The sequence below is a fragment of the Sphaeramia orbicularis genome, unplaced genomic scaffold, assembly GCF_902148855.1.
Source record: "Sphaeramia orbicularis unplaced genomic scaffold, fSphaOr1.1, whole genome shotgun sequence".
In the NCBI taxonomy this organism is placed as follows: Eukaryota; Metazoa; Chordata; class Actinopteri; order Kurtiformes; family Apogonidae; genus Sphaeramia; species Sphaeramia orbicularis.
The window spans coordinates 6,423-78,511 of record NW_021941543.1 but is presented as its reverse complement, the minus strand read 5'-3'; the positions used below and the strand labels follow the sequence as shown (position 1 = coordinate 78,511).

General features: G+C 36.1%; 1 protein-coding gene across 1 annotated transcript; it reads left to right on the top strand.

Annotated features, from left to right (window-relative positions):
• Positions 1-22,811: 22,811 nt before the first annotated feature.
• On the top strand, positions 22,812-70,741 carry LOC115416065 (semaphorin-6D-like). Its single transcript, XM_030129777.1, has 12 exons — positions 22,812-22,917; positions 44,422-44,637; positions 46,017-46,131; positions 49,070-49,127; positions 53,072-53,128; positions 53,891-53,992; positions 62,339-62,429; positions 64,981-65,103; positions 66,326-66,414; positions 66,516-66,605; positions 68,002-68,129; positions 70,606-70,741. Exons 2-12 carry the CDS (start codon positions 44,493-44,495, stop codon positions 70,739-70,741), a joined length of 1,134 nt encoding a protein of 377 aa, XP_029985637.1. The 5' UTR covers positions 22,812-22,917; positions 44,422-44,492.
• Positions 70,742-72,089: the final 1,348 nt, after the last annotated feature.

Below are 72,089 nucleotides of genomic sequence, written 5' to 3'. Positions count from 1 at the left end.
GGGAAAACGAAAGACCCAGCCACTGTGGCTGCGTTAGGAGAAATGAGTGTAGCCACAAACAGCTACAGCCAGTCTGGGACCAGTCTGGGACCAGTTTGGGTCCAGTCTGGGACCAGTCTGAGTCCAGTCTGGGTCCAGTCTGGGACCATTCTGGGTTCAGTCTGGGTCCAGTCTGGGTCCAGTCTGGGACCAGTCTGGGACCATTCTGGGTCCAGTCTGAGTCCAGTCTGGGTCCAGTCTGGGTCCAGTCTGGGTCCAGTCGGGTCCAGTCTGGGTCCAGTGGGTCCAGTCGGGTCCAGTTGGGTCCAGTCTGGGTCCAGTCTGGGTCCAGTCTGGGACCATTCTGGGTCCAGTCTGGGTCCAGTCTGGGTCCCTGCAGTGGGGCACGTAGCGGACGACGACGAGCATAGCTCCCCTGGGAAATTTTGGGAAAAATGAAGTCTTTTTCCTGCATTCTGGTGCATTTTGAGCTTAAAAATCTGTTCAATCTGGCTTCAGTTTCATACAAAAAAAAAAAAAATAATTCATAAAAAATTAACTTAAGTCAACATTTTCATCTAAACTATTTTTATTTCTAATCTAATGTATAACAAAACAATAAATGACAGACTTATAAATACAATTATTCTGACCACTGATGTTCATGAGATTCAATATGAGATTCAAAATAAAATAAATTTACCTGTGAGACAGGATTTATCATAAAGTCATTTGGTAATTAAATGGACAGATATGGACTCCTGAAATTATTTTATTTGGACTAGAAAGTCCTGTCATTAGTCTGACTGGAACAAAGTGCTGCTGCTGACATTTAATGTGTTGGAATGAGCGTTTTCAATGAATCCACCAGGGGGCACCGCTCTGAATTAACCATACTGGACAAATACCACGAAGAAGAGGAAAGTTTAATGAGAAGAAGAAGAAGAAAGTCAGTAATAACAAACATGGAGACAACAGAGGAAACACTACTGTGATACTAATACTGCAGCGTTTTCGCTGGTAAGGTTTAAAAGTGAAACTTCAGCAGGAAGAGAAAAGAGAAACAAGTGATCAGTTTCATTTTCACTTCTGCTGGTGGTGGTCTGCACTGCTCTGTGCCCCTCTCTGCTTCACCAGCTCCATTACTTTCAGTAGATGTTGTACATGATGAAATGAACGAGCAGTAGTAACTTCCCACAAGTGACGTGTGCAGTGTGAATTCGTAAAAAATCGGAATTGTTCGTGTGAGTTCGATCGCTCTCGGCAGCGCTCTTCAACAGTGGAGACCGCATTGTTCTTTCCTTGGTTATCGCTCGGACATTTTCGATCAGAGATGTAAGTTGGTTGATTTTACAAAAAATACCTTTGCCACTGTGGCTACACAGGCTGAAAACAACTGCGCCAACCAGGAAAATGCATCGCCAGTGGTGATGTGGCAATAGGCTAGCACAAGCCTGGGCATCATCGCAAACACTGCGATCCATACCAGTACTGTAACTTTACTGTTCTCGATAAACCTGTATAATATGTTTTAGTGTAAATCAATTGCTAGTTGTTATTAGACTGTAATTAACAGTTTTGTTAAATAAAAAGGTTTTTTGCAAATTATCTCCATGAAGTGGAGTAATAACTATTAGAGTACGTTAAAATGTGAGAAAACATCCGATTAGCGGCATTAGAAATGTTTTTATTTCATAGTTTTCACACATATCACTTTCTGGTGATGGGTTTTAAATACATGTTAATTTGCTTCAGAAATTAAACACGTGGAGTCCAAATGAGTAGACATTTTTGTAACTCCATGAAAAATAGGTTCATTAAAAAATTTCAGTTGTGTTGTTTTTTCATGCCTAAAGAGGAATAAAATCACTTAAGAAAAAAAAAATTTACTAACATTCTCATAATTCATGCATGAAAGGGTTAAAGACACATTTGAATGGATTCTGGGAAATTTAACGTTCATATCTTACCCATATTTCATAGGGTTGGGCAATATGGAAAAAAATCATATCACAGTAATTTTTTCATATCAGACAATATCGATATGGATCACGATATAAATCAATTCACTATTTTGGTGCAGCTTAAATTTTCTGTTGCTGATAAGTTAGTTGACGGTTATTTTTGATTTAAATATAGTTTATTTTCTGTCAGGGGTTGAACATGACAGATGTGCTGAAGAACATTATAGATAGATAGATACTTTATTGATCCTTTGCAGGAAATTGCTTTGTTACAACAGCAGCAGTACAAGAAGAAAAACACTCTGACCCATCGCATGAACATCCACAAACAGTCATCAATGGAACAAATAAATAATAAACAGAATAGAAGATATATATATATATCTATATATATATGTACAATACAAGTATGTAATAATACAATAACCAAAACACCTAACACACCTAAGTATGCACAGCATACAATAATAATTTATCGCACAGCGATATTAAAAAGTCTAATAGCAGCCGGCAGGAAGGACCTCCTACTGCGTTCAGTCTTGGACCGAGGGGGGATCAGTCTGTGGCTGAAGGTGCTCTCTCTGAACACCTCAAGATGGTGCAATGGGTGAGATGCGTTCTTCAGAATAGAGTCCAGTTTCCTGAGCATTCTCACCCCAGCCACCTGCTGAACTGTTTCCAGTCCAGTCCCAATGATGGAGCTCGCTTTCTTAATGAGTTTGTTCAGTCTGTTTTCTGTCAGGGAAATGCGAGCTCCTCTCCCAACACACCACACCAAAAAAAGGGGCACCAGCCACCACAGTCTGGTAGAAAGCTGCACAGAAGAGGCTTTGGAGATCTTGAAAGACTTTATCTCCGTAGGAAATAAAGTCTACTTTGGCCCCTTAACTTGTGCAGAGTCTCCTATGACAGGACCAGTCGCAACTTGTTGTCCAGTTGGACTCCGAAGGTACCTGTAACTGGAGACAGCTTCAACCTCTGTGTCATGAATGGTGACTGGCACCAGTCTGGACCTCTTCCTTCTAAAGTCCAAAACCATTTCCTTGGTCTTGGAAATGTTCAGTTGGAGGTGGTTGAAGTCACACCAGTCCACAAAGTCCTTAACCAGGCCCCTGTATCCCCCTCCTCCTCTCCTCTGATACAACCGACAACTGCTGAGTCGTCAGAAAAATTTCTGAAGAAAGCAGCTGTCTGAGTTGTATTGGAAGTCTGGATGTGAACAGAGTGAAGAGGAAGGGGGACAGAACATCCCTTGTGGTGCTCCAGTGTTGCACAGACCTTCCTGAGACCAGTTCTGCAGATCTCACATACTGTGGTCTGCAGGTCAGGTAGTCCATGATCCATGAGACCATCCAGGACTCCACCTTCATCTCTCTCGAGCTTCACACCAAGCAGCCCCGGCTGATCGTGTTGAAGGCACTTGAAAAAGTCGAAGAACATGATCCTCACAGCTGCATCTGAGGTGTCCAGGGTGTGGCCTGGGCCCTCTTAACATGTGGGATGGAGAGCATCATCCACACCGATGTTAGAGCTGGTATGCAAACTGCAGAGGATCCATGTGCACCCTCAACACTGGACTTAGACAGGAGAGGACCAGCCTTTCAAGTTTCTTCATTAAGTGTGAAGTGAGGGCTACAGGCCTGTAGTCATTAAAGTCCACTGGATGTCTCTTTTTGGGGACAGGGACAAGACAAGATGTCTTCCACAGGGTGGGGATCCCTCTGTAGCTGCAAGACTGAGGTTGAAAAGATGAGTGAGTAGTCCCACAGAGCTGACTGGAACAGATCCTCTTATACACTGTTTCTGAGAAATAAAACAGACACATTTTGTGTGTGTGTTGTGTTTCAAGGTTCATGTGTAAAGTAGGGCTGTGTATGGGCAGGAACCTGGGGATACGAAACAAATCACAATACTAGGATCATGATACAGATCTATCATGATACTGTTAAAAAGGCAATTTTTTGTTTGTTTCTTTTTTTTAAATGATTAATTCCTGGAAGAATGGAATTACACCAGAATAAGCTCAAATACTAACACATTTTCATTTGATCAGAACAGGATCTAATGTTATATCACAAAATTTTTCTGTGTTCAAACTGAAATTCTGTTTTAACAGACATTACAGTTTCAGATCCTGTTTCAAATGTTCAGATTCTGTTAGTTCAGAACTACATCAAACAGTATTTTAGTTCAATCCCAAACAAAGGAACGAACATTATTTAATAAAAGAGTGTTAAATAATAATGAATAAAATATTTAAAAAAAAACCCAAACAAAATAAACGAAAACAAAAATGAACCTCCACAATATCTGCATTTGAATAAATTCCTAAAATATCGATACAGTGCTTTTTAATATCGATACAGTATTGTGAAATGAAATATCGTGATATATTACAGGATCGATATTTTCTTACCCCCTACTCTTCCCGCCTGTGCTGTGGGTGTCCACCTAACTTGCTGTGGCTCGAGCATGATTGGTTCGGTGAGGCGCTACTTAATTATGATTGGCTGTTCTTATGTCTGTCAAAACATGAACGAATGAATTCTATCGAAATTATATAGAACATGTCTTATATTTCTGTTGAGGAAAGTTATATTGTGATATATATTATCATTTATCGCCCAGCCCCAATTTTCACTGTTTCACAGCTTTGTTGGTGAAGACAAGTATCAGATGTCTTCATCTGACCTGCAAAATGAAAGTGGGTGCTTCTCTGAAACTGGGTTTGTTTTAGTATCTGTCACTTTTCCATCTTTTTAGACCCAATAATAAAAGGTAATGTAGACTTATTTTCCCCCAGGATGGACCTAATGATGACCTCAAATAAATGCAAAAAAAAAATGGCTCTTGCTCTGAGCCATTCCATAAATTATGAATTTTTAATCAAATATGGGGTTCAAAAATAGGACCCAAATATGGACATAAATCTTCCTATGTGTCAGTGCATAGGGTCTGAAAAACATGGTCTTTAAAAAACCGGCCTTATATACCCATCTAACATCTGTGATAGTTGTTCACAGCCTCGTTCAAGTGTTATTTGTTTTCTTTTTAGTTTTAATAAAGAAATCTTACATCTGACCAGTGAAAATGTGGATTTTGGAGCCGATAAATGTAATTAAAAGAGTGAATTCTCCTTCTTAAGTGATGGATTCAGTCCCCAGCAGCTTTAAATGGATCTGTCAATGATCTGAGATGGTCTGTAGAAAAGTGGAGTCGTTCAATGTCAGACGGAGACGTTGAACAGAATGAGTCGGACTCATGGTTGAAGAGGGTTTGGAACCAAAAAGAGGAGGAGGAGGAGAAGGAGGTGAAAGAGGAAGAGGAGAAAAAGGAGGAGGAGGAGGAGAAGGAAAGAAGAAGAGGAGGAGAAGGAGGTGAAAGAGGAGGAGGAGGTGGCGGAGGAGGAGAAATGGAAGGAGGAAAATGACATTGAACAGAATGAGTTGGACTCATGGTTGACGAGTGTTTGGAACCGAAAGGAGGAGGAGGAAATGAAAGGAGGAAGAGAAGGAAAAGAAAGAGGAGGAGAAGAGGTGAAAGAGGAGGATAAATGGTAGAAGGAGAAGATAAAGAAGGAAGTGGAGGAGAAAGAGGTGTAGGAGAAATGGAAGGAGGAAAAGATGGAGGAAAAGAAGAGAAGGAGGTGGAGGAGGAGATATGAAAGGAGGAAGAGGAGAAGATGGAGGAGGAGAAGGAAGTGGAGGAAAAAGAAGAAAAGGAAGAGGAGAAGAAGGGGTGAAGGAGGAGAAATGGAAGGAGGAGGAGGAGAAGATAGAGGAGGAGAAGGAGAGGAGAGAAGATGGAAGAGGAGAAGATAAAGATGGAGAGTGGAGGTGCTGGAAAAATGGAACAAGGATGAGCAGAAGATGGATGAGAGAAATAGAAGGAGTATAGAGAAGATGATGAAGGAGAAAGAAATGGATGGAGGAAGAGGAGGAGAAGGTGATGGACAGGAGGAGGAGAAATGAGGGGAGGATGAGGGAGAAATGGCAGGAGGAAGAGGGAGAGGAGGACGATGAAGAGAAGATGAGGAAGAGGAGAACATGAAGGAGGAGGACGGAGAAGAAGGAGGAGGGAAGATGGACAAATAAAATGAAGAAGAACAGTAGAAACGAAAAAGAAAAAGCAGAGGAAGTAAAAACAAACTCAAAAAGGCGGAGAAGAAGAGGAGCAGCAGCAGGAGGAGTCTTGTTCTTCAGTGTAACCCAGAGCCTGTGGTAAAGGTGCGTTGTTCTCCTGTGGTTAAAGGTGCTGTTGTTCTCCTGTGGTTAAAGGTGCTGTTGTTCTCCTGTGGTTTAAAGGTGCTGTGTTCTCTGTGGTTAAAGGTTGCTGTTGTTCTACTGCAGTCGGAGCGGTGCTGACAATTCTGCGTCGTCCTCGGTCCGATCCGTCTTCGTTAGCGTTGGCGCTGAGCCTCAGAACGAGGACCTCGTTAGTGTGAAGGACGTCCCACCAGGGAAATGTCACAGCTCCACCAGTGGGTTCCATCATCACACACCTCCACTGTCCACGCTGTCAGCACAGACCAGCCCCACGCCGCAGAGGTCGTCCGCCCGCCGCTTCGCTTCGTTCTCATTGCCGGTGACACCTGAGCCTTTGGTCCTGGATCGGAACTCAAATGTAGACGCATGAAACAATTCAGGAAAAGAACCGAGAACAGACAGAAGAAGAAGAGACGAAGGAGGGGTTTATCTGAGATATCGACCAATCACATGTGTCTAAGTAAGTCATGTGACAACAACCAGGAAGGACCAGGAGACACTGGACATGAAAGACCAGGAGAGACTGGACATGAAAGACCACGAGATATTAGACATGAAGGACCAAGAGTACACTGGACATGAGGACAGAGACACTGGACATGCAGGACCAGGATAGGACCAGGAGACACTGGACATGAAGGACCGTAGACACTGGACATGAAGGACCAAGAGCACTGGACATGTAGGACCAGGAGAGACTGGATGGAAGGAGACCAGACCTAGAGGACCAGAAGACACTGGACATGAAGGACAGGAGACAGTGGGACATGAAGGACCAAGAGACACTGGACATGAAAGACCAGGAGACACTGGACATGAAGGACCAAGAGACAGTGGACATGACGGACCAAGAGACACTGGACATGAAAGGACCAGTAGACACTGACATGAAGGACCAAGAGACACTGGACATGTAGGACCAGGAGAGACTGGATGGAAGAGACCAGACCTAGAGGACCAGAAGACACTGGACATGAAGGACCAGGAGACATGGACATAGACCAGAGGAGCAGAGGACACTGGAGGTTTCTTTGGTCTCAGATCGGTTCTGGTTCCCTCTGGGTCCGTCTCAGTCCTAGTCCAGTCCTGGTCCAGTCCAGCGTCCTCCTGCTGGACGGTCCCTGGTGGTCCTTCCGGTTTCCCTCCTCTGTGTTTTTCCATTTCCATCCTGGATCTGCAGGACCGGCGTCCAACAGGGTAAATTGTCCACTTGATGGTGTTGAAAATGAGACGCTGTCAGGTCGTTATTTCAGACGACGGGATACGAACGGAGGCCGACGAACATTCAACTGCATTTACAAAAAAAACACCGCTTTATTCTGAGCACGTCAGCCGCCTGGAAAGAAAACAGCAAAACACAGGATTTACAGAATAAAACCCAAAATAGCAGGAATATGTGATGGGATGGTTTAAAGATCTGCGTTTGTGGAAGGAGACGACTGGAAAGAAGTGGTTTTTCTGAATTTAGAGGAAGTCTCAGGACAGTTTTTACAGTTTTAACCCTTTAACACCCAACGTATCATATTTGATACATGAGTTTTGAAGCCCTCTACAGGATCAGTGTGATAGTTTTTGACCAATGACCAAAAAACACCCACACACAAAACAAAACAAAAACAAACAAAACAAAACAAACGAGAAAAAGCACTCAGAGAGCGCAGACCTCCGCCAAGGCAGATCAGCCCCCCCCCCGCCCCCCACCAAAATTTAATAATCATTTGTTCCTTGTGCCAGTATAAACATTTCGTGAAAATGTCATCAAAAGTCACTTAAACCCTTTAACTTACAATGTTTTTTTTTTTTACTGTTTAAGACATACGATATAATCATTTACGATAAAATATGAAAATACGTCAATAGTCGCTTTTTCATTGACCCTCAAAATGTGTGAATATAACTTGGACATAAACAATTACCTAATGGAAATACGACAATTTCGCCATTACTCTTATATTTTGATCAAAAGTTTTTGCACTAGCAAGAGGTGATTTTTTAGGCGTAGCGCAATTGATATGTCACGCAAAACTGCAACGGAAAGACCTTTTTCCACAACTAGGGTCAAATGAATTAAAAAAAACAAAAAAAAACAAAACAAAACAGATGTTGACGGATGTTGCAACAAGAGAAGAAGAGTTTTAAAAGAAACATGTCGTGGTATGTGTGGACACACCAGGAAACCTAATCATTTTTAATTTAGTACGCGGTAGAGGGGTAATATATAATAACAATGAATATATCTGTAAATCAACACCATATTTACATTTCGTCGCCATGTTTATGGAATGACTTCCTGTGGTCATGTCACGATAATAAATAAATAAATCATCGCATTTGTGATTTAATGGAAAAAACCGACATTACGCATTTCTGTTTTTTTCAACATTTAGTAAATATCGGAAAAGTTTTTGCGCACATGTCCATTGGAAAAGTGACTAATGTGTAGACTTATTATCAGTAATGGTAATTTTTTTTGTCATCGTAATGAAAATTGCAAAATAAACTGTGAAAAGAATCTGACTAATTCTGAACAGTGATTAGTGATTATCAACCTGTTATTGAATCTCTATATTCGCTGATGACACCGTGGTTTACATCAACACTAAAAGACCAGTCTGAGTATTTGTAAAAGAGAAACACACTTCCAAAGCAGGTTTAAGTTTAAAAAATCTGTGAAATGTACAAGAACATCCATTCAAAAACAAATACAACATTTCAAGCCATAATATTTTAATGAAATATCTCTTATTTGTGAATTTTGATCAACAAAAGCATAAAAAGATGTCTTTTTCTGACCTGAAAAATACTGACTTTTCCCTCGTTCTTGATGAAAAATTCTCAACTTGACTAAATGTAGCGGCTTAAAGTGAAACTCGGGCCTGTGCGGACGAACGGACGGATTAAAGCAGGATTTTCACATCAGATCAACATCGTGTGTTTGTTTTCTCTGACTCATGTTTTCATATTTTCATCCAATCCTCCGTTTGCAGGATTAACCGACCAAACATGTTAACGTTCTAATCCAGGCATGTTGTGTCTGGGTCGCCGTGGTAACAGGATGAACCCTGATCTAATCTGAGCCAACTTGGTGCTGCTTTCAGGGATAATCGGACAGCTCAGTGCTTCCGTAGTTACAGTGGACGTCTGTGTTTGGAGGTGAAAGTTTCAAATAATGACTGAAGGAAAAGAACGTTTTACAGGAAACTAAACAACTTAACATCAAGCTGTGAGATAGCAACGAGGCAGAACAAATGGTCACTTCCTGTCTCTTCAAAATAAAAGCGTCTGTAGTCTGATCAACTATTATATAACTTAACTGTCAATAAATGTAATTAATGTAAATGCAGGGTTTTTACTGTTTCTTAGCTGTTTCAGATCAAATATTCGGAATTTACTTAAACAGTCAATAACCGCCTGTTTTTATTTATTTATTTATTTATTTCCATTTTTTTGTTCATTTCAACTAATGTATTGTTAATTGTTTTGGAATTTTTTTGGTATTTTCTGCTAATTTCTGATTAATTTATAAATTTTTGGTCATTTTATTCATTTTTTTCTGTTCGTTTTGAAGGTTACTTTGTTGATATTTGGATGTTTTTGTCATTTTTGGTAACTTGATGTGGCTTTCAGGGAGAATCAGACATCAGAAATGTTCCATACATCAGCATTCTACAGAGAAAAAAAAACAACAAAAGTTCCCATTCCATTTGACTTTATATCAGTGAGTTAGTAACAAGACGGAACAAATGGTCACTTCCTGTCTCTTCAAAATAAAAGCGTCTGTAGTCTGATCAACTACTATATCACCTGACTGTCAAATATTCGGAATTTACTTCAACGGTCAATAACAACCTGTATTTTACTTCAGAAGTGTTGCTGTAATATGTACATTTTTACAGTTGAACAGCAGCGACAAACACTGAAGATTTATTTATTTATTTATTTATTTATTTATTTATCTATCATTTTTCTTCATTTCAACTTGATTGTTTTGTAATTCCTTTGGTATTTTCTGCTAATTTCTGATTAATTTATACATTTTTGGTCATTTTATTTATTTTTTCTGTTCGTTTTGAAGGTTACTTGTTGATGTTTGGGTGTTTTTGTTGTTTTAGTAACTTGGCGTGGCTTTCAGGACAATCGGACATCTGAATATTCCATACATTAGTATTTTATAGGGAAAAAACAAAAAAAACCCCACAAAAGATCCCATTCCATTTGACTTTATATCAGTGAGTTAGCAACGAGACACAACAAATGGTCACTTCAAAATAAATGCTGAAACTTAAATATCCTTAGTTAATTTAGATTTAGTGTTCTTAACATTTGTTTTAGCCGTTTTAGATTAAATATTCTGAATTTAACAACAGGTTCACAACAGTCTGTGTTTTTACTTGAGAAATGTCAACCAAACATCCATTTTTTACCACTGAAAAGTAGCAACAAACACTAATTCTGTTGGGTTTTTGTTTTGTTTTGTTTTGTTTTGCAGATGCAGAAAAAAACGAGTTTTATTTTTAATCCACCAAATGAACATGTTTTTGCAGAAATAGACTTCTATTTGGTCTTGTTGATGGTGTTGGATGTTTATTTGGTATTTCTCTTAATTATGATGAAGTAAACCATAAAAATTCAGCACCTTACTTGTTTAAAACGTGACTTTTTAAACATTTTTACTGGAAAATTCCCTGTAATTGATAATTTTCTTTTAATAAACTTGATGAATTGACTAATTAGAGCAACTTTAAGTCAAATTAACCCTTTCATGCTTGAATATAAGCACTTTAATTAAGATTTTTTCTTGAGTGTTTTTATTCTCCTTTAGGCATGAAAACAACAATGCAATTTAATTTTTTTTATGAACCTATTTTTCTTGGAGTTAAAAAACTGTCCACTCAGCTGGATATCATGCATTTAATTTTAGAAGCAAAGAAACATATAATTACACTAGGCTACAAGGAAAATGCTTCCAGAATAAAAGTAATGAAATTTTACCACATGAGAGTCACTGATAAAGAAAAATCAAGTCAAAAATGCTGGTTGGCTGAACTTTCCAAGATCCAGCCTTGGGTCAAAATGTGAAACTCAAGAATTAACGAGAGAATGGGTTTGACTCAAAAGGAATATTTGTCTCAGAGCTACAAGATCTACTTCAAAACACTGTCTGCACATTAGAATACATTCACTTTACAGTTTCTATTTAGTGGAAGATTTATAAAACTATTATATAAATGTACATAAACCAGTATATATGTGTAATAACACTTAATCTTATACCTTGAAAACATCAGCAAACCGGCACTTTTGTCATTTATTTTCCAATTAATCTTATTAAATACGTACATTAGCACATTTAATGTCTGAAGCAAACTGGTCAAGGCAGATGGCCATCTTCCAGGAGTCTGGGTCTGCTCGAGGTTTCTGCTGTTAAAGGGAAGTTTTTTCCTCGCCACTGTCACCAGTCACAAGTGTTTGCTCCTGGAGGATTCTGTTGGGTTTCTGTAGAATTGACTTAGAGTCTGGTTTGACCAACTCTATATATAAATGTCAAGAGATAACTTTTTTGTGATCTGGTGCTATATAAATAAAATTTGATTGATTGAGTGATTTAATTGGTTTTCCCCTGTAAGTCGCTTGGAAAAAGCGTCTGCCAAATGCGTAAACATAAATGCGTAAACATTTCTGAAAAATTGTAGACCAGTGGTATTGATATACTGTGTGAAAACTATGAAACAGATGATGTTTCACACATTTTAACGTACTCAAATACTAGTTATTACTCTCTTCAAGGACATACAGGGTGGGGAAGCAAATTGACAATGAACATTTAGTTGTTTTTTCTCAGCAGGCACTACGTCAATTGTTTTGAACCAAACATATACTGATGTCATAATTCATACCTAACACTATTATCCATACCTTTTCAGAAACTTTTGCCCATATGAGTAATCAGGAAAGCAAACGTCAAAGGGCCGGATCTATCAAAGGTTTGCACGTATTAAAACGTGTGCAAACTCACTGCACGTGCAAAAAAATGTACAAACTGATTTACTAACAGTGCGCAATAAGGGTTGCGTCTTTCAAAGGTGCAAAATAGCGCATCTGCATCCAGTTAGTACGTTTGCCTCAATGAATATGCAATATGGGGCGTTTACACGCAGTTGTGCGTGTTGTGGGAGGAGAAAATGTAAATATATTAATTCAGCACTCGCAAAGTGATTTATCAAACCTGAAAGCAATTTTGCTGATAGAAACTGCGTCTATATTTACCACGTCTCAAAAGGAGGTGCAAACGGTTTGGATGCGTAAGTGCGCACACATGGCTGCGGTTAGGAGACAAAGAAATGATGAAACCAGATGCAGAGAACATATTTTTCACCCTCATGTGAACATTTTTGGAGTGATAGAAGAAAAAATAACTGAGACATATGCGCCCCCCCACACACACACACACACACACACACACACTTTACAGGACGCTTTTCCACTCCTGATGATTGTGATTAAAAATACGCACCGACATATAGCTACAGCAGGGGTCTCAAACTCAATTTACCTGGGGGCTGCTGGAGGTAGAGTCTGGGTGAGGCTGGGCCGCATCAAGTACTGCACAACAACAACACTTCTGAACACAAACGCTTCTTCTGAACATGAACATTTCTTCAAACATGAACGTTTCTTCAGAACAGGCTTCCATTGACTACTTGTTGCTCCCAGACGTCTGTCAGCGCGTCCTCCTGCACACATGAGCCACATTTGGCTTCGGGGAGGAAGCAGTGGAGACCCTCAGTATGTCTTGCAGATGCTCATCATGTCCAGTTCAATAATGACGTTTGATGTTGTATTCTTTGTGCACAGACACTTTTTCTGTGTATATCAGACCCCTTGGGGTCCTCCTGTGCTCAACAAATAAATATTCCATCTCCCACTTCTCCTGGAATTGTCCGTGCTTATCGCTAACCTTTCTCTCCACGGTAGGTTTTGAAAAAGCCATGACTGGGTCAGGATACATTTGTATGTCACTTACTTGTCGCGTCCTCCTTCACTAATCGTGCATATGCGGGCGTCGGAATTCCGAACATCAACATTAATGAAAGGGAACTTAACAAGTAGCTATAAATAATTACTTTTTTAAATAAATTCCCCCACAAAAAATAGATCCTGTGAGAAAAAACTTGTGGGTTGCACTAACATTAACCTTTGGTATCAAGTGGGGGGCCACAAATTCACATACTGCGGCCGCGAGTTTGAGACCCCTGGGCTACAGTGTGACAAAATTATGTGCGCCTGACAGTCCTTCTATCCAAATACAACCCCCCACCCACCCCGCGCGCACGCACGCACACACGCAGACACGCACACACACACTTTTAAAATGACAAATAAATGAATGAATGACTGAGTCATGCAATACCTTCTATGACAAAACTCCTCCAACGTTACATTTCCGTTCCTCTGGATCATTCAGCGCACCCATTAGTGCTGGTTTATCCCACTGCAGTTTTTCCAGTGTATTGTCTCCAGTAGCGCACGCAAAACCCTCATTAAATAGGGCGGTCTGCAAGACTTGCACCTGTTGTAATTTGCGCAAGCAATCTTGGTAAATCACCCGCAAACCGTGGTCACACCCCACACGCAAATTCTAGATTGCGCAAGCAAATTACTACAAGCAAATTGGGATCTTAGTAGATCCGGCCCAAAGAGTGTGTGATTTGCTGAATGCACTCGTCACACCAAAGGAGATTTCAAAAATAGTTGGAGTGTCCATAAAGACTGTTTATAATGGAAAGAGGAGAATGACTATGAGCAAAACTATGACCAGAAAGTCTGGAAGTGGAGGAAGCAACAAAAAACGTACCAAAGCTTTTATTAAAGCTCTCAAATCCAAAATCCTGAAGGATCCAACCAAATCCATGAGAAAAATGGCAGTTGAACTTGAGGTAGACAACAAGAGCGTTAGAAATGCAGTAAAATATGATTTGAAGTTAAAATCTTACACAAGAACACCAAAACACTTGTTGACAACAGCAACAAATCCAACTTTAGCAATTTTTGGGAATCATGTTTATGTCCGCCTTCTAGCCCAGATCTAAACCCTCTGGATTCTGCTGTTTGGGGCGTTTTTAGAAACATGCACCAACAGAACATCACACAGCAATGTGGACTTTCTTAAAGATACTATTAAAGAAGAATGGGAGAAGTTGTCACCCCAATATTTGAGGAACACTTGCGCAAGTTTCAGGAAGCGTGTGAAGGCAGTTATTGAGAAAGAAGGAGGACACATAGAATAAAAACATTTTCTATTGTGGACATTTTCTTGTGGCAAATAAATTCTCATGACTTTCAATAAACTAATTGGTCATACACTGTCTTTCAATCCCTGCCTCAAAATATTGTAAATTTTGCTTCCCCACCCTGTAATATGCAAAAAACCCAACTTTTTATTTAAAAAAAACAACAAAAAAAACCCAATTAATTAAAGTCTAATAACAATTAACATTTTTTACACTCAAACATGTTAGTGCAGATCAGGTTTATCAAGAACAGCAAAGTTACATTAATGGTACGAATTGCAGTGTTTGGGATGGTGCATAAGTGTCCACTGTGTTTTCTGATATGGAACTAAAACAACAAAATCCATGAATATACAACAGAACACCTTTAAACAGCTGTCCACTGTAGGGACCACTATGCATGAAAGGGTTAAATTCACTAAAAAACTGAAATAATATGTGATTCTGTCTGCTTTTATACCACCTCTACTGACCTGAAACATTCCTAAATGAAGAGTTTCACCTTCTCATTCTGCTTCTGGTGAAAATCAGGTGTTTTTTTTTTAATTAGATCATGTCTGAGGGTAAACTCCTGGGTTTTTGGTTGATATTAGACTCATGTTTGTTGTGTGAATCAGTTTTTTCCTATATGTAAGTAAATAAAACCCAGATTTTAGAGGTACATCTCTGGTGTCGAGCCTCCCAGGATGCACCTCTTCCATCCCTACCATATGTCAGAGAGCGCCCCTGTACCAGTCACATGACCGCCTAAACCCCCGCCCCTCCCCCCACCTCCGTTTAAATCACTTGACCTCTCAGACCTCAACCCCAAACTGAGGGATTCAAGACGCGACCCTTTGACCCACATTTGTTTGTTTTCCAAAGTTTCTTCATCCGTGAAAAAGCGACGGTTTGTGTCAAAACAGCAGCTGAAATCCACCACGAAGGCAGGAGTTTTGGGAGATATTTCTGATTTATGTCACAGTTACATCAGATCCACTAAAACTTTATGAAAATAAGAAGAAATAAGAAAAAATATGAGTGTTAGGGCTGGATAATAGATCTTCAGGGTTAGTTTTTACGTGTTTTCAGTCGAAACACGTCCAAATGTTTCCATGTTTTAGTGATTTTGGTGAAACGTACTTTTTAATGCACATAATAATCAGGGTTTTTTTTCTCTTATTCTGATGTATTTCATATTAATCTGTTTGCATAATTATTGAAACTGAATATTCTTTTCACATTCCTGTTCATTTGCAGCTGCTCAAACCCTGGTTGAATATTTACTTTTTTTTTTTTCATAGATTTAAAGCATGAAATCATCTTTAGTTTCTTTTAAGGAGTTTTGTTCTGGTGAAAATTGGAGAAATCTGGTGATAACTTATATTTTTTTAAGTTGTTTAGAAAGGAAAAACCAGATGGAAATAGATGCGTGTGATTGATGGAAGATGAAATTTTGCTGAAATGCAGTTGAAACATGGTTGAATTTTGCTGAAACTATTGTTTAAATTTAAAATGAAAACTGAAAAATAATAAAGTAGGAAAAAAAACAAATTAACATTGAAGAGAAAGCAGAAAACGGTGGAAGCAAATACGTTTGAGGAAAAATGTAAAATAGGTTTAAATAAAAAAAATAAAATTTAAGTTTAAATAAATTAAAATTAGTTAAAAATTTGAATTAAAAAAAGAGCTGAAAGCTGAAATGCATAAAGAAAGCAAATATTGGAAGAACAGTAGAATATTAAAAGTCTTAAGGGTTTAATATGAATCATGTAAAAGTTCCTGAAATCTGCACCATATGTAAGACATGAAAATGTAAAAGAAAAAAAAACACATGAAAATGTATGAATGTCAGTAAGAAAATAAAGAAAAAAAACATTAAACTTAAATGGTCACTATAATAAATATGGGAAAATACCTGATATTCACTGAAAAATACAATAAATGGATGATATTTTAAAAAAAAAAAAAAGAAAACTCACTAAGGAAACTTAGATATGGAAATAAATTGTAATGTTTAACTTTCTGATATAATTGTTTCTATTTCTTTAAGGGTTAAATTTCTGTTCAACAATACGACCAACAAAAATGAACTTTCTTACTAAAAATATCTGTCGTATACAATTAGAGAAACAAATTAGTATTAATATATACAAATACAATTGAAGAAACAGGTTTAATATTAGTATATGCATATAAATAAACAGTTTATATATTCATTTTATGTTTAGAAACAAAAATCTGCAGAGGAATGAGCTGAAATTAAGCTAAGATTTGGCCATTCAAGCATTTTTTCCCAAATTTTACTAAGAAAAACCTTATTAATTAACTTTAAATTTGATAAAATAGTCATCTAACATTTATTCTGATTATTACTGATATAAAAATAGGATTGTATTTATTTCCCAGACCTAAATCTACATGTTATTTTCACTTCCTGTCTCTTCAAAATAAAAGCATCTGTATTTATACCATCTACCAAACATCGTCACTGTTAATAAACATGAATAAATGTAAATCGATTCAATGAAACTAAACTGAAATTCGTCTTTAAAGTCTGTAACTACGTCCAAACGCTTCCACCTTCATGGTGTGTTTTGGATCCAGGGGCTGGAGGTGTTTGCTGATGCTAATCCTCCTCAGACCAAATGTCGAGACCTTTAGAAAACACCGGATCTGGAGCGTCGATTCTTCCACATGTGTCAGGACTGAGCCCGAGTCAGATTTTGACCTTTTTATACATAAATCACATGTGGATGGCGGCGAAAAGAGTGAAGCGGCGAAGAAAAATGACCAAACACGACATTTAAAGAGGAAAGAAATGAAAGAAAACACACAAAAGTGGAAAAAAAACCTGCATGAATTCCATGTGTAGTGGTTTTATTACAGGGGGAATAAGAGGAAAAGGTGAAAGTGAGGCTGATTAATGACATAAAGACTGATGGAGATGCTGGATAATGAAGAGGAAGACGCTTTGATTAATTAAAGAGGGAGAAAAGAAATGAAAGAAACCAAACTACAAGTATATGAAACAAACAGTAAATGGACCAAAAAAATGAATGAAATTAACAAAATAATCAACAAAAGTGAACCAGAATGCACAAAATAGCAACAAATGTATAAAATGAACAAAGAAAGCAACAAATGAACAAAATAACCAATATGTGTAAAAATAAACAAGCAACAAAATCAACAAAATAACTAATAAAAAGTACAAAATTAACAAAGAAAGCAACAAAATGAACAAAATAGCCAATAATATGTGTAAAAATAAACAAAGCAACAAAATCAACAAAATAACTAATAAAAAGTACAAAATGAACAAAGAAAGCAACAAAATGAACAAAATAACTCATAAAATGTATAAAAATGAACAAAGAAAGCAACAAAATGAACAAAATAACCAATAATATGTGTAAAAATAAACAAAGCAACAAAATCAACAAAATAACCAATAAAATGTATAAAAATGAACAAAGAAAGCAACAAAATGAACAAAATAAACCATGAAATGCATAAAAATGAACAAAGAAAGAAACAAAATCAACAAAAGAACTAATAAAATTAATGAAAATGAACAAAGAAACAAAATTATCAAAATAACTAATGAAATTTTTAAAAATGAACCAAAAAAGCAACAAAATGAAAATAACCCATAAAATGTGCATAAATCACATGTGGATGGCAGAGAAAAAGAGTGAAGCGTAGAAAAATATGACCAAACACGACATTTAAAGAGGAAAAAAATGAACGAAAACAGACAAAAGTGGAAAAAACCTGCATGGATTCCATGTGTAGTGTTTTATTAAGGGGGAATAAGAGGAAAAGGTGAAAGTGAGGCTGAATTAATGAGCTGCTGAGTGAAGAGGAGACGTTTATTAATGAGATAAAGACTGATGGAGATGCTGAATAATGAAGACGCTTTAATAATTAAAGAGGAAATAAAGAAACGAGGAAACAAACGAGCAGATCGATACCACAGTTAAAGTTTAAAGACGACGAGGAGGAAACGGAGACGACTTCCAAAATGAGAATGACTTCTGTCATCTCACTATAATAAAGAAACAAATTATCGCATTTGTGATTTCATGTAAAAAACCCACATTACGCACTTTTGTTTTTTTGAGTAAATATGGGTAAAGTTTCGCGCAGATGTCCAATGGAAATGAGACTAGTTTGTAGATTTCAACAATCTTCTCCGAAACTACTGATGAGATTCATTTCAAATTTGATCTGTATCTTCTTTGGGACAATGTCTACGAAGTTTGTTCACAGTTTGTGCAAATCTGGCTTTTTCAATTTTTGACGAATTTAAACAAATCGTTGCAGTATCAAGATTTCCTGAAAATTCATCAAAAGTCACTTAAACCCTTTAACTTAAAATGTTTTTCTTTTACTGTTAAAGACGTACGATATAACCATTTACTATAAAATATGAAACTAAGTCAATAGTCGCTTTCCATTGACCCTCAAATTGTGCAAATATAACGTGCACATAAACAGTTACCTAATGGAAGAATGACAATTTCACCAAAACTCAAATTTTTCCATTAAAAGTTTTTGCGCTAGCAAGAGATAGTTAAGCGCAATTGGTATATCATGCAAAACTGCAATGGAAAGACCTTTTTTCCACAACTAGAGTCAGGTGAATAAAAAAATGGATGTTGCAACGAGAGAGGAAGAAGAGTTTTAAAATAAACGTGGTGCGGTATGTGTGGACACACCAGGAAACCCAAACATTTTTAAATTTAGTACGAGGTAGAGGGGTAATATATAATAATAATAATGAATATATGTGTAAATCAGCACCATATTTACATTTGTCACCATATTTATTGAATGACTTCTTGTGTCATCTCACGATAATAAATAAACAAATCATCACATTTATTATTTAATGGAAAAACCAACATTACGCACTTCTGTTTTTGCGACATTTAGTAAATATTGGTAAAGTTTAGCGCAGATGTCCAAAGGAAAAGAGACTAATGACAGTGGATGGAGATGCTTGTTTCATGTTCAGTTAATCAAATATTTTACTGTAAAAGTCACTTTTCTTCAGTTTTCTCTGTTTTTGACATAACACACAACTTTTTGCCTACACTGTAAAAAAAATCTGTAATTTAACAGAATTTTTACTGTTGTTTTACAGACTTTTCCTGTATTTTTAAGATACAGGAAAATATCGATGAAATGACAAAATAGATGTGATTTTTGATGTCAAATGTAAAATAACATGAAAAAACTGTAACTGTGAATAACCAAAAAATTTCCATTTTTTAAAAGATTTTTTTGTGTTTTCACAGAAAAATACAGTTTATATACATTTGCAAATGTATCGTAATTTCACAAATATTTATTTTCTATTTATAAGAATAAACTGTTAATTTAAAGTTTAATACTTTAAAAATAATAATAAAACAAGGTAAAATTACTGACAATTAACCATTAAAGAAGTATTTGTTCTGTAAGTTGAACCAGACTTGTTTGTTAATTGACAAATATCTTGTGTAATTACAGGAGGTTTCACACCAAAATGTTGAATAAATGTGTTTTTTGTGAATGTATAACATATACGCCCTATTATTTTTTTTTATAACAGACAAATATTCTTTATTAAACATTAAAAAAAAAAAAAAAAGCAAAATCTCATGTAAAGTTAGGGCAAAAACTGTATTTTAATTGTGGAAATTACCGTATTTTTACGAGATGGTATTTTTCCGTTATTTAACAGTATTTTTTTGGCACCCCAGCTCCGGAATAATGTTTTTTTTACATTTTTGTTTTGTTTTGTTTTTTTGTTTCTTTTACAGTGTAGAGACTACAAATGGAAATTAGCACTGCTGCTACAATCTGGCATATTTACAGCTGCAATTATTGTACATGTTCATTAATATGCACTGTCCCTAATAAGTAATAAATAAATTTTAAATAAATAAATAAATAAATAAATTTTAATTTGAGTTTTTATGAACATCTACATAATGACAGTATATTAAGGAAAATTCCAAATTATTGCTTAAAAATGCAAAATACTGAGCATAATAGTATACTAAATAATAATAAATCATTTTAGAAAGGTTATAAGTAGAGAAAAAAACAACAAAGGTAACACTGGGTCTTTATTTGTTAATGACATGAAGTGTTAAGTGTGCGTAATATGCTCACCTGTACACCAGAAGGTTAATCATTGATATGACGGTGAAGAAAACTAAAGAAAAGGTTGGATCAATAAAGAATAAAAGAAGAAGAATGTCAAACACAAACCCCTGAACTGGTTCTTATCTTTAGTTTCTAGTTTTTCCTGCTGATGAAAAGCTCAGTGTTTGCGTCACAGATGAAATTCCTGCAGAGTTTGTCCTAATTGTGCGTTTTATTCTCCATCATTAACGTTTGTCGCTCGTCGCGTCCTTGTGAAGTGTCTGGCAGCTCAAACTCCGCCGTGCTGCCAATAAAGCTTTTAGGCTGTTTGGATTTTCACAGATTACACACAGCGATGACGCTGGCAGACTCACAAAAGCCCCAAAAACAAGAGGAAGAAGAGCTGGAAATGAAAAGAAACACGGAACAAAAAGACGGAGTCACATCGGACCAATCAGATGGTTAATGGTAGAGTCTGAACAGCCTGACGCAGCCTTACTCTGACCTTTGACCTCTGATGGGGATGACAGAGCTGACGGTACGCAGACTGTTACAGCAGTAAACATCATACAGGAAGAACAAAGAACGCAAGTGGACAAAATAATAAACAGACAAGTAACTGAAATTAAACAAAAACATAGCTAAAGAAATAGAACAAAATAAAAAAAATTAACAGTGGTCAACAAAGTAATAAACATGAATAAATAACCATGAAAAGGGCAAAAAGAAGTAAATAGTCGACAAAAAAGAGAAATAATTCACAAAAACTAAATAAAACAAACAATAAATGAACCCAAAATGCACAAAGTTAGCAACAAAATGGACAAAAATGAACAAAGAAAGCAACAAAGTCAACAAATTAACAAGTAAAATATGTAAAAATGAACAAAATAATGAGCAAAATGAATTAAACGAGTGGACAAAATAATGAACAAGATGAAGTAAATATGAATAAACACAATAAGCATGAAAAGAGCAAAAATCAATAAAATTAATAAGATTATCGACAAAAGTGAAGCAAAATGCACAAAATAAGCAACAAAATGTATCAAAATGAACAAAGAAAGCAGAAAAATCAACAAAATGTATAAAAATGAACAAAATAATGAGAAAGATGAATTAAACATGAATAAACATCCACAGAACAAGCATGAAAAGAGCAAAAATCAATGAAATTCTCAACAAAATTGAAGCAAAATGCACAAAATGTATAAAAATAAAGTCAGCAACAAAATAACCAATAAAATGGACTTAAATGAACAAAAATAATGAGCAAGATGAATTAAACATGAATAAACATAGACACAATAAGCATAAAAAGGCCAAAAAGAATGAAATGATCAATAAAATGAACAATAATTAACAAAAAGTGACCCCAAATATCCAGAATATTCAACAAAATGTACAAAAATGAAGAAGGAAAAGAAGAAAATAGTCAATAAAATGGACATAAAGTAAACAAAAATTAACAAAATGAATTAAAAAATGAACAAAAATAATTAGTGTAATGTAAAAAGTTCACAAAATAAATAATGACAAACAAAAAAAAGTCAATGATTAAAAGAAAAAATGATCAAAATAAACAAGCATGAACGTCAATAAATGAATCAACGACTAAAGTTCATGTTTGTGAATAAAATCTAAATAACTGAATGTGTCTGAATTTACTTTTATTTCTATTATTAGTCATTTGATCCATTTATCGACTTTATTTGTCAGTTTGATTGATTATTGATCAGTTCTTTGTCGTCCAGACCTGGTTCAACCTCCTTTAACAGACGACCAGGTGACGCTGCGACCTGATTGGCCATGGTTGTGTTTTTGTTGCCGTGGTTACGTCCCACTCATCCATTGGCTGCTTCACGTTCTCCCATGATGCTCTAGTGTATGACCTCGTTATGGCGGTCACCTCTAATTGGACGTGGTTTGGTTTTAACGACTCATTATCTCGTTGTGAAAAGGTCAACACCATGGAAACTGTCACGGCGTCGGTGACGAGTTCACAGTTTACAATGAGACGATTTATGGCAATTTACAGACGGCAGCGGTCGTGTCCATGGTAACTGCAGGTTATATATTATTAATTAAGGTCGTGACAGTGAAAGGGTTTTTCTTTTTTGTAGATTCGTGCGATAATTGTTGGATGTTGACATATAATTAAAAGGCCTGTTTTGTTTTTGTGTTTCAGGACGTCTGAGGGGGTCCACCCCCACCGCCCCACTTCCTGTTTGAGTCTCGACAGTCACGTGACCGACCGGAGGCTCCACCCACCGCCCGTCCGCCGCACATTCTACTGCTGTAAGTTTCTGAGGCGCCTGTGGGTTGAATCTGGTGTTTTAGCTCAGACCTTCAGTGGATTCAGTGGAAACTTTGGCAGGCTGGTTTTGGCCCCGGGCCGCATGTTTTACACCTGTGCTCCAGAGGATAAAGTGGTTCAGAAGATGAATGAATGAATGAATGAATTTATTTTGATTTGTACATCAATCATTGCACTCAGTACAATGATTGTAATAAACATAAAAGCCAAAGAAGGAACAGGCTGGAAACAAAAGCTTCTAGCCTATTCCTTAGGAGCAGTGGGCTTGCCATATCAGGTGCCCGGGGAGCAAATCTGGGGGGGTAAGTGCCTTGCTCAAGGGCACATCAGCCAACAGCTGTCCCAGAGATTGAACTGGCGACTCTGCACATGCTGACTCTCCAGCCTCCTAGGCCAATATATTAACACAGCGCACACAAATAGAACAGCAACATGTTCAGTATGTGTTAGACCAGGGGTGGCCAACCCTGGTCCTGGAGAGCCACTATCCTGCATGTTTTAGATGTATCCCTCTTCCAACACACCTGATTCAAATGATAAGCCTATCATCAAGCTCTGCAGAAGCCTGATAATGACCATCAGGTGTGCTGGAAGAGGGAAACCTCTAAAACATGCAGGATAGTGGCTCTCCAGGACCAGGGTTGGCCACCCGTGTTAGACAGTGTATTATCAGTATAATAATGAACCCAGAAAAACCCAAACATCCACCATGGACCAAAACCATCTACTGATCTAAACTGTTAAATACCTGTTGATCCATTAATCCTATCAACACATGTCAATAATTGGTGTAAAATACAGTTCTTCATCTTTTCATGGTCATCAGATATGACCCATTTGGACGTCCAGAGGCTCCATAGTTGCCATGGAAACACCATCATCTTCTACAACATTGATTCACCAGTAAAACCCATGGAGTTGGATCACTGACAGTGGATGGACACACTGGGGTTATGTTCAGTTAATGAGAGACTGGACTGAAAAAGTCACATTTTCTTCAGTTTTCTGTGTTTTTGATGTAATGACCCTCAGCTTTAATTTGAACTTCAATGAACATCTACATCAGGGATCAGCAGCCTTTACAACCTGAGGAGCCATTTTTGTCTCGGAAAAAAAAGAAAGAAATTTGACTGGAGCCATGAAAAAAACATTTGAATCCATCTACATTTTACCATGAGGTGGCTACGCTGCTGTGGCCTATTTGTGATTAGTTTGCTCTTTAACTTTGTATTTCCATTACAATAATGCAATGTCTGGTGCATTTATGAAATTATACAGCTACAAGAAAGAAAACATTCAAGATTTGTACAATTTTTTTTAATGATGGACACTATTTCCAAACATAATTACGTTGTGTAATGGAGAAAAAGCACAACTTTCATGTATAGTGGCTTACTTACAAACTATGAATAAATGCAAATTGAGCATCTTGTATTAAATTCGACAAGAAAAGAATCCATTTTGGTTTTTATGCTGTCAAAAAATGTTTTTATTCCGTGTAAAGCCTGCACATTTTTGCAGATGGACAAAGTTAGAATAGATTTAGGCCGATAACAGTGTTTAAAAGTAATGACTCATTCAGTTCACTTCAAAATGTTCCTTATGTTTTTTGACCAGAGGAGCCAAGAAAGACGCTGAAGAGCCACAGGCTGCCCACCCTGATCTACATGATCAGTCAGTTAAATACAGGGAAATAACAGATTTTCACTTAAAAATGCCAAACACACAACGTAATATTCAATTTAAAAGGTGATTAATCACTTAAAAAAAAGTTAAATATAGAAAAAAATCTATTATGGAATTGCCACAGAAGTAGCACTGGGTCTGTGTGGTTTAAAATAAATATAGATAAATAAACCACATATGTGCAAAGTCCAAACATGAACGTTAGAAAACACAGAAGTATGTTAAAGCGTGGACAGATTCCTTGTGCCAGTGCAGATATTTCAGTTTGTAAAACATACATTTGTGTTTGACTGAAGGCCAGTGGACCAGGATTTGAACCAACACCCTCAGAACCTAATAAGTCCTGTTTGAGCCTCGTATTTACAGATATAGTCAGGATAGATGTGCGTCACGTCAGACCTGTGGCGTGGATGCTTCTAACACTCAAGTTGTCATTTTTTTTCCTGTGAAAAGCAGAGGACGGGCCTCTGCGTCGGCGCCAGGTTTTGTTTGGCGAACGTCCTCCTGTTTCCTCAAGCGGCGTTGAATCTGCGATCCAAACGCACAAAAACACAAAGAGCAGATTTGAAGCGGCATGAAATGAGGATTTCACAGAGCTTACGACGCCGCGTCCAAATCTGAGGCTGCAGATTGATTAGCTCGGATTAGCTCGGCGCTCGGCCCGTTGGTTCGTCAATAGCGGCGTAAACAGGGAAAGAGAATCGCTTTGAGCGCGATTCGTTAGGTGGTCTCGCTTTTTCTGCGTCGTAGAAGGAGGTCTGCTTTTTAAGATTTGTCCTTCAGCCTCCCACACTCGCTCACAGTGGGATTCTGGTGGATTGCCTGTCAGGATGAAAACCGATTCCACTTCTCAGTCTGGCACTCGGAGTCCGTTCAAGGCAGAAGACACACAAACGCACCGCGACACCCACGCTTTACCGCTCGCACAGGTGGAATCAGATGCGCCGCCGCCACCGACTGATACCGAAGCCGTCAGAAATATATACGACTTCAATTCAGCCCGAAGGTTCATTCAACGCTCGGCATCGTCTCCTCCTGAGTCTGGAAATGAAAGAATAAGAACGGTGGATGAGAAAAAGAGGTTATTCAGGGATTTCATGGTGTGAAGTGTTGGCGTTCAAGCACTAAATCAATAAATGAAATAAAAACTGACGGAAAGTGAGAAGAATAGGAAACCACGTGAAAAAAACTGAAGAGAAACAACAACCAAAGGAACAAAAAGGAGAAGAAATAAAGGAATTAACAAACTGAACGTCAAATGAACAGAGATGACAAAAGCTAAATGACAATATTATCAATGATGTTTATGTTTTTATTTACGATGAGTCGCATTTAGGTGGTTTTGTTTATGAGTCGCGTTTAGATGTTTTTATTTACAATGAGTCGCATTTAGATGATTTTATTTACAATGAGTCGCATTTAGGTGTTTTTATTTACAATGAGTCGCATTTAGGTGTTCTTATTTACGATGAGTCGCATTTAGGTGTTCTTATTTACGATGAGTCGCATTTAGGTGTTCTTATTTATGATGAGTCGCATTTAGATGTTTTTATTTACGATGAGTCGCATTTAGGTGTTCTTATTTATGATGAGTCGCATTTAGGTGTTCTTATTTACGATGAGTCGCATTTAGGTGTTCTTATTTACGATGAGTCGCATTTAGATGTTTTTATTTACGATGAGTCGCATTTAGGTGTTCTTATTTATGATGAGTCGCATTTAGATGTTTTTATTTACGATGAGTCGCATTTAGATGTTTTATTACAATGAGTCGCATTTAGGTGTTCTTATTATGATGTAGTCGCATTTAGGTGTTCTTATTTACGATGAGTCGCATTTAGGTGTTCTTATTTACGATGAGTTGCACTTAGATGTTTTTATTTATGATGAGTCGCATTTAGGTGTTCTTATTTACGATGAGTCGCATTTAGATGTTTTTATTTATGGGCCTTATTCAGGTGTTTTTAGTGACGATGAGTCGCATTTAGATGTTCTTATTTACGATGAGTCGCATTTAGATGTTTTTATTTACGATGAGTCACATTTAGGTGTTCTTATTTATGATGAGTCGCATTTAGATGTTTTTATTTATGAGCCTTATTCAGGTGTTTTTAGTGACGATGAGTCGCATTTAGATGTTTTTATTTACGATGAGTCGCATTTAGATGTTTTTATTTATGATGAGTCGCATTTAGGTGTTCTTATTTACGATGAGTCGCATTTAGGTGTTCTTATTTACGATGAGTCGCATTTAGATGTTTTTATTTACGATGAGTCGCATTTAGGTGTTCTTATTTATGATGAGTCGCATTCAGGTGTTATTATTTATGATGAATCGCATTTAGATGTTTTTATTTATGAGCCTTATTCAGGTGTTTTTAGTGACGATGAGTCGCATTTAGATGTTTTTATTTACGACAAGTGGCATTTAGGTGTTCTTATTTATGATGAGTCGCATTTAGATGTTTTTATTTACGATGAGTCGCATTTAGATGTTTTTATTTACGATGAGTCGCATTTAGATGTTTTTATTTACGATGAGTCGCATTTAGGTGTTCTTATTTACGATGAGTCGCATTTAGATGTTTTTATTTACGGTGAGTCGCATTTAGGTGTTCTTATTTATGATGAGTCGCATTTAGATGTTTTTATTTACGATGAGTCACATTTAGATGTTTTTATTTACGGTGAGTCGCATTTAGGTGTTCTTATTTACGATGAGTCGCATTTAGATGTTTTTATTTACGGTGAGTCGCATTTAGGTGTTTTTATTTATGATGAGTCGCATTTAAGTGTTTTTATTTACGATGAGTCTCATGTAGGTATTTTTATTTACGATGAGTTGCCTTTTTCTGACAAACTCCTGGTCGGATTCATTTCAGATGTTCTATATTTATGAAACAGTTTCTTTGCGTGGTCGCTCCAGTCCGGCCTGGACAAACCTCCTCCTCCTCTCGTGAACCGGAGCTGCTGCTGCTGCTCATTTAGATAATTGATAGAAATCGGTCGGTCTGTCTCCAGAGCTCAGATCTCTGCTGTCGTGGATTAGCTCTTCAGCTCCGTGCGGCTGGATTAACTTTCGGACGGGTCTGCAGAACCGGCCTGAGGTTTTAACGAGATGGGAGTCACGGCGGGGTCACGGCGGCTGAAGGTGTTTATTATGAACGGTGACGATCGGTAATGAGATCCGGGTCAGAGGAGCCGACGTCCACGGAGCGAGAAGCCGAGCAGGAGGATGGAAAACTGCAGCAGAGTCGGAGTTTGAACTGGAACTGCAGACAGAAGAGTTTTAAGGACACGTCTCCAGTTCAGTTGAATGGTTTCTACAGTCGTGTTGTTCTCGCACAGCTGTTAGCGTTCTGCTACTGCGGACAAACTCAGTTCTTATCGACAGTTAAATCGGTTTTCCTCTGCTCTACTTCAGTCTGGATGATCTCATGATGTTTCTTGTAGATCATATTTTCTACTTTCCAAAGGCGTTGTGCAGATCCGGTCTTGAACCCTGGGGTCGTAATTTCAAAATATTTTTAGTTTGTTTTTAACTTTTTCGAAATTTTTTGAAGTTTTAGTTTATTTTAAAATTTTTTGATTTTTTTTTTTCCCGTCAACTTGAGCTCTAACAAAAATACCAAATACTCAATAACTATCATATTTTTAACCCCTTAAATGCCATGTTTGTAACATAAACAAACCATTTTTTTGATGCAGAAAGTACACAATTTTTTTTTTTTTTTTCAACATTCTACATAAAAATTGGATTACTTCTATGTTGCAGCCTGGAATTTAATAATAATAATGGATTAGATTTATGTAGTGCTTTTCTATGAACACATACTCAAAGCACGTACAGAGCATCCATTATTCATTCACTCTCACATCCTCCCTCTGGTGGTGGTAAACTACATCTGTATCCACAGCTGTCCTGGGGCAGACTGACAGAGGCGTGGCTGACAACCTGCGCCTACGGCCCCTCCCACCACCGAACATTCACACACATTCACACACCAGTGTGAGTAGCAGCACTGGAGGCAAAGAGGGGGAAGTGTCTTGCCCAAGGACACAACAGCACATGGACAGAGCGGGATTCAAACTGCCAACCCTTCGGTTATTGGACAACCCGCTCTACCATCTGAGCCATGGCCGCCCTGTTAATTATTTGCCAATAATTAACAGTAACACTGGTTAATATGTATTATTATTATTTTTTGTGCGAGGTCAAATGTTCTAAAACACTGGTTCTCAACCTTTTTTGACTCGCGACCATATTTAAAAAGCAATTAAAACAAAAACTGCTTTTGAAATGTGCTTAATTTAAACCTGTGTTATTGTATTTTCGCCTCATGTGCCTGATGTGCTGATGTGTTGATACTGTCTAAATTCTGAACTGTCTGTATTTATGGAATTAGCTTTGGTTGATTGTCTTCATAATCACTTGTACTGTTTGCTTAATGTCTTGGGCCTCGTTTATAAGCTATAGATAGCTTCTGGGGTTACCCTTTTACACAATCATATCCGGCTGTAAATTATCAATACAAGTTGCATATGTATTTTTAAATGATTTGTAAATAAATAAAATGTCCACTGCATTTTCACCAGTAGAAGGTTGGAAAAATACGAGTTACGGATGGACTTGAACGCAGCATTAGAACGCAGCATTAGTGCATTACAGTAGCGCATTGATGCATGTGGATCCGCAGGTTCTAGATGTGGTCGTTTTTATGCTGTTGTGTCTTCATGCGTGCTGTACCACATTTGTCCAGCAGTCACCGCCAAAGCGTTCTGGCCATAGCATCATGACTGTAAGGCTGTTGTATTCCAAAATGAGTAATACCTCCCAGAATATTGGTCCTGTCAACTGGCTGTTTTTGCTAGTCTCATTTTTTACCAAAAATACATAAGTATGACAAACTGCTGCAGTCAGCTCTGTACGGATTTAGTGTGAATCCTTGGACACACACGCACACACACACACACACACACACACACACACACATATACAGAGGCCACTTGGCTTTTATAATATGGATCGTTTACAGCGTGCTGATTTTAGTGGCTCGGTCAGAATTTTACAAATCATGGAAAAATGAACAACTTTTGAATTCTGACCAAATACAAACCATGAAAAATAATACGACCTTTATCACGTGAAGTATAAAGTGTGTACACTGTGTCCACTCAGATACCAGAAGGTTACATAAATGAGCACACTTCACTTCCAATATCCTGTTTTTCAGAGTTATTACAGTATTTTCTACAGACAGTGTTGCACTAATCTATAGGTTTAATGTTAATGTCATGTGTTGCTACACTGTAAAAAAATCTGTAATTTAACAGAATTTTCACTGTTTATTTTACAGATTTTTCCTGTATTTTTAAGATACAGGAAAATATCAATGAAATGACAAAAGTAGATGTGATTTTACATGCCAAATGGAAAATAATATGAAAAAACTGTAACTGTGAATAACCATAAAATTTCCATTTTTTAAAAGAATTTTTTTCTTTTTTCACAGAAAAATACAGTTAAAATACATTTGCAAATGTATTGTAATTTCACAAATATTTCTTTTCTATTTATGAGATTAAACTGTTAATTTAAAGTTTAATACTGTAAAAAACACAAAAAAAAACAACATTAGAACCAGATAAAATTACTGACAATTAACTATAAAAGCAGTATTTGTTCTGTCAGTTGAACCAGACTCGTTTGTTCATTGACAAATATCTTGTGTAATTACAGGAGGTTTCACAACAAAAATGGTGAATAAATGTATTTTTGTGAATGTATAACATGTATAAGCACTGATAAACTGTCCAAATACAGTTTTTATCAGTGGATTGGACAACTGAGTCTCACTGAAAATTATTTATATATATTTATAGGTAATTTGATTGTTTTAATACATGAAAATATTATTTATTTAACATTAAAAAGTAAAAAAAAAAAAAATACAAAGTCTTATGTAAAGTTAGGGCTAAAAACTGTATTTTAATTATGGAAAATGACCGTATTTTTATGAGATGGTTATTTTCCGTTATTTTCCAGTATTTTTTTTGGCACCCCTGCTGCCAGAATATTACCGTTTTTTTCTTTTTTTACAGTGTAGGCTAGTGGGTTTAGTTCTGTCTGTTTAACATCTGTATTCACTGAAGTGTTCAGGGTTAGTCCAATTTAACTTGCAGAGTTTGTGTCACATGTTGTTTTGCTGCTGAAGGAATAATGATGTGGAATTAGCATAAATCTACCAGCTGTAGGCCCTGTGTGTGAACGACCAGTCTGATTTACACACATAATTTATACTTACGCTACTGCGAAAAGTGTTCGGACTCATTACAAACTACCAATTAGACCACCGCAATCTGAATCCCTAATGAAACTGTGCAGCTGTTTAGACCCCAACATGTGGACTAGTGTTTATTTTATCGACATATGGCCAGTATTGTGACAATTTTAGTCCAAAATGGCGTCAAAATCACCTCAATACCTCCCAGATCTGCTTCATTTCCTGTTGGATTTTATCCAACTCAAAAGACTCTGGTCTGAATTTTCATGCATCTGAATCATGGGATAAAATAAACCGCCTTTGAAAATTATGATCATTTTCCCTTTTAGCCATTTTAAACATCTGATCTCTGATCAAACATCTGAACCATCTTATAAAAATACGGTAATTTTCCATAATTACAATACAGTTTTTTGCCTTAACTTTACTTGAGATTTTGCATTGTTTTTTTTTTTACTTTTTAATGTTTAATAAAGAATATTTACATGTGTCAAAACAATCAAATTACCTATAAATATATATATAAATAATGTTCAGTGAGACTCAGTTGTCCAATCCACTGATAAAACCTGTATTTGGACAGTTTATCAGTGCTTATACATGTTATACATTCACAAAAATACATTTATTCAACATTTTTGTTGTGAAACCTCCTGTAATTACACAAGATATTTGTCAATTAACAAACAAGTCTGGTTCAACTGACAGAACAAATACTGCTTTTATAGTTAATTGTCAGTCATTTTATCTGGTTTTAATGTGTTTTTTTTTTTTTTTTTTTTACAGTATTAAACTTTAAATTAACAGTTTAATCTCATAAATAGAAAATAAATATTTTTGAAATTACATTACATTTGCAAATGTATTTTAACTGTATTTTTCTGTGAAAAAAGAAAAAAAAATCTTTAAAAAATTGAAATTTTATGGTTATTCACCGTTACAGTTTTTTTGTGTTATTTTACATTTAACATGTAAAATCATATCTATTTTTTGTCATTTCATTGATATTTTTTCTGTATCTTAAAAATACAGGAAAAATCTGTAAAATAAACAGTGAAAATTCTGTTAAATGACAGATTTTTTTTTTTTTTACAGTGTATAGTTGCATTCTTTAGAATTACTGACCCTGTAAAACTTACCCCAAAAACAAAAGCATCTGTTGATATTAAAGGTCATTAATATGGACTAGTGTTTATTTCATCTACATATGGTCAACACTGTGAGAATTTTAGTCTAAAATGATGTGAAAATGCAGAGTTTCTAGTCAGATGCAACGACACAAAGCTTCACAAACCACAGAAAAGTGGTTTTAGTTTGGTTGTAACTCAACTACAATTAGTAAAATGTGAGAAAAATGTGATTCAACCATGAATCCTATCAATAAATGTAAATAATTGGTGTAAAATATAGTTCTTCATCTTTTCATGGTCATCAGATATCCAATCCAATCCAACTTTATTTGTAAAGCACTTTAAAACAACCGCAGTGGACCAAAGTGCTGTACAGAAGAAGAATTAAAACCAAAATAGAAGAATAAAATACAGAAATAAACTTAAAGACATAGAAACTGTACAAAAAAGAAAAAAGGGCTATACAGAAGAATAAATAAAACTTGAATAATAGAATAAAATACAAGAATAGATTAAAAAGCCATACAATTAAAAACAACAAAAATAAATAAATAAATAAATAAATAAATACAATAAACCACTATTACATACAAACAATAGAATAAAGACAGTACCTTCAAACATCTCACATGGTTTCAAAAGCCAAGGAGAAAAGATGGGTTTGAAGAAGGGCTTTAAAAACAGACAGAGGAGGCCTGTCTGATATTAAGCAAACATTCTTCAGTTAAGCAAAAAAAATCTTGAATTAATGAAGCAAAAAAAAAAAATTGACAATGGAAGTGAAAATTTTCTTAGCAAGATTTACATGTTTTCCTGTGGGAATTTCCTCTGAGCTTTAATAAACATCTACATGATCAGTGAATTAAATATAGGAAAATACATGATTTACGCTAAAAAAAATTACAATAAAATAACAAAGGTCAGATGTGGAGAAAAATCAGAAAAATAACTGAAGGTCTTTAAAGGATATGGGAAAAAATGATGATATAATCACCAATATTAATGCATCTATATATGTATGTACTTCTATTTATGTTTAATATCACGATTTATTACCCTGCCCCCCGAAGGGAGGCAAGGGGTATTGTTTTTAGTTCAAAGCAAAACTATTGGTTAAATTCATACCAAATTTGGTTTATAGATTACCAGTGACCCAGAACAGGTGTGGTTACAATTTGGGAAAAGTAGGTCAAAGTTTTTTTTTTTTTTTTTAATGAATTTTTTACATCTTTTTTTTTCTCCCATTTACTTATAATGGGTGAAATTTCAAATGTCTATAAAAACATCAATTTTGTTTCAATTTATGTCAAACTTGGCACACATATACAGTTTTTTTGTTTGTTTTTTTTAATATGTGTATTATTATGAAAAGGACAGAGTTTATTTTAATGCTGCTGCAAATTGGACAGACTATCCTTGATATGTGCAGCAGTTTTGTGTTTTGTGCGTAGTCAGAATTTAGTCTGATATGAGGATTTAAAGTTACTTATGGAATCTGACACACTACAAAAAAAAAGTTAAGGATATTTTGAATTTTTGGGCTATTTTTTTCATTTGAGATTCTAGCACTTTTTACTTTTTTATGTGTGACTTGAATTGAAACACATTTTTTTAATGACCAGACATAGTTTTATTTACAAATGGCAAAAATGACAAAAAAAGACCAAAAAAATAAAGAAATGTCCTTAATTTTTATTTATTTTTTTGTAGTGTAGGAATTTAGAGTAGGTGAAGGATGGGGTAAGATTAGAAGTTAAACTTTATTTTGCTCCTTTTTGAATGTTTGACTTTCTTTTATGTAATTCTTTTGTTATTTGATATTAATGCAATATTCCAAATAAATAAATAAACAAAACAAATAATTGATATGATGACATCAACACACGCATAGACATGATGACATCAGCTGAATCGATGACAAAATTATGACAAAATATTAGAGTTTATTTAACATTTTCTGACAAATTTCTTCACTAAATTGTATTAGAGTTGATGAACAGATTATTTAAGTTTATTGTTAATATCCTTATATTCCCATTCAGGGTTATATTTTCCAGTCTTTTTTTTCTGCTGTTTTATTCTCTCTACATAATATTTTTAGTCCTCCTCAGACTTGTCCTCAGAACAGTTTTTATATTTGGTGGAAAATGAACATTTTCAGGTAAAAATAACCTCAGGCTTGTTTTTCTTTGTGTTTTCATTTCATTTCTTCGCATCTGAATGAAAAACTGAACCATTTAACTCCGACATTAGACTCATGTCGTGTCCGTTCGTGTCGACCCGGCTCCAGGTATGGACCCCCCCCCCCCACACACACACACACACACACACACACACACACACGGAGCTGGATCGAATAAGAGGAAACCCAGTTAAAGCCGAGTGGGTCCAGATTTAATTTAGTCTCTCCTCCAGCCGAGCGGCCAATTACATCCTCAAACGCTCCCACTGAAGCCGAGGCCCTGGAGGCGTCGCCGCCGGCTCCTGTGGAGACACCTGTGGTTACTGCGGCAACAGGGGGAGTGGTTAATTGGAGAGCGGTGATGGTGTTGAAGCTGCAGGTCTGAGTCAGAACAGAAGCAGGTTTGGGTTTTCCAGAGTTTACAGAACCTGCTGTTGACCTCAGTCTATTTTAGAAAGATTTACACTTTTATTTGGATTAATGAAATAGTTTTACTCTGAGTTTTCTTTGGTTTTAGTGAAGAAGCTGAAGAAGGGTGAATTAAAGAGTGTATGATGTTTTATTTCTAACTCACTTTATAAAATGTTTTTTTCCACATTTACACACAATTTTAGACTTTTCCACTGAAGGTGATACATACTTTAAAGCAGGGCTCTCAAACTCATTTTCCCTCAGGTTCCACATTCAGCCCGATTTGATCTGAAGTGTGTCGGACCAGTAAAATAATAGCATAATAACATATAAATAATGACAACTCCAAATTTTTGTCTTTGTTGTAGTGTAAAGCAAAAAAAAACATTGAATTATGAAAATACTTTTATAAACTATCCAAACAAAAAAGATGTGAATAACCTGAAAAAATGGAAATTTCTTAAGAAAAATAAGTGCAATTTTAACAATATTCAGCCTCAACTTCTCATTTGTCCATGTGCATTATGGATCAGATCTACAGACACTAAACACTGAGGAACAGGCAGAAAAGAGTTCAAATGGTGCTTAGTTTTCATTAGACATTTCAGGTTGTTCATATTTGTTCAGGTTACTCACATTTTATTGCTACAGGATAGTTTGTAAATGTAAACATTGTCATAATTTAATGTTATTTTTTGCACTAAAACAAAGAAAAACATTGGACATTAATTCAAGTTTTTTTTGCTGAATTCAAGATTTTTTTTTGGCTTTATTTAAGATTTTTTTTTTTTTACTTAATTGAAGATTTTTTTTTTGCTTAATTCAACAATTTTTCCTTAGTTCAAACTGAATTTTTTTTTTTTTGCTTAATTCAATTCAAGACTGTGGAATTTTTGACTTTACAAAAACATCCCATGGTCCGGATTGGAACCTTTGGTGGGCCACATTTGGCCCCCGGGCCGCATGTTTGAGACCCCTGCTTTAAAGGATCAGTCCTTTGATCATGTATTTTCTACATCAGTAAATCCTGCATCCAGGTCATGATTGTTGGTGGTATTTTTTTTCTAAGTTGTTTTTTTTGGTTTTAGTTCTTTTAATATTAGACGACAGACAACAAATGAAAATGAATCCTGTTGGAAAGCTGTAGTTTATTATGAGCACTGCCCCTGTCCAAGCAATTTCTATTATTACTACTACTACTACTACTAATAATAATAATAATCCTTGTGTTCTGGTTGGATTTCCAGTTTTTAAGGCTTAAACCAGTCCGATTTCATCACTAAAATGACATATGTAACCTTATACTGACGCCATCACAATACTAAATCCACCTGCTTCTACTTCTGTTAAGAGCGACATGATAAACATAATGGAATTGAATTTTTCGATATTATATAGTTCTAAGCAAACTGATGGAAACACGAGTGTCTGAAAAAAATAAATGGGTTGAGTAACGTAGACGACGTATCATGTAAAACAGCAGGAACCTGTGTGTGGCCTACAGTATATCAGCAGTGGACGGTTCTGGTTTACGTCGTGTCATTATTCGCAGTTTATTGATGCCTGTCAGACCAGGTCACAGACTCACCTCTCAGTCATAGTCATATTTCTTCTCTTGAGTATAAGTTTTAAAGGAGTGATATTTAGCTTTTTTTTAAAAAATGGAATTCTTCCTTTTCCCACATTTCTCTGTGGTCTCCATAAACTGTAAATGCTCTGCTTCGGTCTGAATTCTTCATTCATTCAACTCCACAGTACAGCCCGACCGATAGGGGATTTTTGGGGCCGATGCCGATACCGATATTGAGGGCTAAAAAAACCTGATATCCAATATATCGGCTGATATCTGATATTGACCAATAACCGATATATTGGCCGATATATGAAATAAGAACACTGATCTACACAGGACATAATAATCTTATTTTAGATAATTGTGGACAGGTGGAGAAACAGTTGCATAAATCTGTCTTTATCTCCCAAATATAATTGACACAACTTTCAAATGCAAACTCTGCAATCACAAAAATAATTAGAGCAAAAAATATGACTGAGCACACAATTATGTTTTCACTCACAAATTCTGATGTGTCTGCCTCATGGCACTACAACTTCTTATGTGGACTAAGGACTAAACTGAGCATGTGCAGAGTGAATTAGGTGAGTCCTAAGTTGTTCCTGATTGGAGCAACTGCAAGTGTTACAACTGTCCCCAGTCTCCCCTATACTATGAACACCCAGGCCTGTCTGCAGAATGAAACTGTGAGGGAGACAGGAAGTGCACGGACATGGGTGTGTGTGGGGGGTGAATACTTCATAAGGGGGGGGGGGGGGGGGGTCTGTGATTTTGGGAGTGGTGGTGGGGGTTTAGCAGTCCATCCTCGTCAGAGTGCGCAGTAGTGGTCTGTGATTTTCGCCGAGGTGGGGGGTCGGAGTGGGGGGGGGGGGGGGTAGCTAGCTATGTGATTGTGTGTGTGGGGTGATAGCATCATTGTCCGAGCAGGAATGAAAGGGAAACTAACTCGCTTTAAAATTCCTCTTATTTTCTGGGCAGCACACACACACACACACACAGAAGCAGCGAGTGACAGAATCTCCGCGCAGCAAAAAAAGTTAATATATCGGCTACATATTGGCCGATGTTGATTAACTGGTGATACGCTATAATCGGCCTGGTTAATCGGCCTGGCTCTACTCCACAGGTCCATCTTCAACACTTTTTCTGAGTAAAGACACCAGAAAGGTGGTTGGGAGCGCTGGCCCTTTAAATGCACATGACTCCACCCCCATCAGGTTGTTGACTGTGGTTTCTGTCTAGAGCTGTGTATTGGCAACAATCTGGCGATACGATACAAATCCCAATACTAGGATCATGGTACGAAATATCACGATATATCATGATACTTTTAAATTTTTTGCCATTTTTTGTTTGTTTCTTTTTTTAAATGATTATTTCCTTGATGAATTGAATTACACCAGAAATCTGCACAAATACTAAACTCATTTTTATTTGATCACAGCAGGATCTAATGTTATATCACAAAATGTTCCTGTGTTCAAACTGAAATTATATTTTACAGACATCACAGTTTCAGATCCTGTTCAAATGTTCAGATTCTATTAGTTCACAACTAACATCAGAACAGTATGTTTGTGCGATCCCAACAAAGAAACTAACATGATTTAATAAGAGAGTGTTAAATAATAGTAAATAAAATATAAACAAAAAAGAAAAAACAAAAATGAACTTTTGGACACATAATGCACCTGTTTTCTCTCTCTGATAGTGCTGTTCTGCAGTGTTCCACTAGTGCGTTTTTGTCGAGTTTTGATGTTTTTTCACAGTTTTTATCTGTATTTTTTCAGCTTGTGTAGTTGATTGCTATATTACTTTATGACTTTTGTTTTAGTATTACTTTTAGCAGGGTTTTACTGATGAATTCTAATCAATAATTGTATATAATAATGATAGTGCTGTTCTAGAGTGTTCTACGAGTGTATTTTTGTTGACTTTCGCTATCTTTTTTCCTACTGTTTTATCTAGATTCTTCCAGTTTCTATAGTTCATTGATCAATTTTTCCCATTACTTTATTCAATTTTTCTAATATAATATAATACAAAACAAAAAAGAAAAACAAAACAAAAAAAAAACTAAAATGAACATCCACAATATCTGCATTTGAATAAACACCTAAAAATATCAATACAGTATTTTTTAATACGGTACAGTATTGTGAAATGAAAAATCACGATATATTGCAGAACCGATATTTTCTAACACCTCTAACATTACTATGGCAACACAAGTGGAACAGTGGCTGATCCTGTTACCGGGGGAAACCGGGGTTAAGTTACTGCTGATAAACCTTAAAAGAGCAGCTTGAAGTCAATCACAAATAACAGTTCCAATCAGTAATCATTAAAACCTTTATTTGTGTTTTTTTTTCTCTGCTTTTAATCAGAAACAAGAGGCTCTAATGAGGACTTCTAACCTTTTAATCCAAATCCATCTTGATTTCTCCCCCTTTCCTCACTGTAAGAGGCTTTCAAAGACACCCCGCTCTTTCTTAGTGCTATTTTTTTACTACTTTTAATTCCTTTTTCATCTCCTGAAACCTCCCGCTTCAGCCCAAACCTGCCTTTACTGTGTCTTATTCCTGCATCTGTTCTCTTCTTCATTTCCTTTCACGCTTTCATCTCTCTGATTTCCCTCCACTGAGTCGGTAAACTGATTGAGATTGAACAAACGGCAGAGTCTGACGCAGCCGCCGTCCGTCAGCCCGCACTCATTTAGGTAATTGAAACATCTTGTTCTCCGTGTTGCAGTTGCGTGTTTTCTGCTGCCGTGTACACCATCGTCCTGCCGGCGCTAGCCATCTGTCATCAGGACGGAGGATTAATGCGCGGAGGAAGTCCAGTCGTCGTAAATCTGAGGGATCGGAGCGGCCGTCCTCACGCCTGATCGACCGGCCATTTGATCAATATGACACAGGTTCCTGCAGGACTTAAAGATACGCTTAACTCTTTAGCTGCCACTTCTATTGCACGATCCGACAAGATGAATGAATATTGACATGGAAATAGACTCGTCGATAAGTAAAAGGAAAAAAATCCAACCAGTGTCCCGGTACGTCAGCGTCACGTTCTGTCAAGAATCAATAACAGGTTGAATTTATGAGGTTGTCAGCAAGGTTCTAATAGTTTTGGATTTTTCATTATAGTTTAATTTTATTTAGTTTTGACTTTTTTACTGTAATTCAGTCAGTCTTAATTCGTTTTTAGAGCAGGTTTACTAGTTTTTATTAGTTTTCATTTTTTCTACATGCTTAGTTACCTCCTCCAGGAGGTATTGTGATCACTTTGCTTTGTGTGTTTGTTTGTTTGCGTAAACTATGTATAAAATTTGAAATGAATCCGACCAGTGGTTTCATCAGCAAAGATGTTTGAAGAAATTGCTAACGAAGGCGATGGCAGACACAGCCAGTCGGTCAGTGAGCTAATAAAAATGTCTCACTCTGGTGCAGCGTTCAAGGAAAAGTAAAAGAAAACAAGTGAAAGAAGGACGAAAAGTTCACAAAACACCTGCAACTGCAATCATCAGCAACTGATGTATTAGTTTTGGAGAAAACGACAGGAGGAGGAACAGGAGTGACACCTCTATTTGTCATTTCCTTTGGCGAAGAAGAAAAGGAGGAGGGGGAGGAGGGAGAGGGGACGCTCACCTCCGAGACCACCCCCTGTTTTCATTTGTCACCTCAAAGACAGAACGAGGAGACGAAGAAACAGGAGAGACTTTCACCTTCACACCTCCTCTTCCTCCTCTTTTTTTTCTGCTTTGTCACTTAATGACAGAACGGGAGAAGAAGAAGGAGGAGGCCGCGATGAGAGGGAAGAAGAGGCGAAAAAAAGGATGAAGAGCAGATGTTTGGGATGCAATTAACGTCAACTCTGAACACAGACATGACACATATGTAGTAATAGATTCAGTGTCACTTAAACATCACAGCTTTGTCCAATTATCCCACTTTATTGTTCCTAAATCAGCATAGAAATGACTCAGAGTCTGTGTCTGCCTGAAAATCTGCTCCAACACATTCGACTGTTGTTCATTGTTGCACTAGATCAGTAATTTTCACATTTTCTCCTGCTAATGTCTGCCTGTTTTTAACGACTACCCAAATGCTACGCCAAATATTATGAATCCCTGGAAATCTTGGGAAACTTTCAGTAGAGACTAATTAGATTTTCTGTTTGAGCCCGTGTTCACACTGAAGTTGGCTGAAGAGTCGAGGTTCTGTCGTCTGGATTTCTTGGTGTTAAGTGGTTCATAAAACTCCAAATCTTAACTATTAAAGACACAGAACTGTTATTGTACTGACTTCCAAATTAATTTTTCTCTACATTTAACCTTTCCTAAGTGATTGCTTATCATTTATTATAACATTATCTTCTGCATTTTTTACCTAATGCAAAAAAGCAGGTGTTACTACCTCCACCAGGAGGTATTGTCATCACTTTGCTTTGTGTGTTCGTTTGTTTGTTTGTTAGCAAGTTTACGGGAAAACTATTCCAACCATCTTTCCCAAATCGTCCCCACAGATAGGCCTAGGCCCTGGGACCAACCGATTACATTTTGGTCCCAGTAGGCCAAAGTTCAAGGTCACAGCAAGGTCACAACATCTACAATTTTTCTATCTGTCATCATTGAGCAATTTTCCAAAATTCATAAAAAATTCAAAACAACTCCGATTAGCCTCCAATTTGATCCACCCATAGCTTAGAACAATATCTTGGATCTGGCACAGAATTGTCCACATCCACTGTGGAATGTGGACTCTGTGGACATTTACATTTAACACTGAAAATCCCATTTACCACACATTTTCATTTACATATGTTTCTATCTGGTTTATACATGTTTCTATGCTGGTTGGCTAGTTTATATATGTTTCGTTATATATGTATCGGCTCACCTCTGCCAAGGAGGTTATGTTTTTGCCAGGGTTTGTTTGTTTGTTTGTTTGTTTGTTTGTTTGTTAGCAAGATAACTCAAAAAGTTATGGATGGATTATCTTGAAATTTTCAGGAAATGTTGATACTGGCACAAGGAACAAATGAACAAATTTTGGTTGTGATTTGGGGGGGTGGGGGTCTTGGTGGAGGTCTGTACTCTCCGAGTGCTTTTCTAGTCTTGTAATAATTTTACTAATCATGTAATAGTGTTCATAAGACTTTTTAAGCATGATATGTCATTAACTGAACCAACTCCATGGGTTTTACTGGTGAATCAATGTTGTAGAGGATGACTGTGTTTCCATGGTAACTACGGAGCCTCTGAGCGTCCAAATGGATCATATCTGATAACCACGAAAAGACAACAAACTATTTTACACCAGGAGTGATAGAATTAATGGTAGAATCACAGTTTTCTCACATTTTACAAATTGTAGTTGAGTCACAACCAAACTGTAACCAGTTTTCTGTGGTTTCTGAAGCTTTGTGTCGTTGTATCTGACTGGAAACTCTGCATTTTCGCACTGTTTTGGACTAAAATTGTCACAATCAGATGTTTCGATCAGATGTTTAAAATGGCTAATAGGTAAAATTCTAATAATTTAGGAAGGCAGTTTATTTTATCCCATGATTCAGATGCATGAAAATTAAAGCCAGAGTCCTTAGAGTTGGATAAAATCCAACATGAAATGAAGCAGATCTGGGAGGTATTGAGGTGATTTTCTAATTAAAAAAATGCCAATGTCTATTGGGTCTCGTTATATAAAATGCAATCATGTGCACCAGGGTTGAGACACTAAACTATTGTAGGTGACACTTGTCAATAAACTAATTCACTACAGTCTAAGACCAACAGGGAAACTGCCTTGATGACCATTTTGCAGAGAAAATGGATTTATTTCTGTAAAAATAGCCAAATTTTGTCTAACACAAGCAACAAAATCCTCAGTGTGGTTTTGGAATGTAATGATTTCATCAATCATATAAATACAAAATCATCAGACTTTAACGCTCCAGCTTTAGAAAACAACAACAATAACAACAATATACACTACAGTATCATCTGCATACAGGCGAATAGTGGATAGTGCATAGTAAGCATAAAACAGAAACTAGTTTGTATAGATCCATGTAGATGTTTCTGCCTCTATGTCTGTAGTTTGTGTTTTAGTAACAATAAAATAAGGAAGTGTCTTTGTCCACAGTACTGTAGGTCTACCTTTGTCATGTGTTTATTACCTCAGAGCCAATCGGCGCCCTCGTTCTGTCCTGTGTACACTGGTAACCTGTGGCAATAAGCATCACTATACTATACCAATCCGGGTACAGGAAAAGGATAGGGGACCAGCTACCCAGGCTACGTCCAGATGACAACGCTTGTGGTATTTTTCTTGTGCAGATTACAAAAGTTTTGCGTCCGTACACGTATCATTTCAAGAAATATCTGCATCCAGGTGGAAACGGGTAAACGGGGTTCAAACGGTGTAATACGTATGCCACACCTATATGTGGCACTGTGTGAACCTATGGCAGGATACAGTAAAACCACAGAAGAATGCACTGAGCATGTGCAGGAGGTTACATCCAGGGTTTTCTTCTGGTCACATGGTACTATGGCGTCATCGTTTCCATACAGTGGTGTTGTGCCTATCCATGCGCCAACACCAGGGCAGCGATGGGAGATTTTTCCGCTCTTGGACCTGTTCTCCAAAAATAGCATTTCAGGGCATCGACAACACCGGTGTCATGTGACTAAAGGCCCAAACCATATTAAACTTTAGCGTATTGGCATAATTTGGTTATGGTGTGTACGAGACGTATATGCCATATACAGTCGCAGAAAAAACTCTTAGACCACCCTTGTTTTCTTCAATTTCTTGGTCGTTTTTTTGCCTGGTCCAACTATTGATACCAGCAAAAATAGTACGTTATAGTTTAATTTCAGAGCTGATATCTATCCATTTAACATGTTTTCTTGATAATAACCAAAATCACTTCAGTTCTTCCATCAATTTCTATGTCATTGTACTGACAAAACCAGTGCTTTAGACATTCCATGTTTTCTTTTCTGTCTGTTTTAGTCACATGACACACACAGGAGTCACTACTTGATTGCATAACCATTGTTTTGATGACTTTTGATGGTCTAATAATTTTATCTGCGACTTAATCACCACAGTACTGTGGCAACAGCAGGACAAAGAGTTCATGGGACAGTATCTGTAATTGGCTCTGGGGAAATAACGTGTAGTTACTGATTATTGTCACAGTACAAATGCTTAGATTTAGATTTTAGATTTATTTATTTTGAACATGCAAAGAAACAAAACAAAACAACGCAAATGAAGACAAAAACAAAGTAACAATTAAATGGACAATCTATCTTCAAGTACATACAAGTCTGAATATTGCATGGTCGAAAAGGAGTTGGAAGAAGTCTAAACTTATTTAATCCAACCCCTCAAGTACTTTTACACCTTTATCACCAACTTAATACAAGGATCAAACAATACTATTTTCCTAATTTTAGCATCGAACCACAACAAATACATAATGCAGTAACTGAATTATACACAACAAAATGTTCATGTCAGTGCAGTCATAGAAACAGACTCAACAATTCAACCATTTTCTTCCATAATTCCAGCAGATTTATCAGTACAACATCCATAAACAAACAGGCCTCATTGTCAATATTAAATACTGGACCTCTCAAGAATCAATTCTTTGTATCTTTTTTTAAACTGAATTATATTTGATATTTGTTTTCTCTCCACACACAAATTGCTAACATTATGCTAACATTTGATTGGCTCTGTGGACATAGACAAACCCATATTTCATACCCCAGTCCTGTGGCAGTAGACATCGCCATAAAATAAACTCAATAGACTCATTATGTTGATGATGTGGTCCATAAAACAAAAGATAAACTGCCTAAAAAACCTGAAAACCAGCAGGTCAGATGTCTGTAAAACAGCCAGGTCTGACTGTGTGTTTTATCTCCATCAATGCAATCCGTCCTTTATGTTGAATCTAATCCATATATTGACTGTAGGTGTTACTGTTTGACCTGCAGGTTAATACAGGCTAATGCTATAATCGATGCTAATCCTTCATAAGACAGAAGATGATACGACACACTCAAGAGTCTGGTGTTTCTGTTTCTAACTCCGATGACTGCTTTACATCGTCTTAAACCACCAGGACTCGATCGTTAACAGTTAAAACGTCAGCAGAAGTTTCCTCTGTCTAATTCGTCTTTTCTTTCTTCGCAGTCGACGTCCACCATGTTGTGCTGACATCACCAAACCCCGTCCCTCCTCCCTCCCTCTCTCTCTCCTTCAAAATGGACCATACCGATTGGCTGTCGTCATGGCGGCGGCCGCTGGTGCTGCTCGTGCTCATGTCCTGTTTCTTGAGGGCGTCGGCCTCAAACCCGACCACGCCCTTCCCCAAAGATCTGGAGCCAATCAGCACGGTCACCTGGGAGCGTAAGTACCACGACTTTTAATAAAAACAATGAAAATGTGTCAAGATCAAATTAGACTAAGATAAGATGAGTTAAGATCAGGTAAGACTGAAGTAAGATGAGTTAAGATAAGACTTAAGATCAAATTAGACCAAGATAAGATGAGTTAAGACTTAAGATCAGGTAAGACTAAAGTAAAATGAGTTAAGATAAGACTTAAGATCAAATTAGACTAAGATCAGATGAGTTAAAGTCAGGTTAGACTGAAGTAAGATGGGTTAAGTTAAGACTTAAGATCAAATTAGACTAAGATGAGTTCAGACTTAAGATCAGGTAAGAGTAAAGTAAGATGAGTTAAGATTGGATAAGACTAAAGTAAGATGAGTTGAGATCAGATAAGACCAAAGTAAGATGAGTTAAGATAAGACTAAGATCAGATAGGACTAAGGTAAGATGAGTTAAGCTCAGATAAGACTAAAGCAAGATGGGTTAAGTTAAGACTTAAGATCAAATTAGACTAAGATGAGTTCAGACTTAAGATCAGGTAAGACTAAAGTAAGATGAGTTAAGATAAGACTAAGATCAGATAGGACTAAGATGAGTTTAGACTTAAGATCAGGTAAGACTAAAGTAAGATGAGTTAAGATCAGATAAGACTAAAGCAAGATGGGTTAAGTTAAGACTTAAGATCAAATTAGACTAAGATGAGTTCAGACTTAAGATCAGGTAAGACTAAAGAAAGAAGAGTTAAGATCAGATAAGACTAAAGTAAGATGACTTAAGATAAGACTTAAGATCAAATTAGACTAAAATAAGATGAGTTAAGACTTAAGATCAGATAAGACGACAGTAGTAGTTTAGTGGTTCAGAAGTTCTTAAACAGTTTAGATCAGTAAGTGGGTTTTGTCGTCAGTAGTTGTTTGGGCCTTAATGGGTTAAAAGTGGTTGAAAACTGTGTGTGAGTCCTGGTTTCACCCCCAGGTGTTTGTGTTTATGTCTGTGTTTATGTTTGTGTTTATGTTTGTGTTTGTTTGTGTTTGTGTTTATGCTTGTGTTTGTGTTTATGTTTGTGTTTGTTTGTGTTTATGTTTGTGTTTATGCTTGTGTTTATGTTTGTGTTTATGTTTGTGTTTATGCTTATGTTTGTGTTTATGTTTGTGTTTGTGTTTGTTTGTGTTTATGTTTGTGTTTATGTTTGTGTTTATGCTTATGTTTGTGTTTATGTTTGTGTTTGTGTTTATGTTTGTGTTTGTGTTTATGTTTGTGTTTATGTGTGTGTTTATGTTTATGTTTGTGTTTGTGTTTATGTGTGTGTTTATGTTTGTGTTTGTGTTTGTGTTTATGTTTGTGTTTATGTGTGTGTTTATGTTTGTGTTTATGTTTATGTTTGTGTTTGTGCAGAGTCCTACCAGTACCCGGGCTTCCAGGGCTTACTCCAGGACAACGACACCCTCAGACTGGGCCTGGACTTCCAGAGGATGTTACGAATCAACCACATGCTGTACATCGCCGCCAGGTTCGAACACAACACCGACTCACGCAGACAGCTGAGTGTCCGTCTCCATGGAAACGGAATAAAAACATCAAACTGAGGGAAGCGGGATCTCATGTCCAGACCTGGTGTAGTTTAGGAACAGCTGCACAGACTGATAGGAGCCGGCCTTTTCTGACAGTTTTCACCAATTTATGGACTTGGAGTGTCTTATTCAGAGTCTGAAACTGAAGCTGAACTTTGTTTCCACCGTCAAACACTACGACTGTTTTATTCAAACGACTCTCACCTTATTGTCAGGTCCAAAGACAGTAAATATTCACTTATTATAGTCAATGGATGAGAAGTTATTGCTGTTTTTTAAATAAATACAGGAACACAATTTAAAATATTCACACTGACAGGTCCAATGAAAGGTTCCATCCATGTGTTGCATTCACTGTCCTCTGGTTCTGTCTGTTCTTTCTGTTTACATGAGGAAAGTAACGTCCAAATTATGATCAGCCATCCATGATATAATCTGTTCTACATCTCATATTTATACATTTAGCTCTTATGTACTTGTACTCTCATATTTATAGATTTTAACTCATGTTGTTTACTTTTACTCATATTTATTAGAGGTGAATAACGGTGCACTCGTTTGTACTGAACTGTTTCAGTTCGTGGCCTTGTGTACTGAACAAATCCATGTAGTTTATGTGAAGAACACAAACACTGGAAGCACACGAGCAGAACCCATGAGCAGAGTTTCCTCTGTATACATTCAACAGCAGCGAATTCTGAGCACGGCTGCAAAAAAAACCCAAAACATGACAACAGAGAGTGGAACAGAGGCACAGAAGCCTGGTCTGACGTTCGAAGCATGTTCAGTTTCGGTTTCGGTTTGTGTTTTGTTGCAGCTTTGTGGCACAAAAGTCCTCAGGTTCATTTATAGAAAAAGGTTTTATTTTTGAACTGTAGTTGGTCAAATCCAGTGAACCTGCTCCTCTTCTCCCTCACTGTTCCTCTGTTACTGTGAGGTCACGTTCACAGCACCTCAGGAAATACTGTGAGACGTTCACAGACACTCAGTAAATTACAGTGTTTACCACAAATGAACACTGAACTTTCAAAAATGCAAAAATACAGAACGTGGGGTATCAGTTAATGCACAAATGACTGAACAATGTTTTGTACAAATGTCCTGTGTCCCACAGGTAGTTATGGAGCGTACCCCCAACACACACACACACACACACACACATGCATATATACATACATACATACACACAGGGTGGGGAAGCAAAATTTACAATATTTTGAGGCAGGGATTGAAAGACAGTGTATGACCAATTAGTTTATTGAAAGTCATGAAAATTTATTTGCCACAAGAAAATGTCCATAATAGAAAATGTTTTTATTCTATGTGTCCTCCTTCTTTCTCAATAACTGCCTTCACACGCTTCCTGAAACTTGCGCAAGTGTTCCTCAAATATTGGGGTGACAACTTCTCCCATTCTTCTTTAATAGTATCTTCCAGACTTTCTGGTAATAGTTTTGCTCATAGTCATTCTCTTCTTTCCATTATAAACAGTCTTTATGGACACTCCAACTATTTTTGAAATCTCCTTTGGTGTGACGAGTGCATTCAGCAAATCACACACTCTTTGACGTTTACTTTCCTGATTACTCATATGGGCAAAAGTTTCTGAAAAGGTATGGATAATAGTGTTAGGTATGATTATGACATCAGTATATGTTTGGGTTCAAAACCACTGACGTAGTGTCTGCTGAGAAAAAAACAACTAAATGTTCATTGTACATTTGGCTTTCCCACCCTGTATATATATACACACACATGCATACATACATTCATACATACACATACATATACATACATACATACATACATAAGTACATACATAAGTACATGCATACATATACATACATACATACATACATACATACATACATATACATACATACATATGTACATAAGTACATACATACATACACATACATACATACATACCGATGCAGTTTGAGAAATGTTTAAGTATCTTGTTTTTTCATGCACAAAATGCTGTGTAAAAAGTAATATAGCCCAACAACAATGCATTATTTATTGGCTTTCATTACCCAGTATCATTCCACTCTAGTATTCATGTATTTTCTCTCACATTTATAGAATGTCTCTGATACATTTTAGCTTTTATATACATATAATTTTTTCAAATGTTATATTATATCTGTGTTTATGTCCTATATTTTCTTTTCCACATCCATGCATGTCCCTGTGTTTTTGTGAGACTTCTAAACATATAGATCCACTCGTGTAATAAACGTGTATAAAGGAGCCGTAGATGATGATCTGAGACAACAGCTGTTTTTCTATGAAACCATCAGGTTTGCACACATCGAACACATAAAAAACAGCGTTTTCTAAAGCCTAAATCTGTTTTTAATGGTTTCTATTCAGCGTTTCTCCACCGCTCGGATGGATGAGGTCATTCAGTAACACAGGCCCAGTTCATGTTGGGTTTTTTCATCCTTTTCCTCTGTTTTTTTTTTTTGGTTCTTCTCCATCTCACAGCTGTTTTACTCAAGGCCAGTCATCCACAACACTGTTAAAGCTCTTATTTCTGCCTTTTCTCGCAGTGAAACGACTAAAATAGTGTCTTTTCTAGTCTCACCCTGAGGATTTATGCATCGAATTATCTCATTACACACTCGTAGCTCTGAAAATAAACACAAGTAGGATTGTAACCTTTACATACTGACATCTGACAGCAGTGAAAACACAGAAAATGATTTAATTTAGATGGAAACACGAAGGCTTTTAATGAAATTACCAACATGAGCAAACAGTAAAGTAGTTGCTTTTCCATTGACCATTTTTTTGACATGACTGATCTGGTAACACACGTCCACGTCATGTGAAGTATCGTATGTTTGACCGTTTTGTGTTTTTCGCTTTCAGGGATCACGTTTTCGCTGTGAATCTGACGACGGCTGTGGACGACTTCGTGCCTCGGCTGGTGAGAAACTCTAGATTTTTCCACTCGTCATCCAGTTTCCTGTGGAGTTTCCCTTAAATTCTCCTTAAAATTGATAAAACTCAAAATTCCACAGACACAATAATTGATATAACTATATTAACTTTGGAAATTTTTAAATATTTTCTGAATTGTATAATTAGTGTTGGTCATTTTAACATATTGTACATATTTAGATGTGAATATAAGGTCTGATGTTTGACACCTTAAAAAATGTCTTAAAAATGTATAAATTCAGTCTCTTCAAACCTACAGATAACCTGTTTATGTATTTAGTGTAGTTTTTGGTATATTTTAGTCTATTTTAACACATCTTTTTGTGTATTTTAGTGCATTTTAGTGTATTTTTTGTGTAATTTAGTGTATTTTTGAGTATTTCAGCATATTTCTTGCACATTTTAGTGTATTTCAGCATTTTTTGTTTATTTTTATATGTATTTTAGCATAGACTATTTTTATGTATTTTAGTGTATTTTCCTTTTTTTTTTTTTTTTTTTTTTAAAACTGTGTTTTAGTCCATTTAAGTGTATTTTAGCAGATTTCCCCTATTTTTGTATCCTTTAGTGTATTTTGTGTGTATTTTAGTTTATTTCTTGGGTATTTTAACTTTTTTTTTGGTATATTTTTTGTGTATTTCAGTGTATTTTTTGTGTTCTTCAGCATATTTTTCTATCTTAGTATATTTTCTTTGAATTTTTTGTATTTTTTGTTTTTTTTTTGTGTGTGTTTTAGTGTATTTTGTGTTTTCTTCAGCATATTTTTCTATCTTAGTGTATTTTATTTGTATTTTAGCTTACTTCTTGTGTATGTTAGGATATTTTTGTGTATTCTTTATAATTTTATTTTGTATTTTCATGTATTTTAGAATTATTTTTTAATTTTTCGTTCATTTTTTTTGGGGGGGTGTAGTTTAGTGTATTTTTATGGTTGTGTTGTGTGTATTTTGTGTCTATTTTTGCACATTTTTCTATCTTGGAGTGTTTTATTTGTATATTTTAGCTTATTTCTTGTTTATTTTTTAATATTTTTGTCAGTTTTAGTTCATTTCTTGTGGATTTTTTTTGTGTATTTTAATGTGTTTTTGTGTTATTTTGTGTGTATTTTTATGTATTTTGTGTCTTTAGCACATTTGTCTATCTTGGAGTGTTGTATTTGTATTTTTGCTTGTTTGTTGTGTATTTTAGGATATTTTTGTGTATTTTATATGTATTTAGCATATTTGTGTGTATTTTATTGTATTTTTTTGAATTTTTGTGTATATTTTAATACATCTGTTGTGTTTTTTTGTGTATTTTAGTGTATTTTTTGTGGGGTTTTTTCATGTATTTTAGTGTATTTTTTATGCATGTGTGTGCATAATAAGTCCAACATTCATTCATGGGTGAAAATGTAACATTCGTGGACGTAAACATGGTTCAGATGGTTCATCACAGGAACTCTGAGCCTGTTGGACGGATCTTAATGTGAATGGAATGAATGAAATCAGACCAAAGGAACACAGAAAATGTGTTGAATTCGTGTTGGCTCAGCCTGTGGATTCTCTGGTTTCTAATCAGAGCTTTTGTTTTGATGGCGTCGTTGGTTTCCTTCGAGCTCCGAGAACAAACCGCAGACACAAACGCATCCTTTTTCCATTTGTGGATATCAGACGGCAGAACAAAACGGCGGCGGCGTGCGACTCGCCGCCTTTGATCTCAACACCTCCTCCTCATCAAAGCGTCGAGGTTACAGGACGCCTCCCCGCGGTAATGGGCCTCCCGGTGCATTGTGGGACGGAGGCCCGCCGCGGCGCTTTGATGTGAGCTGTTAGTGTCGTTATCATCGATCCGACCTCGAGTCCCCGGCTCAGATTCAGCCTCAGAGCCGGAGTTAGAAATAAGACGTCACTGTGGGGGGGGGCAAACCTGTGGTCGGCGGCCCTCAGCGGAGACGCACGGTTAACACCAGCGCCGCTAACGTCACAGCTCAGATAAAAGCGATTCAACAACAGGATGAAAGTCAGATCCACATGGAGACGCAGATCCAACAGCAGATGTGGAATTCAGACTCAAACAGACGAGTCCGAGGCGTTCGAACATCGCAGATTTAGTCTGTTTTTAACGAAGGTTTTGTTTAATAACATTGTTTACGTCCTTCGTGGGTTGTGTTTTGCTACGAGTTTGTGTCTTTGGCATTTTTTTGTGTCTTTTTCTTGTTCTGTTTTATGACTTTTTTGTGTTATTGTGTCTTTTACATTTTTGACTTTTCATTTTTGTCTTTTTATTTGTTGCGTCTGTTTTTTACCTCCACCAGGAGGTACTGTGATCACTGCTTTGTGTGTTTGTTTGTTTGTTTGTTTGTTTGTTTGTTCGCAACTTTACAGGAAAACTCTTCCACCCATCTTTCCCAAATCTTCCCCACAGATAGGCCTAGGCTCTGGGACCAACCCATTACATTTTGGGCCAAGTAGGCCAGAGTTCAAGGTCACAGCAAGGTCACAACATCTACAATTTTCCTTCTGTCATCATTGAACAATTTTTGAAAATTCATTAAAAAAATTCAAAACGACTACGATTAGCCTCCAATTTGATCCACCTGTAGCTTAGAACAATCTCTTGTATCTGGAACTACATTGTCCACATCCACTGTGGAATGTGGACTCTGTGGACATTTACATTGAACATTGAAAATCCCATTTCCCACACTTTTTTCATTAGAACTCAACAAATATTGATTGGAATGGAATAGAATTGGACAGACACATGACTGGTACCAAGCTTCAACTTTGTACAAAATATCATTTCCCTCCATTTCTCTTCCGTTACGCTCTGTTGACTTTTGTTATTTTTTATTACCATGTTTGACCGCAGTTTTTCTGCTGTATGGAACAACCTGGAAACTGTTGAATTTAAACAGAAATCGTCGATCCACACATGCACACCGTTCAGGGTGCTTGGAGGAGGTTTGCGTTCTCTGAACACTTGTTAGTTTTCATTTTTGTCTTTTTATTTTGTTGCGTCGGTTTTTTCTCTGTGCATCTTTTTCTTTTTTTGTGTAGTTTTTGTTTCGTGTCTTTCATTTTGTTGCATATTTTTCATCTCGTTGCATCTTTTTCTTTTTGCATTTTCTTAGTTTTTTGTATTTTTGGTCTTTTTCATAATATTCATCTTGTTACATCTTTTTTCTGTTTTTATTCTTGTTGTGTCTTTTTCATTTTTTTGTGTATTTTTTGTTTGTGTCTTTCATTTTGTCGCATATTTTTCGTCTTGTTGCATCTTTTTCTTTTTGTATTTTCTTTGTTTTTTGTGTTTTTGGTCTTTTTTGTAATATTCATCTTGTTGCATTTTTTTCTCTTTTAATTCTTGTTGTGTGTTTTTCATCTTTTTAATGTTTCTCATCTCTGGTTTGGTTCTGAAGTGGAACCGGTTGGTCCAGGTCCAGATCTGACCCATCTCCAGTGGGTCCAGGTCCAGATCTGACCCATCTCCAGTGGGTCCAGGTCCAGATTTGACCCCCCTCTGGTGGGTCCAGGTCCAGGTCCAGATCTGACCCTCCTCCAGTGGGTCCAGGTCCAGATTTGACCCCCCTCTGGTGGGTCCAGGTCCAGATCTGACCCATCTCCAGTGGGTCCAGGTCCAGATTTGACCCCCCTCTGGTGGGTCCAGGTCCAGGTCCAGATCTGACCCTTCTCCAGTGGGTCCAGGTCCAGATCTGACCCTCCTCCAGTGGGTCCAGGTCCAGATCTGACCCTCCTCTGGTGGGTCCAGGTCCAGGTCCAGATCTGACCCTCCTCCAGTAGGTCCAGGTCCAGATCTGACCCTCCTCCAGTGGGTCCAGGTCCAGGTCCAGATCTGACCCTCCTCTGTTGTAGTTTTTCCTCAGACGTGTGACTTCATAGACCCGTGGCCCTTGAACATGTGACGCTGACGTTCTTTCATGTGTTTCAGAACCTGACGTGGAGATCCAAGGACGTCAGTAAATGTACGGTTCGAGGCAAGAACAGCGTGAGTCCAACCAGTCCCACGTCATCTACACACTGTTTTATTCTTTTCTTTTCTGTTCTTGCTCTTGTTCTGTTTCTGTTTTTTCTCTTTCTTTTTTTTTCCTTCCATCATTTTTCTCCTTTTCCAGTTTCTTGTCTTTTCATTTTTCTTTTTTGTGCCTTTTTTTCGCTTTTCTTTCTCTGACTTTTTTCTCTTTTCTTTCTTTTGCTGAATCAGTTTTTGTCAAAAAACAAAGTGTTTCCACTTCTGCTTATTTTAGTCCCAGTGTAACGTCAATAAATAACCAACTGATTTACTATAATACAGATAAAACTGATTTATTTGAATAATTAGAATCAATTGTTGTTGTTTTTTTCCCACTATTTTTCTCTGTTGTAATTCAAATGAGGCCTTTACCTCGGTATGTTTCAAAATTAAACAAAAGTTTTATATATAATTAAGAATTTTCTTGGAAGAAGTGGTAGATTGACTGATTGATTGATTATTATTATTATTATTATTATTATTATTATTGTTGTTATTATTATTTATTAATTAATTAATTTATTTATTATTTGAACACTTAGAGCAAAGTTTTAAATTTCCAATAAACCAATAAAACACAAAGAATTTAAAACTTGTTGTTTAAAGACTCAAAATCAGATGCATTCAGAAAAACCAACACGTTCACTCATATTCAGATAAAAGTGGAAACGTGTCACAGTTTTACTTTCATATTTAATGTGTTTTTAATGTGTTTTTCTCGTCTTGTTTCCGTTTCAGGACGAGTGCTACAACTACGTCAAAGTGTTGGTTCCTCGAAACGACGAAACGTTGTTTGCTTGCGGAACGAACGCCTTCAACCCGACCTGCAGAAACTACAAGGTATGACAAATAAACAAACACAAATCCACAACAAATAAACACAAAATGACAACAAACAAACACAAACCGACAAACGGGTCCAAAAAATCCAGATCGGGACATGACTATTATTTATAGGTTATTGCACAGGCGTCAAACATGCGGCCCGGGGGCCAAAACCGGCCCACCAAAGGTTCCAATCCAGCCCGCGGGATGAATTTTCAAGGTGCAAGTTAGGGCATCGAACTCAAAAATAATATCATAATAACCTATAAATAATGACAACACCAATTTTTTTCTCTTTGATTTAGTGCAAAAAACATTACATTTTAAAAATACTTACATTCAGAAACTATCCTTTAACAATAAAATGTGAATAACCTGAACAAATTTGAACAACCTGAAATGTCTAAATAAAATTAAGTGTAATTTTAACAATATTTTGCCTGTTGCTAAATGTTTTGTGCCTTGGTAGATCTGATCTGTAATACATATGTATAAATGATAAGTCGAGGCATAATATTGATAAAGTTTTAATCACATTTCTTAACAAATTTCATTTTTTTTCAGGTTATTCACATCCTTTTTGTTTGGATAGTTTGTAAATGTAAATATTGGCATAACTGAATGTTATTTTTTGCACAAAAAAAATTTGGAGTTGTCATTATTTATTGACTATCACGCTGTTAGTTTACTGGTCCAGCCCACTTCAGGTTAAATTGGGCTGAATGTGGCCCCTGGAAGAACATGAGTTTGAGACCCCTGGGTTATTGTGTTCTTATTGTACTGGGCTGAACGTGGAACCTGAACTACACTGTAAAAGAAAAACCCTGTAAAAAAAACAGTAGTATTCCAGCAACAGGGGTGCTGAAAAAATGCTGTTAAATAACGGAAAATAATCATCTCAGAAAAATACAGTGATTTTTTAATTAAAATACAGTTTTTTGTCCTAACTTTAAATAAGATTTTACTTTTTTTTAAAAAAACTTTTTAATGTTTAATAAAGAATATTTTCATGTGTTAAAACAATCAAATTACATATATATATATATATATATATATATATATATATATATATATGTATGTATATATATATATATATATATATATATATATATATATATATATATATATGTGTGTATATATATATATATATATATATATATATATATATATATATATATGTATATATATATATGTATATATATATAAATAATTTTCAGTGAGACTTAGTTGTCCAATCCACTGATAAAAACTGTATTTGGACAGTTTATCAGTGCTTATACATGTTATACATTCACAAAAATACATTTATTCAACATTTTTGTCGTGAAACCTCCTGTAATTACACAAGATATTTGTCAATTAACAAACAAGTCTGGTTCAACTGACAGAACAAATACTTCTGTTACCGTTAATTGTCAGTAATTTTATCTCCTTTTATTTCTTTCTTTTTTTTTTTTTTTACAGTATTAAACTTTAAATTAACAGTTTCATCTCATAAATTGAAAATAAATATTTGTGAAATTATAATACATTTGCAAATGTATTTTAACTGTATTTTTCTGTGAAAAAAGAAAAAAAATTCTTTTAAAAAAATTGAAATTTTATGGTTATTCACAGTTACAGTTTTTTCACGTTATTTTGCACTTGACGTGTAAAATCACTGTCTGTTTTTGGAATTCCATTGATATTTTCCTGTATATTAAAAATACAGGAGAAATCTGTAAAATAAACAGTGAAAATTCTGTTAAATCACAGATTTTTTTTACAGTGTAGAAGAAGAAAATGATCGAAAACACATGCACACAAAAACAAAAAAAAAACCACGAGGTCTGACAGAATTAAAGTGAATAAGCCTTTAAATATATCCTTCTCTGTGCATTAAGTCATCTGCTCTGGGCGTTTGTTCTCTGTTGAATTTCCAAACACATGGCGCTAACGTCGGGCTAATGAGCGCACAGACGAAGGCGTCGTTTTCATCCTCTGTACGATAACTTTAATTCAAAGTTTGAGACACCAAATGCGACTCCTTCTCACAAAAGGCAGGATTCCAGGCGCCAGTCGAGCTTTTCTCAGCCACCGGGGTTTGATTGACGGGCGCTGACCCGGTTTAGAAGAACCTGCACCAGCTTTGAAACCTCCGACGGCGGCAGTGGAAACGACACCTGAAGAAGACGAGGCACGTTAGAAGAGTCGGGATCTCAAATGGAACGCTGCACTTGTTAAAAAAAAAGAAGAAAAACGCTGATTCCTGCTCTCGTTCTGCGGCGGGAGAAGACGTCCGTGTGATTTCAGTTTTGATGAATATATGGATAAAAGATCAAACTCTCACTGACGTTTGTTTTTTAGGCTGAAAGTTTAGAAAATCTGGAATTTGACTCTAAGTGCTGATGTGTTGTTTTTAAAGCTGCGTCTGTGAGCGTCGTACAGCGTTTAGATACGAACGAATGAAAGTTGAACGTCCGCTCAGATGGAAGGAGTCGCCTCTTGGATTTAAAGGATTAGATGTGTGAGTTTGGCTGGTGTTGAAGTTTAACACCCCAGGCTGTTGAAAGTGGGAAATGGAACCCATCACATCAGCGTCCACTTCTGTAAACGCATCAGAAATTAATCCTGGAGCTGAATCGGATCAGAAAAAGAAAATTACTCAAATGAAAATGTTTAAATCTTAGATAAAAAAAAAAATCCAAATGTCACATCGTATCATTAGATTAGATTAGATTAGACTAGACTAGATTAAATTAAATTATTTTAAATTAGTTTAGATTACATTAGACTGAATTAGATTAGATTAGATTTTATTAAATTAGATCAGATTAAGGTAAATGAAATTTGATTAGATTAAATTAGATGAGATTCAATCAGATTACATTAGATTGGAACTCAGGAAATTGAGATTCCAGTAGCAGCACAATATCGAATGTACATATATAAGAAATATATTACAGGACAAAAAGAAAAGAAAATAGTAATAACAAAGTAGAGACCTGCATTAAGATGAAATGGAGGTAAAAATGAACAGGAACAGCTGTACAGCAGTATGGATTAAAAAAACCAAACCAAAACAATCAATGCATCTGTGTTTAATTGAGTAAAAACGGTCCAAACGTCCACATTTGCTTCCATTTCGTGTCATAAACCCTGTCGTGTCCTGTGATGAATGGAGTTCCTGATGGTTTGTCATTTTTTAAGCCGTGTCTCCGTGGTCTGTTTGCTCTAAAACCTCGGACGGAGCTTTATTTAAAGACAGCGTGGCGTCGGTTCAACCTCCTGCCGCCGCCGTCCAATAGAAAAGCGACAGGAAGCTCCAGACTGACACGACTGTTAATTATAAAAATCTGACCTGAAACAACCTCGGCATCAATCATCTCTGCGGTCGGAAAAACTACAGACTGAACTTCCACTCAATTAAACTCAACCTCATTTATTTATTAATTTGTTTTTTCCCATAATGCCATATTTCTGGTTTTGGCAGCCATTAAAAACCACCATTTGGATTTGTGTCTAATCCAGATCTGCAGAGATTACATCAAACATGTATTTACAGGCTCAAATCAGAACCTGAAGCACACTAAAATATGACGAAAAAAACCCAGGAAATATGTGACAAAGCATCATGGGAGTTGTAGTTTATGATAACTGTTCAAAGTAACAAATGACTGTCGACAACAAATGTTTCCAGAAGCTGTCAAAAGACTATCTACGGTAGCCCATAAGTGATAAAAATAAATAAAATAAAAACGCGGCAGGACTCGGCAAACAGGTGCGTTTGAGAACTGCGTGAATGCTACACTAACACTAAGGCCCAATCCCAGTTCACCCCTTAGCCCCTCCCCCTTGGCCCTTGCACTTGGCACTACCCCTTTAAACAGAGCTGTAAGGGTTAGGGGTTGAAACATTCTGCGATGAAATGGTCCTGTTAGCACGTAGCTGCAGTAAATCACAAAAACACATTAATGTTGGTTAATGGATTACCGCCTCAGACACCTTTAGAATTTGTACACTTAGGAACTATGTTAGCTTCGCCCTGAGTTAAACTGCGTGCCTGCGAAATGCATTACTGCCGGTGTTTCTCCAAACTGTTCCATTACTCCGTTAAAATGAAGTCCAGCTAAAGCTGGAGCTGCTACCAGAGGGTGAACGCTTAATTTAAATGATCAACTTACCACTTTATGTTTAAAAAGGTTTAAAAATTTAAAACAAAGGTTGATTTATTGCTTCAGGCAAAAAAAAGAAAAAATTACAAAAATGCGAACATCAAAAAGAAGTCAGTTATCAACTAGTATCTCTTACGACGAACTCCCTAAATCTGCTTTTTCATATTAATATATCTAAAAGTCTCCTTCATTACATTTTATAGTCTTTGGTCACTTGGAAGACTTCCATATTTGGTCCATAAGTTCAACATACACATATGATTGGTTGACAGTTGTTACTATGTAAAACACATCAGACATACGTCAAGTGCTCCATGTGAGGTGATTCTAAGAAAACACACATTTGAAAGTTCACTTAAGTTTAACAAGTGCCTTGGACATCTGTCAATCACACCTTGGTTTGACATCTGCACAAAGGGTTCAGCTTTAGTTTGCATGGCTTCACCACAAATAGCTTCATTAGGTACGCCTCCGTCTAACGCTTACACGAGGAGGCTAGCATTTCTTGACCACAGAAAGTCCCTAAGTTCATAATCTAATTTTTCTGCTCGGCTCACTTTACCACAAAAAACTTTCCAAAGCTGCAAAATAGGATTTTTTTTCGTAGAATCTGACCTTTTCTCCAAGTTCAGTACACACAGGTGTGAGTTTCAACGCAACCACACACAACACACGAACCAAACCTTTCTCTGACTGTTCAGTACAAATAAAATGAAAATACAAAATACAGATACAAAATATAAATCAGAATATAACAACTTAGATCTGCAAAATAAAACACTCATCAAGCAAAACAACTTATAATACTTCATTTCTTCTTTTCCTTTTTGGTTCATACATTTTCTCTTTTGTTTTTTATATTGATATTAATTTAAATTAATTAAAATAATTAAAATAAGCCTTAGGATGGTCATCTGACATTTTAGTGCAAGACCAGTGTGTTACAGTCCAACCCTTCCAGACCTGGTACGTCATCAGCAGTCATCATGCAAAACAGAGGGGGGAGGGGCCAAGGCGGGAATTAGGATTCAGCCTAAACTTTGATGTCAAGTTGAGGGCCACAAAATATCATCTGACGGGCCGCAAGTTTGAGACCGCTGCTCTAGTACAATTATTAGAACAATAACAACATTATTTTAGGTTTTAGAAATTCATTCATTCATTCATTTGTTTTGATCAGAAGAAAAAAAAATTACATTTTTTTGTGTACAAGGAACTAATATCCAAGCAAATGCATTAATACAGATGATCAAGACAAAATAGCAAACTTCTTAAATCCCACCCCCATCTCACATTTATACAACATAATACATGCCTTTTTCTGCCTTACTGATATAGTAACATCTGAAATGATTAAAATGTTAATGTCTCTGTTAACCTAAATAACATCTCTTGCTGGTCTACAGTCCAGAAGTAAATCTGATAAAAAGCCAAAAAGAAAAGCAAAAGAACGCGTATTTGAAGGTGAACTGTGTCCAAATATGAGCAGGTCCTGCAGACTCTGAGCAGAGCGTCTGTAGGGTTAAACCCAGACAGTGCGGCGGGTTGTGAGTGCAGCCTCGCAGCTATAAACAGCCCCATTCCCCCGAGGCTCGGTGGCAGACAGGTATATTTATGAGGCTTTTCAGGAGGCTAAACGCTCCCGCAGGCTCAGCCTCCGTTAGCCAGTCAGCCGGCGTCGCCGCCGGACCCCAGAACCTCAGCACGGACGACAGCCGACAGTGAAATATGAGCTGCCACTTATCACCTTATATAACACGTCAATAACTTTATCAGCAGCTTAATAAGACCACGAAGTGAGCAGCACATTAGCACATGAACTCTGAAGATAAGGCCTGTTCCATCAGATGAGGGGAGATGGACATAGCTGACAGCATGTGACAACATATTTACACCAAAAAAAAGGGTCATTTTAGCAGAAAATAATGGATTTCTTTGGCAACATCTGATTAACTTTAGCATTTAGCTCATGGTTTATATGAACAGCTGTAGACATGATGTGTCCCAATACTTTTGTCCATATAGTTTATAAACATCCATCAATGAGTCATTTTATGCAGCAATTTCTCAGTGTTTCAGTTTATGGTTTATGGGTTCATTTTAGTTATTTTTAAGAACAAACACCATATTACTTTATTTTTCTTCACTTTTTCTTGTGTTAAAGTGAATCTCTTTGGGTTTTGGACTACATGATGCTTCACAGATACAATAATTCATATTTGTAGAGTAAACAATGATCAAAATAACTCAAAACAGGACAGAATAGAGTAAAATCTACCATTAAACTTAAGGAAATTTTAATGTTTTTATCTCAAATCGTCATGAACAAGACATCGTACAGCTGTAGACATGATGTGTCCCAATACTTTTGTCCATATAGTTTAGAAACATCCATCAATGACTCGTTTCTATGTTTAATTTAAGATCTGTTTCATGTCCATAGGATCATTCTGAATGTTTTTGTCCATTTACTTTATTTTTCTTCAGTGGATCAGCAGTTTCTCTGTGTTTCAGTGTCTGGTTTCTGGGTTCATTTCAGGAGGCTCATGCTGATTAAAAGAGGCGTTTCTTCAAAAAAGGTTGAGAAACACAGTCTTAATTTATAAACCAGATGCTAATTAGCAAATCAATCCCAAAGACCCTGGACTGTCTAATAGGATGAAACCTGTCTTTTCCCTGAAGGGTAATTTTCAAGGAAAATAATGTGTTTCTGATGAATATTAGCATAAATGTTTATTTACAGGATGAAATCAGAACCAAAAACACACTAAAATCTAAAAGAAAAAAGGCAGGAAATATGAAACAAAGCATCATGGGAGCTGTAGTTTATGATAATAGTTCAAGGTCACAGACTTTACATGTTGAAATGTAAATTCTATTATATGAATAATATAAAATGTTAATAAAAATGGTCAAAAATGGACGTTAGAAACATTTTTTGCTTCCATTTCCTGTTCCAATATCATCTTTAAAGGGAACACATTTACATAGAGGTTATAAACACCAGAATAAACTCTGTCTCTTTAGACTCAGTACAGTTATCAGAACAATAACAACATTATTTTAGTCTCGCTCATGGAATGAATCTCCAAACAAAACACACTAATGTTTGATTTTTGCTTTGTCTTCATTTCTAAACCAGATGCTAATTAACAAATCAGGCTTGCATTTGCATTTTTCCTCCAAATGTTCCAAAGCAACAAACTATTTCACACCAGCATCAGAAACAGCCCTGAAGACCCCAGACTGTCTGAAAGTATTTATTTATTTATGTATTTAACCTTTATTTAACAGGAAAAAAGCTCACTGAGATTAAAAATCACTTTTTCCAGAGCGTTCTGACCAAAACAGACAGCAGCTGAAGTTCCACAAAATAGAAATCACAGCCATACGTTAAAACTAAACTATACAAGAAACAACATAAATTCAGTTCAGCTTTATTTGTACAGTACATTTCACACACAAGGCAGAGTCAATGTGCTTCACAACAGATTTATGATATAGTGACAGTAAAAAGCAACCATAAAAAAGAGAGTGTGCGTGCAAGTAAACAATCCTATGTACACACACTTAAACTCACACATGCACACACAACTTAACACTGTTGAAAAGACACATTTTTAATCTGTTTTTAAAAATGGCTGATGAAAGTCCGTTTAAAACCAAACACTAAACTAAGAACACACATATTCACTTTCTGTCACTGCCCTGAAATGTGTAAATCCAACCAGAAGTCTGTATTTACAGGATTGTACAGGAAACTCTTTTAGAGGTCGTTCTGTAGTTCTTTAGCCGGTGTCTGTTAGAGTTTATGTACACGAACCTGAAAGTCAGCCTGGTACTAACCCACTGTTGGCTTTTGGACGGTCTGCTGTTTATCTCCTTGTGCTGTTTGGAAAGCTGCTGAATACTGGAACTTCCCTAATAAAGTATCTATCTATCTATCTATCTATCTATCTATCTATCTATCTATCTATCTATCTATCTATCTATCTATCTATCTATCTATCTATCTATCTATCTATCTATCTATCTATCTATCTATCTATCTATCTATCTATCTATCTATCTATCTATCTATCTATCTATCTATCTATCGAAAACACCATAAATAACTTAAAAGGTACTAAAAGTATGATAATGAAATAAACATGAACATGAGTGCTGAGTCAAAGTGTCTCCTGTGTTTCCTCTGGTGTTCTTCTAGATGACCACGCTGGAACAGGTCGGGGAGGAGGTGGTGGGTCAGGCCCGGTGTCCCTTTGAGTCCGGTCAGTCCAACGTTGGCCTGTTTGCCGGTGAGTTCAAGGACATGTCGACAGCCGGAAATCAGAACTGATACTTAGAAATAAATGGAAACATAATGCCGCGTTTCCACTACGTGGACTCGGCTCGGCTCAGCTCAGCTCGGTATTCCTGGAGAGCGTTTCCATTACAAGATACTACTGACTGTACAGTACCTGGATGCGGCGCGTTACTTCCATGTCGTCTGCTCAGAGAGTTGCTGATAAACTCTCTCGTTGCGTGTTGTCTCATCTGAATTTTTACGTCGGCCACCAAAGACTGAATCTCCTCCAACCATGATGTAGTTTTACAGCTGTCATCGTGTGGATTAACCTATCGCTATATTTACTGTCAACTTCCGCATCTGTTTTTTGTAAAATGGCAGGTCACAGAGAAAACTGTCTGACCAATCAGTGGTCTGCAGTGTGTACACGTCACATTTTAGTATCTGATCCCCAGTCCTGGAACCTCGGCGGAGGTGATACCAAAAAAGTAGTACCGGGTACCAGATTCCAGGTCCTTTTTCGTAATGGAAACACAAAAAAGGCCGAGTCCAGTCGAGCCGATACCACGTAGAGGAACCAGGGCATATGAGACTATTATACTATTACTATTACAGTGTAGTGTGTATCATGTATGTGTTGTATGTTGTTTGGATTTTGCATGGCTGCTGCCGTGGCAGAGCTTCCTAATCTCAATGGCACATCCTGGTTAAATAAAAGTAAAATAAACAAATAAAAAATAGTAAAGTAAGAAACACTAAACCGTAAACCTACGGCAGTGATTTAAAGGATTCATGGACAACACAGAGGAGTTTTAGTTCAGAAAATAACATCTGATCACCGACAGAACAGAAAAAAATTCAGCTTTTAGCAACTTTTACTCATATGAAAGTAAATGGCAAAAAACCAAAACCTCCTATCTGCAAATTTTTAGATTTTGGGTTTTCACATTAAATGGTGAGAACAAGGATGACTGCACATTTTCAGTCTATCTGTGAGATAATCCTGCCCTTTCTTATGACATGAAGGTCACCTGACAACAACAACGAAGACCATACGATAATGAAACTGAACCATCAATCAATCAATCAAATTTTATTTATATAGCGCCAAATCATAACAAAAGTTATCTCATGACACTTCACATAAAGAGTTGGTCGAAACCAGACTCTAAGCCAATTTACAGAAACCCAACAGAATCCTCCAGGATCCACGTTTTTTTGTTTCCTGAAGAAAGTGATTTTTTTCAGATAGGAGGTTTTGTGTTGTGGCCATCTGGCAAGTTTTAAACTTACATCTACAATGAATTCATGTGTAGAAAAATGTTTTTTTTGTCATATTTTTGGGAATTTCAAAGTTCTCATCAAAAACAGAAAAACAAGACATTGAATACCACACGATGTTTTGTTTTTTTTTCTTATCAGTTCAACACTTTCTGTAAAGCCCTGTGAGGAGACTTTGTTGTGATATTGGGCTGTATAAATAAAATTGAATTGAATAGTCTTTATTGTCATTGTGCTATTCCAGTCAGCGCAACAATATGAATAATGTTGACAGCTGGAAATCTTTTAAATCTTTGAAATTTAAAAAACACTAAACTGTAAACCTACAGCAGTGATTTAAAGGATTCATGGACAACACAGAAGAGTTTTGTTCAGAAAATAACATCTGCTCACCGACAGAACAGAAAAAAATTCAGCTTTTATCAACTTTTACTCATATGAAAGTAAATCCAACAGCTGCAGATGTTCTTTGGCAAGTTTTAAATTAACATCTACAATGAATTCATGTGTAGAAAAATTGTTTTTTTTTTTTTTTGTCATATTTTTGGGAATTTCAAAGTTCTCGTCAAAAACAGGAAAATAAGACAGAATACAATACAATAGTGTTTTTTTTTTTTTTTTTAATCAATCCAACACTTTCTGAAAAGCCCTGTGAGGTGACTTTGTTGTGATATTGGGCTGTATAAATAAAATTGAATTGAATTGAACTGAATACAATAGCCTTTATTGTCACTGTGCTACTCCAGTCAGTGCAACAATATGAATAAAAAGCCAATACCTCAGAAAATAAGAATGAATTAAAAGAGTGAATGTAAAATTACAAAAAACACTAAAATGTAAAATAAGAAAATAGAATATAAAATTTAACAAAAAGTAAAATATGAATAGACACAATTTTAACAGTATGTATGTCTATGAAAGTCTATAAAAATAGTGCATTTATGTTTGAATAAATATTCAATACATATTGCATTTTTATTGCCAGAACAGAGGATTCAGCTCAAACTGCAAAGGACTATTACTGCAGATCATTGACACTATTCAGGTTTGGGGCTGTTGGGGCTGTTGTGGACTGGTGGGTCTGTTGGGTCTGTTGTGGGCTGTTGGGTCTGTTGTGGACTGGTGGGTCTGTTGGGTCTGTTGTGGGCTGGTGGGTCTGTTGTGGACTGGTGGGTCTGTTGGGTCTGTTGTGGACTGGTGGGTCTGTTGGGTCTGTTGTGGACTGGTGGGTCTGTTGGGTCTGTTGTGGACTGGTTGTATTTCTGTTTTCTGTTCCTCAGGAGGAGACTTCTACTCCGCCACCATGACCGACTTCTTGGCCAGCGACGCCGTCATCTACAGGAGTCTGGGCGAAGGTCGGCCCGTTCTGAGGACCGTCAAATACGACTCCAAGTGGCTCCGAGGTCCGACATGGGACGGGTTTCACTCATGTCACTGTTTGTTTTCCACTTACCTGGTTTTACAAAAGCCTTTAAATAAGATAAAGGCTTTTGATCGTCCTTAAACTGAACTAAAAGGATCAGTGTCATTTTGTACACAGGGTTAGAATTAGGCTAACTGCAAATTAATGCTAATTGCAACGACATAAATATTTAAATTTACATAAATATTTACATAAAGAACAGATTTCTTGTTCTCTGTATGTTTCATGTTTCGCTCTTGTATGTTTTCTGTACTGTGGTTTTTGTATTTTGTTATTGTGAAATCAAAGTGTTATCTTATTTTATCTTATCTTGCCTTACCTTATCTTATCTCACCATACCTTACCTTATCTTATTTTACCTTTCCTTACCTTACCTTATCTTATTTTACCTTTCCTTACCTTACCTTATCTTATTTTACCTTTCCTTACCTTACCTTATCTTATTTTACCTTGCCTTACCTTACCTTACCGTACCTTATCTTATTGTACCTTACCTTATCTTATTTTACCTTTCTTTACCTTACCTTATCTTACCTGATCTTACTTATTTTACCTCACATTATCTTACTTTACCTTTCCTTACCTTACCTTATCTTATTTTAACTTACCTTATCTTACCTTACTTTACCTTACCTTATCTTATCTTATCATATCATATCTTACCATAGCTTACCTTACCTTACCTTACCTTGCCTTACCTTGCCTTACCTTATCTTATTTTACCTTACTTTACCTTACCTTGCCTTATCTTACCTTACCTTGCCTTACCTTATCTTATTTTACCTTACTTTACCTTACCTTGCCTTATCTTACCTTACCTTGCCTTACCTTATCTTATTTTACCTTACTTTACCTTACCTTGCCTTATCTTATTTACCTTCCCTTCCCTTCCCTTATCTTATTTTACCTTACTTTACCTTACCTTGCCTTATCTTACCTTACCTTACCTTACCATTTTAAGTGTGTATTTCTGGGAAGGGTTATTATTCATGACATATTGTTGCTAATACGTTGCTAAATTCTTTAACTATTGAAGTGAAAAGGCTAAATTCAGGGTATGTTTATGCTAATGTTCCACAGAAGTCTAAATCCTCTTCATTTGAAGTGAAATGGATGTTAAACTAAAGGTGTTAAATGGACTTTTCCAAATGAAGTGTCTGCTCTGTTTTGAACCAATAAGTCATCCTCCTCTGTTTCCGCAGAACCTCACTTCCTTCACGCCATCGATTATGGAAACTACGTCTACTTCTTCCTCAGTGAGATCGCGGTGGAGTACACGGCTCTGGGAAAGGTTCGTAAAAGCGTCAAAGCTAACGTTCAGCCTCGCATCGACGGAGTGACGGAGGGTCGTCCTGGAAACGGTGACTTTAACCTCCTCTGCCGCTCTTTCAGGTGGTGTTTTCTCGAGTGGCTCGGGTCTGTAAGAACGATAACGGCGGTTCTCCTCGAGTCCTGGACAGATACTGGACCTCCTTCCTAAAGGTGAGTGCGTTTCTTAACCTTTAACCTTTAAAGTTCCTCTGGTTTCATGGAAGAGACAAAATGAGAGTGTTAGACCTAGGGCTGTAAGAAAATATCAGTTCTGCAGTATATCGCAAAATTTCATTTCACAAAACATGTCGGTATTAAAAGTACTGTATCGATATTTTTAGGTATTTATTCAATGCAGATATTATGGAGGTTCATTTTAGCTTTTTTGTTTTTCTTTTCTGTTTATATTTAATTTATTATTATTTAACAGTTTTTTATTCAATAATGTTCGTTCCTTTGTTGGAATCGCACAAAAATCCTGTTCTGATGTTAGTTGTGAACTAATAGAATATAAACATTTGAACAGGATCTGAAACTGGAATGTCTGTAAAAAAAATATTAAAATTTTAACAGAGGAAAATTTTGTGATATAACATTAGATCCTGTTGTGATCAAATAAAAAATGTGTTTAGTATTTGTGCAGATTTCTGCTTTAATTCCGTTCTTCCAGGAAATAATCTTTTAAAAAAGAAACAAATCCAATTTAAAAAATTGCCTTTTTAACAGTATCGTGATATATCGTATCGTGATCCTAGTCTTGTGATTTGTATCGTACTGCCAGATTCTTGCTGATACACAGCCCTAGTTAGAACTATTGTAGGATCAGAGTAAAGGATGAAAACCACCTCAGTGATCTGGACTAGAGTTGGTCCGTTCCTGTCCAGGTCCTCTCCAATGGCAACAACAAGTACCTCATCCTTAATTGTTAATATTTCGCTGTAAGTTTTGTATTTCACAAATTCATCCCACAGGTCGGATTGGACCCGTTTTGGCCTGAGGGCCGTATATTTGACACCCCTATTGTAGAGGCACCATATGTGGTCATTTCATTGTGTCTTTCATTTGCTGAAGGATTACAACAGAATGTGCTGGTATTAGATATTTAGTAGATCTTCATCCATCACCTCCTTTTTCACTGTCATGACTTTGTCGTGCAGTTATCTTCTGTTTTTGCAATAACAATACAATATTTATTCAATATTTATTCAAACATAAATGCACTATTTTTATATAGGGTTGTGTTCATAGAAATACAGACTGTTAACACTGTTAATTTTGTGTCTATTCATTTTTTATGTCTATTTTTACTGTTGTTGTACCTATTAGTTCTTTTTACATTTTGTAAGATTTAATAATTTTAATTTTATATTTTCTATCTTAGTTTTTTTAATTTTATATTCACTTTATTCTCATTTTCTGGCATACTGCTTCTTTTTTTTATTCATATTGTTGCACTGACTGGAGTAGCACTCCATAAACTGACATCTATTCTATTCTATTCTATTCTATTCTATTCTATTCTATTCTATTCTATTCTATTCTATTCTATTCTGTGGTCCATGTTCAGGCTCGGTTAAACTGTTCAGTTCCTGGAGACTCCTTCTTCTACTTTGACGTCCTCCAGTCTCTCACTAACGTCCTGCAGATCAACCAGAGGCCGGCGGTGGTGGGCGTGTTCACCACACAGGCCAACAGGTAAGACGCAAACAGCAGTGTGAGGCGGACGTGTGTGTGTGTGTGCAAATATATATATATATATATATATATATATATATATATATATATATATGATTTTTTTATTCCAATTCTTTCTTTGTTTAAATATTTCTATAAATTATCAGGTTCTAGATCCTCTGGTCCGGTTCATTCGTTTCCTTTCTTGGTAAATTCCAGGGTCATTTCCAGTTGAATAACCTCTCAGCTGACATGTCTGTTTCTGCACATGAAATCTGACACCATGGTGGGTTTGGGCCGTGGGCCGCGTGTTTGACACCGGTGTCAAACTTTATGTCGGGGGTTTATTTCTGTGTTCAGTATTTTCATTATTTTTCAAAACAGCCAAGTAGCTTACAGAAATACAGAGGAGAAAAGAAGTTAATTAATAAGAAAGAAAGAAAGAAAGAAAGAAAGAAGGAAAAAATAAATTAAAGAAAAATAGGGCAAAAAAAACCCATCAACTCAACATGATCAGGTAGATGACGTTGCATCACTAGTAACTGGCTGGATTCCACACCGATTCCTACAAAAAACCAAAGAGCTGAGTGGCATATGATGGGTTTATGTCTGACTAATAACTCATATGACGCTGCACAGATGATGAAAAAACCAAACCTAATCTGATCGGTTTTGGAGCTGATGCAGAATCCAGAGCCTTGATGATCACAACAGGAGACAAAAGTTAAACATGTTAAATTTAGGTTCATTTCATTCCTGCAGTTGTTTCCCTGCAGATATTTTTTTATGTTGTTGAGTTAAAATGAAAAACGTGTAAACGAAGCAGAGGAAATATATTTAATTTTCTCTGTTTTATTGTTGGGTTTAAATTGGTTTGATATTCATGAGCAGTTTGTTGCATAAAAGTCTAATCTATTTAATTTCTTCGTTCACTGTAAATTCATTGTTTGGAGTCTAAGTTTACTTATTAAAATACTGATGCTTTAGCTTCAAACCAGGGTTACAAAGTGAGTATTGAATGCATTTGAATAAAAACAATTTAGAGCATAAAAATAATGAGAGGAAAAGAGGAAAATGCATAAATTAGAGCGGGTAAAAAAGCAGTGCAAACAAAGTAAAAATGAGATTAAAACCAGAAGAGTTGTAATTAGGGATGGGGATTGAAAAGGATTTAGTCTGTTAATTCTGTCTGATTAAATGAAGGTTTAATAAATAAATAAAATAAATAATAATTCCAGTTCTATTATCGATATCACTTGCTGATTCTCATTGGAATAGAGAATAAACAACAGTACAGATGGTTTTGTTTGCATTAATGTCCAATATACATTAATATTTTCCCCTCAATGTGAACAAACCTAAAGGGTTTTAAAGGTGTCGTTAAAGGAGTGTTCGATCTACCTGCTGCAGCCTCAGCCTGGTCGTCATGGAGATTATTCATAAACAATAGTAAAGCAGGCTGACTCAGCGAAATGACGCTAACATGAACAGTATCGATAAAACCAAGTCTGTACTAAGTTTGTTCTGGTTAAACTTTCTTTACATTCCACGTAAACTTCAAGAGAAGCTTTAATTCAAGAAAAACTGGAAAAAAAATTGAAGAAAATGAACAAAACTTGAAGCAAAACATGATTAAAAAATGAATTGAAAAAATGAAGGAAATGAAAGAAAAACTTGAAGTAAATGAACAAAATAAAAAAAGAAATGAACAAAAATAAAGAAAAATGTGAATAAAAAATGGGGATAAACAAACAAGAAAGAAAAGCTTGAGTAAAATAAACAAATATAAAAATGAACATAAAATTAAGAAAAAAAATTAAAAAGAAAAGCTTGAATAAAATGAACAAATATGATGAAAATGAACAAGAGATGAAGAAAAAACTGAAAATGAAGAAAAACAAATAAAGAAGAAAAGAAAAACTTGAATAAAATAAACATATGATAAAAATTAACAAAAAATGAAGAAAAAAAATTTAAAAGGAAAGAAAAGCTTGAAAAAAATGAACAAACATGATGAAAATGAATAAGAAATGAAGAAAAAGTGAAAATGAAGAAAAAAATTTAGAAAAGGAAAGCTTGAATAAAATAAACAAATATGACAATAATGAACAAAAAATTAAGAAAAAAAATTTGAAAAGTAAAGCTTGAATAAAATGATGAAATATGATGAAAATGAACAAGAAATAAAGAAAAAGTGAAAATGAAGAAAAAAATAAAAAAGAAAAGAAAAGCTTGAATAAAATGAACAAATGTGAAAATGAACAAGAGATGAAGAAAAAGTGAAAATGAAGAAAAAAATGTTAAAAAGAAAAGCTTGAATAAAATGGAAAAGAAATGTAGATAAAGATGAGGAGTCTACTGTTAGCATTAGGTGACAGAGGAGGTGTCGCTGTAGGCTCCGCCTCCACAGTCCCTGCCCCCACAGTCCCTGCCCCCACAGTCCCCGCCCCCACAGTCCCCGCCCCCTTTCTCAGTCCTGTTCGTGCTTTCTCTGCAGTATTCCCGGGTCGGCCGTTTGTGCGTTTTACATGGACGACATCGAAAAAGTCTTTAACGGGAAGTTTAAGGAGCAGCGGACCAGCGACTCGTCCTGGACTCCGGTTCCAGACGAGCAGGTTCCCAGACCCAGGTGAGTCAGGGGTCCGGTCCACGTCCTCAGGTCCCGTCCGGACCACGTATGTGACCCGTAGTCTGTGTTTGTCCTCAGACCCGGGACGTGCGCAGGCGACGGTCCGGCTGCAGACTACAAGTCCTCGGTCCAGTTTCCAGACGAGATGCTGACGTTCATTAAGTCGTACCCGCTGATGGACGAGGCCGTTCAGTCGGTTAACGACCGGCCCTGTTTCACCAGGACGTCCAGCAGGTGACGCTCACACCGCAGCCTTCGCTTATTTAACCTGTGTTCGTTTGGTTGGCTTTATGTACTTCATATCTGTTCATTTTGTTGATTTTTTTTTTCATTTTTGTTCATTTTGTTGATTCTTTTTTTTTTTTTTACTTTTGTTCATTTGTTGATTTTTTTCATTTTTGTTCATTTTGTTGATTCTTTTTATATCATTTTCCTTAATTTCTTGATTTTCTTGTTTCATTTTTGTTTAATTTCTTGATTTTTTTTTTCATTTTTGTTCATTTTGTCGATTTTTTTTTTCATTTTTGTTCATTTGTTGATTCTTTTTCTATCATTTTGCTTAATTCTTGATTTCTTGTTTTATTTTTGTTTAATTTCTTGATTTTTTTTCTTTCATTTTTGTTCATTTTTTTGATACTTTTTCTTTAATTTTTGTTGATTTTGTTGATTTTTTTCTTTCATTTTTGTTGAATTTCTTGATTTTTTCTATCATTTTTGTCAATTTCTTGATTTTTGTCTCATTTTTGTTCATTTTATTGATACTTTTTCATTCATTTTTGTTCATTTTATTGATACTTTTTCATTCATTTTTGTTCATTTTATTGATACGTTTTCTTTCATTTTTGTTTAATTTCTCGATTTTTCTTTCATTTTTTATTCATTATGTTCTTTTTCTTTAATTTTTGTTTAATTTCTTGATTTTGTCTTTTATTTTTGTTTAACTTCTTGATTTTTTTCTTTCATTTTTGTCTAATTTCTTGATTTTTTTCTTTCATTTTTGTTTGATTCCTTGTTTTTTTCTTTCATTTTTGCTCATTTTATTGATATTTTTTCTTTCATTTTGTTTCATTTCTTGATTTTTTCTTTAATTTTTGTTTCATTCCTTGATTTTTTCTTTCATTTTTGTTCATTTTATTGATACTTTTTCTTTCATTTTTGTTGATTTTGTTGATTTTTTTCTTGGATTTTTTAAAATTTCTTGATTTTTTTTCTTTCATTTTTGTTTAATTTCTTGGTTTTTCATTTTTCAGTTCAAATCATAGTCATGGATTAAAAAAAAATAAAAATCAATGTTGAGAGAAATTGAGTTAAAACCATTTCTGAGGCATTTTGGAAACAAAGACAACAATTTA

Coding starts and splice junctions, on each gene's coding strand:
- LOC115416065 (XM_030129777.1), top strand. CDS start 44,493: ATGGACCATACCGATTGGCTGTCGTCATGGCGGCGGCCGCTGGTGCTG. Junction 49,128..53,071: donor ACGACTTCGTGCCTCGGCTG/GTGAGAAACTCT, acceptor CATGTGTTTCAG/AACCTGACGTGGAGATCCAA. Junction 53,129..53,890: donor CGGTTCGAGGCAAGAACAGC/GTGAGTCCAACC, acceptor TTTCCGTTTCAG/GACGAGTGCTACAACTACGT.